General features: G+C 38.8%; 1 protein-coding gene across 1 annotated transcript; it reads left to right on the top strand.

Moving 5' to 3' along the window:
- The first annotated feature begins 22005 nt into the window (after nt 1-22005).
- Nucleotides 22006-62017, top strand: LOC108134578. The gene is given in 13 exon segments (XM_041708775.1): nt 22006-22547; nt 35607-35878; nt 37859-37964; nt 43874-44105; nt 44166-44313; nt 50884-51063; nt 52970-53109; nt 53606-53813; nt 56152-56367; nt 56579-56811; nt 57541-57679; nt 57880-59004; nt 60155-62017. Coding segments are annotated over 11 exon segments (2943 nt in total). The 5' UTR covers nt 22006-22547; nt 35607-35634; the 3' UTR covers nt 58977-59004; nt 60155-62017.
- The last annotated feature ends 10072 nt before the right edge of the window (nt 62018-72089 follow it).

The raw sequence follows: 72089 nt of genomic DNA, 5'->3' as shown, positions 1-72089 counted from the left end.
ATTAGAAAGTTAAATATTAATTTAAAAAAAGGGCTTTTAAACAAATCCATAGTGCATTCGTATCCAAAAGCGGCAGCGTCATCACGACATCAGCCACAACAATAACAATTGGGGATTGAAGTCAACCTCCAACTGCGCTTTCCACGATGTACTTCATTTATTGCATTACAATTATGTAATGGAACCAAAATCCATGTTTGCGGTTAATGGAAAATGTATTTATTCAAATAAAATTTATTCGACACGCCACTGAAAGTGGCTCAGTTTGGAATGTGTTGTGGATGGATAACGTGTGTGAGCAATAAAGGCCCAAGACCAAAACATGGACTAAACCGCGCCCTCTGAATTTGTCCGTTGTCCTCCGCACTTCCCATAGTTTGCTTATCCTGTGTAGTTGACAGTGCTTTATTTGGAGTTGTTATACTTTTCCAGCAGGATTGTTAAAAGCATATAAGGAAGTATTTTTGAATCATTAAAGCCAATATATTTCACTGGTTTACAAATTTAAATCGACAAAATCCTCCTGAGATCAAGGCTTGACTTTCCGGTACAGTGCAGATTTTTCTGTTTTCGAAAAATTTGTATTTTTGAAATGTATGACCCTTTTTATCCTCTTAAACATTTACAAATGGCACTTTTCATATGATTTACCTGTATCTAATAGTCGGGGAACTCGACAATAGCGTCCTTCCTTTTTAAGTGATGATTTAGAGATAATTTTAGTGATGATTTGGTAATTGAAATAATGCTAGATTTTTGCTGAAAAATTCATTAAAATTTATCGATAGTCCCAGAATAAAATCCAAATACCTCAATTTTATAGGAGTGAAAATCTTCCAAAAGGGGCCAATTAAAACTAAAAGGTCCGATTTTCATGGAATTTTATTATTTTTTGGGTTCAGAACAACAAAAAATACAGGGTAAGTAAGTATTATTTTTTAAAAAAAGTCACCAAAGTTGACTTTTTAAACCCCTGTAACTTTCGTAAAACTTCGAAATTCCCAAAACCGGCCTAAATGTATTTTGTTGTGAACCCAAAAAGTTCCATGCAAATCGGACCTTTTAGTTTTAGGAGTCCCACTTGGCAGATTTTTACTAATTGGTGAGTGTTTTTAAAACCCAACAAAAGCAGCTTTTAGATAAACTTCCGAAAAGCACCAACGTCCAATAAGTTTCAAATTTTCGGGACTCATGTATTTTTGGATCCTGTTTACGAACAAATAGGTAAAAGTTTGCGACAAGACCTATTTCTTGGAAAATAACGGTAAACTCGACTATAGGGTTTTTTTTTTGTTTGTAGTGTTTTTTATAAAAGGTCAAGTAAATAGTAATCCATTATTTGAACAAAAAATGATTATGTATTCTGTATCTCGCGTTGTACAAGTCCGATTGAATTTTAGTAGGTGGCGTTAAAATGTTGAGCATTCATACTATAAAAGCTTCTAAGAAAAGTTTTAACACAAGTTTTTAACACAAACGTTTTGAGAGCTCGATAAATATATCGGCAAAGAAAAATTTTTCTATATTTTACAATTTTTCTTTGACAAATTCGAAAACGCAAGCCAGGCAGCTGAAAATTTAAATGGAGAACGCCAACCATGCACATTTCTGGTTTCGTCGATTTTGTTCTGGGAATAGCGACTCGCCAGAAGCCGCGAGTGCTTGGATGGGAGGTTCTTTTACATCCACCTTATAGCGCGGACATCGCACCAAGTTACTACCTCCTTTTCCTATCAATGTCAAACGACTTGGATAGTGTAAAATTAGCTTCAAGAGAGGATTGTGAAAACCGACTGGCTCAGTTTTTTGCAAATAAGGACGAAGTATTTTATGAGAGTCATGAAATCCTGAAATTACCATTAAAATATCAATCGATTGTAGAAAAAAATGGTGCCTATTTGAAATAAATCGGTAAATTCTAACCATATAAAAAAGCTTTAAATTTCATGTAAAAATAATGGATTTCTTTTTACTTGACCATATATAATATATGTATATGTATGTCGCATATCGATAACCTTCACGAACACACTTTCTTATTGAACAGCTGGGCTTGTTAATAAACAAATGAATGAAAAAAAGCAAAATCGAAGATGTTGAACATAAACGACGCTTGAGTTTAATTTGGTATTGGAATGGTGGCAGATACGCGGCTTTTTCGTGTTTTTGTCGTTCTTGCCGCCATGTTGCTTGCAAGTTCAAATCCAACAACAACAAAGATTAAATTTTATATTCTTTTCGCCAGGGCCTGACAAACGTTCATCGAGTGTTCATCCCAGACGTCTGGTAACGCTCTACACATTTCTAGTATTTTTTCCGACTATCTGAGTACCGACGTGCAAAAAATCACAGTCGAAAAGTGTTCTCCGGTTATTTGCCTCTCAATCTCTCTCATAGACGGCGAACTGTTGTCGATCTGAGTACTTGGCTTATAGCCTGATTCCATTGCCGCATTAGTGGACTTTTTTAAATGTGCCTGATTCCATTGGCGCATTAGCATTTAGCTAATGCTACTCCGACATGTGAGTGGCACGAACAGCTGATCTGGGTTTGTATACTTTGGAATTTTGGCAAATCCAAAAGAAATTAATTGAAAATAATGAATATGAGTGAGTTTACTCAACTCTTTAATGCTTAGCAGGATTTCCATAATGCGACCGAGGCATTTGCCAACTTGGACGACAAGGAAGAGAAGCTGATTGCGTTGTTTGACGGGTTTTCAATGGAGACCACCACAGTTTATAAAAGACCCCAGTATATGTGGGAGGTATTTTATGCCAGAGATCCAGCAGTAATGCATTGTGGTACTGGGAGCAGAACTTGCAGCGTGCGCTCTAGGGTTCAGTCATTTTTATAGATTTTATATTCAAAAGACATCAAAAATTGCGCCGACCTTGCATATAGGAAACATGCATATAGGTATTTTCCGGTATTTTTTTTAAAAACGTTCGTGGCGAATGGTTTTTAATAGCATTTATTTTAAATGCGGCATTTGGCCTTATTTAGCCTTATAAATAAATGCGCATTAGGCTAAATGCGATTTAATGTGCCAATGGAATCAGGCTATTAAATATTAACTTTACTCAAAAGAGTCACAAAACTTCAAATGTGTATTTTAATTTGAGGTTGAACTTTTTTTTGGATGTGTTCTTTGATAAAGGTCCTACATTTCAAGAAATAAAAAAAAAAATTACGGTTTTTACAGTTGTTTTCCAAGAAATCGGTCTTGTCAACTATTTATTCCTTACCAGGACCCCAAAATACATGGATAATGAAATGATTGTGCTTTTCGGAAGTACAGCCCAGTAAATCGGGAAACTTGGGAAAATTCTAGTATACCGGACTTGTAGAAGAAGGATCAAAAAGACGTCTTAAAGGAACAAATTGGCAAAACTCGGGTCGTTACAAGAAAAGGTATTATTAGTAATATTTAAAAATGTAATTGTCGTTTTATCGCCAAAGTTGCAGCCCAACTGTCTCACTGGAAGCGTTCCCGACCCCATAAATATATATATACATATATACATATATTTTTGATCAGGATCTGATCTGTCCCTTATTCTGTCCGTATAAATGTCAAGACCTTGTAAACTACAACAAGATTTGGGATTTAACATTCAGATTCTACTATGCCTCAACTCCACTCAATTTAGAGTAAAAGGGTATGTTGTAATCGTTGAAAAGAAAGTTACTGGTGGAAGAAGCTATTCCGATTCAATAAAGTATACCGCTCTAAGGCCCACCAATCGCAAAACATTTAACACGTCTGCAACGTCGTTCTGAGACATGTAAGCTGTTAGCTGTTATACTATGTGTGTGTGTTTTGGTCATATCTGTCGGTAGACACAAACATTTTTAAAATCGAGTTATAGCTTTAGAAGTTGTTTAGTTCTCTGCCGACCCTCTGCCGCCCCTTTTCCGCCATTTTGCAGCTCCTGGTGTTGGTTATGCAGCTCGGTAGATGGCGCCACCAAATCTTTGATTGTTTTGAATACCGACTCATACAATAAATCTTTCAAATCGTACTGTTATTTTTAAAGTTATTATTTTTTTAAGATACTTGGTTCTTACCCATGTTCAATATATTGATCAGTTTTTCTTGTCGATTCGCCATAATTTTCTTAATAGGATTCATCACAACGTTTATTTTTTATAATTTGGAAAAATATTTTCCCTTTAATGGGATTTTAATTCGGCAGTAATTCGTTCGAGTTCCAGAATACTTAACACTAATATATCGAATTTATTGACTCAGAATTAAATTAAGTAAACAAATATATGGAATACATATTTTAAATTCTTTCCGTAACAGATTACTCCTTTATGTTTGCAGTCACTAAAAATTTCTATAAATTTTGCTGCGAAATAAACTTTTGAAAACAATTTTTGCACTCATCTCGTTTCCAAATAGACTTTGAACTGGACTTACTTTCAATACATCTACTTGCTAACCCCTAAAGCGCATCAACAGCAGCAATTGCATCGGCAAGTGCATCACAGGAGCAGGAAATCTGCAAAGTAAGTGAAATATCCCCTTTTTCGTTGGCCAGTTTGTGCTTGGTTTGGACTGGGCTTTCCCTCTAAACTCGTTGATGTGTTAATTGACCAAAATTTCGTACACACTAGCTGCAGGCGAGCTGTAATAGGATCTGCAGATAGTCGATATTAAATCCCTGTAAAACTTAATTAGAAATTCCATTTTTGCCTTTTGAGAGCATTACACGTGAAGCGTTACCAATTATCGCCTATACTCTGCCGGGCCGCTTCGGTTATTTTGGGCTTATGCCCCGATTCGGTTCGATGGAGGGTGCTATTTCATCTACCTCTCCTCTCCATGTGCAGTCTGGTCTGCGAGTGGCCCCCATTGTGCAAAGCTGCCAATACATCTCCAATTAAAAATGCCTTTGAATGGACGATGGCTGCACCAAAAATAGAGCGCCAACTATTTTTACCGAATTTTAAGTTAAACTTGATATCTGGCGTTTAAAATTTGTTTTAATCGTTGTATCACTTACCTGAAATTAGAAAAATTAAAAACGTTTAATAAACTAAATTAAACACCACCAAAAAAAAACAATGTAATTTTACTTAAAGAGCAAAGAGCAATTCCTAACCTTTTTCAGGTTATAACTATTCTTACCTGAATTTTAAACTATTAAGTATGAGCAATTTATCAATGATATAAGAATTAAATTAATAACTTCGAAAGTATTAAAATAAAATTTTCAAAGTCACTGATATAATATATATGTATGCAATATGTATATAATATGTTCGTAGTATACTGTTGCTTACGTTTTATTACAATTAATTAACAATTATTCACACAATTAAAATAATAATAATAATGCCTAAATTACTTAGATAAAAATCGCAATCTCTTAATAATTATTTAATTTATATTATTAAAAGAGCCAAAACTACAATACAAAGGAATAAAAAAATATATATTACAAAAAAGCTGAAAGTATAAAATAAATTATAAAAGCTGAAGTAATACTGTTTTTATTGCATAGTGTTTTACGCACGTGTAAGTTTAAATACACAAAGAAAAAATATAGCCTACACTAATAAAAATTTTCTAGTAATTAATCGAAGAAACAAGGAAATTAAAGTTTCTCTGATAAAATGGCTTATTGCGTATAGAAAAAAATATTTATCGGAAAAAATTCTTCGATTAATAACTAAGAAATATATTTAATAAGCTCGTGTTAAAATTTGAGACCAACCGGATTAGCCGTTTTCGAGTAATGTTGGTCACCGATTTTGAAAACACCATTTTGAGTAAGACGCTTTAAACGTTTGTACTTGTTCTTGAAACTTCTACTTGTAGCTTCGAAAATATTCGAGATTCCTTAACTTTTGGTATATAACAAATAAAAGGGAAATTTTTCTCAGTTTGGAGAAGTTAACGCTGCTTAAGTAAGAATCCTCCTAAAAGTATCCACCACCAATTTGGTGAAGAAATGTTGTAAAAAAATGGTTTTAGGTTAAAGGAAGAAACATTTTTATTAAATAATTCTAAAATATTAATCATTGCTTTAAATTTAAAACGAAACTTAATTTAAGAAAACTTATTTGAAATCAGATACTTTGCAAAAAAATGAGCAATATGTGAGCAAATATGTTAAATGCAACGAAGTTATTCAATATTATATAGCCAGATAACTTTCGCGTCAATTTTAATATCCTTACAAATGTTATTTTAATTTCAGTCAGAAGGACACATTCCTGAACCTTACAGCATCATTAGGAGAGTCGATCTAGCCTTGTCTGATTGTTTGTCCACTCGGTTTTACGCAAACACGCCCATCAGTTTTAAAATTAGTAGCTTATATTATTGTAGTAGAAGTTGAAACGAATATATCGCCCATCGGAAGAATCGGGAAATTATGTGAACAAATTTTAATTTGGCTGTTTTTCAATTGACTTGAACATACATCGATACAAAAACATAAAAACAATAAAACATAAAAGCATAAAAATCAAAAAAAAAAAAGTCGTGGCCTTCAACATATAAAATAACTGATATATCCGTACGAAAAACTAATAAGTATTCGACTGAATAAATACTCTTTTTAAATGTTCCCATTTGTCACGCTGAAATAAAAAATGCCTTTGCAGGCAAAATACCTGGATGAATCGGTCCGAGTGGAAACATTTAAAAGGCGTATTTATTCGACTTTAACATACAGTGTTGGTTTTATCAAGCTCGATATATTTTAAAAATAGATACCTAAATGGCAACAGCTCATCTCCAGCCAGAGACCAGAAGTAAGCACCATTTGAACTGCACGTACGATTGCAGCGGAAATGCGTTTGCAAAATGGCGCCGACGTGCGTGCTAATGAACGCCATCACGTCAGCCGGGCAGGTAAGCAACAAACAAAATGAAGGTTTTGGCAGGCACGGCATCAATGTTAATTCGTAAAAGCAGATGCCGATGCCGGCTGACCCAAACCGTCAAAAACTAGGGCGGTCCTCGGCGCCCAGTTGTCCATTGAAAAATCACAGGCCTGAAATTGAACACATTTTGTCCATTTTGAGGTTTTGGGCTGCAGCAACAGTGCCACTCCGCACGTCTCTTGTCGGGATTGGAGAGTTTTTGTTTAGTATGCAAGGCAGCAAAATGTTAACGTAAAATGCAAACGCATTGCAAAATTTCACTAGATTGCGGATTGGTTTTTAGCTCGGGTTGGAGTAATGACAGTCAACTGTCGAAACTTGCAATGCATGTGCAGCATGATGAACAGCGGTCATTATGCGGCAATCTGGTGGCGGTATTTCGGTTTTAAAATTTGCAAAATATTAGAAACATTACAGATGGAAATCTCCAAGTTTAAGGGGCCAATGGAAACAGGAAAGGCAAAAAAAGCGGCAATTTTGGTTTTAGTTCTAGTCCTCGCGCATACCATCTCTGCGTTAAAGCACTAACCATACAACATGTTGTATGTTGTATGGTTAGTGGTTAAAGGCTAGTTAGTAATCAGATCCAGTGCTGTCAGAATCTCCGAAGCAAAAATTGGTAGATTTGGAAAAAACAGTTGCTAAATATGATGTAAAAATTGCCAAAAAAATGATAAATCGTTAAATGTTTCGTTTTCGACATAAATAAGTAAGTTTTGCCTAATTTAATATTTCCAGCTGACGGTTCCTATTCCTACGTTTTTGTTGACTTACGAACAAAAGTCAAATTATTGTTTTGAATAACCACGCCCATCACAGTCACAGGTTTTTTGGGCGGCGTGGTGGCGAATATCAAAAAGTGTTTAACGTATTGTACGTATTTACAATACACTCACAGAAATACTTTTCTAAATACTAGAAATGGCCCTAAAACTGAAAAAGCCCGTTATTTTAAGGCGAATTTACTTATAATAAGAATAAATTGCCCTAAATATTAGATAAATTGCCGCACACAGTTTTTTAAGGCTTTTAAGGCTTGAATCTAGGGCGATTTCATCCGAGCATATGCCAATATTTTTTTCTTAATTTAATTGTAGAACAAAAACGTAATCAAAAAATTTCTGGAATCAAGAATGTATAACATTCTGAGCTCAGCGGTTTAATGCGTTTTGTTTAAAAGTGTTGGGAAGCTGAGAGACGTGGGTTCGACCCCTCGGCAAGTCACATGCATTTTTTTGTCTTGTTGTTGTTAAAATGTTTTTTAAAATCTCATCTGTTAATCCAATTTTAATTGTTAATTATTATATACTACAATCGTAACAAAATTTACCATTAAATTTAGAAATTCGTCATTAAACTTTATTTTTCTAAATACAAGAATAAAATTTCTAGATTCCAGAAATTTTTTCTGAAAACTAGGAATTTTTTCTTAAATCAAGAAAGTTTTTCTCAAATATACAAATAGTTGCCCTAAACTGAAATCGACCAAAAAACAACATTTGACCTCGAGCCGGCCAACAATTAATTAATACAACATTTTTATATTTTTTGGGACATGTTTTCAGTTAATATTTTTTTAAAAACAGGAAGGCTTACCCCAAAAAGTAGCTAACTAAGAATGTCCTTTCTAAAAATTCTCAGCCTAACCCTCAAATTAATTAACCCTAAAAAATAGAAAAGATTACTCAAATATAGAAAGCAATTTCTGAAATGTCGTGCCCCGACCCTTAAATAAAACTAACCATAAAAAATATAAATATTCCTCGCTCAACATGCTCGTAGACTAGGTGTCAGATCGTATAACCAGCTTTCTAAGCCACGCGGGTTGAAAACCTACTGCCGTCAGAAATCGTTTTTTGTTTACATTGTTTTTTTTTTTAGTTTTTAAAGGTACATGTGGACTGTAAAAATATTATGCAGTTGCAAACAGTCTTTCGGTTTGCCGAACCTCAATCATAATCGTCTTTGGCGCAGTGTAAAGTCCTCTGGCTCGGCCACGGGAGACCTGGGCTCGATTCCCACCGACGGTCCGACGGTCAAATAAAATTGTAAGTTATTGTCAGATAGAAGGCCTTATCAAAATTTAATCCTAAATTTTCATATTTTATGTGATGTGGTACATGTGGTATGTATATGTATTTTTGTTCAATATACACAATAAATATATATACATATATATATATATATATATATATATATATATATATATATATATATATATATATATATATATGTCGTAGAATGATTAATTTGCCCACTGTATATGTGTGGCATAGAATGGTTAGTTTGACCATTGTGCATGCATGTACAGTTTGAGTGGCGACACGATGTCGCTAACGGTGGTTTTCAGAACGCGCAACAGCTAAGGAAAAGAGACATCCTCTGCTGTTGAGTAAGGTCTGTTCGTAGGGGCGTAGAAAAGAGATAGCATTATGATCTGCAAAACTTGTGAAATTACTTGGAATGTGCGTAGTGAGTTCAGTTACGATCACGCCACTGAAACGAACAGAACTTGCTGCGTCCGAAAAATGGAAATAAATGAGCCATCTCCGACATCAGAAGTGGGATCTGCTTTGCCTACTGATCCACATTTGTTAGCATTGGAACTGCAAAATCGCAACCTGATGGAAATAATTAAAAACATGCAGACTCCAAAGGCGCCGCAATCCGATGGTAAAGCTTCACACATTACCTTACCAAAATTTAACCCTGACGTGGCTGGAGTGGAGCCCTCATCTTGGTGCAGCACGGTGGACCTTATATTTGCTGATAACGTTCTCCAAGGTAGCAATCTGGTGATAGCACTAAGTAAAGCACTAGAAGGCACCGCATCACAGTGGCTTTCACAAATATGCTTTGCCGGCATCACTTGGGAGCAGTTCAGGGAACTGTTTCTTCAGTGTTTTGTTGGAATTGAAACCTCTGCTGGCATGGTTCTCAATGTATTGAAGGGTCGACCGAAACCAGAAGAAGGCTTTGCTGAATACGGCAGCCGGTTTGTCACGATGCTTATGTCTAAATGGAAAGCCAAGGATTTAGAAGAAATAGCTGTGTCTGTAACTTTGGCTCACATGGCTCAAGTTGACAGCAAGTTGGCGCGCTGGATTTTTACCACCAATGTAAAAACTCGCAATGAGCTACAACAACAGTTGCAGGCACACTCCTTCATGAAGCGTAGCATAGAAGACGATGCAACTGGCTCGGATCGCAAAAAGTTCAAATCTCCGTCCCTGGTGAAATGCAACTACTGCGGAAAGTTTGGGCATAAATATGCCGAATGTCGGGCACGTTTGCAGCAGGGCCAGAGTAAAGGCAAAACCTACAGCGGCACAAATACGACGGGTGTGAAAGATCGATCTGGTGTCAAATGCTTCAAATGTGGCGAAATTGGGCACTTTGCATCCGCATGTCCTAAAGTCCGATCAGGTGGATGCGAAAGAATTTTTGAGAAGCGAGTGGATATCTGCGCAGTAGCTCCACCCTCTGGAACAATAAAGGCATCCGGTGAGTCTGTTCCATTTTGTTTCGATTCCGGTGCAGAATGCTCACTGGTCAAGGAAAGTGTCGCCCATAAATTTAAAGGGAAAAGAGTTAATAATGTTGTAAAACTCAATGGCATAAGTAACGATGCAATTTATAGCACTCAACAAGTTTTATGCAAAATAAATATTGAACAATACTGTTTTGAGATTTTGTTACACGTAATTTTAGACAAGTATTTGAAATACGATGTGTTAGTTGGTCGAGAGATTCTTAGCCAAGGCTTTGGCGTGATGATAGACGCTGATAAATTTCAAATTTATAAAACGAAAATGATAAATAAGGTGACTTTAATTGATTACGAGGATATTATAAGTTCTGATACAGATTTAGTTGATTCCGATAAAATTGTCTTAACAAATATCCTAAAATGCTACTCTGACTGGTTTATTAGTGGAATACCAAAAACTCGAGTCTCGACAGGGCTGTTGGAAATTAAGTTAATAGATCCACAAAAGACAGTGCAACGACGTCCCTATAGGCTTGGCGAGGAAGAGAAAAACCTGGTGCGTTGTAAAATCGATGAGTTGTTAAAAGCAAATATTATCCGTCCAAGTTGCTCACCTTTCGCCAGCCCAATGATGTTAGTGAAAAAGAAAAATGGCACTGATCGTCTTTGTGTGGACTACAGGATGTTAAATGATAATACCATTGCTGATAGGTATCCATTGCCTCTTATCGCAGACCAAATTGCCCGGCTTCGCGGTGCAAAATATTTCTCGTGCTTAGATATGGCTAGTGGTTTTTACCAAATTCCAGTACACGAAAATTCAATTGAACGAACCGCGTTTGTGACTCCAGAGGGCCAGTACGAGTTTTTGACCATGCCTTTTGGCTTGAAAAATGCACCTTCTGTTTTTCAGAGGGCCATAACAAGAGCATTGGGATCACTGGCACACTCATGCGCTGTCGTTTACATTGATGACGTGTTGGTTATAGCCGAAACTAAAGAAGAAGGATTAGAACGGTTGCGTATTGTATTAGAAACATTGAGTAAAGCGGGATTTTCATTTAACATAACCAAGTGCTCCTTTCTTAAAACTCGCATAGAATACCTAGGTTTTGAGATAAGTAACGGAGAAATTAGTCCAAACGCTCGTAAAGTAAAAGCATTGTTAGATTTACCGCCTCCACAATCTGTGTCGCAATTACGACAATTCATAGGATTGGCTTCGTATTTTAGACAGTTCGTTCCAAAATTCTCGGAAACGCTTAAGCCTTTGTATCAACTCACATCAAAGAAAAATTCTGATTTTTCTTGGCAACAGCAACATGAGCAAATAAGGACTAAAATTATAACAGTTTTGACGCAGTCACCTGTGTTGACTATATTCGACCCGAAACATGCAATAGAATTGCACACCGATGCAAGTTCGATTGGCTATGGTGCTATATTGTTGCATAAAATTAACGAGAAACCCCATGTGGTAGAATATTATAGTAAATGCACATCCCCTGCCGAGTCAAAATATCATTCGTACGAGTTAGAAACGCTAGCAGTAGTCAATGGTATCAAACACTTCCGTCACTACTTGCAGGGACGTAAATTTGTCGTATATACGGACTGTAATTCCTTAAAGGCTAGTCGCACAAAGCTAGACTTAACGCCGAGGGTACATAGGTGGTGGGCATTTTTACAATCGTTTGACTTTAACATAGAATACAGGAAGGGTGATCGTATGGCGCATGTAGATTGTTTATCTCGGAATCCAGTGCCCGATAAAAATAATGGTCAAAATAAAATTCCAGAAAAACGCATTAATTTAACCGAGGTAACTGACAACTGGTTGATTTCTGAACAAAAACGTGACCCTGAGGTAGCAGATACATTTGCTAAGTTCAAAAATAACGAATTGCCAGAGCATTTATTAAAAACCTATGAATTAAGGAAAGGAGTTTAATATAGAAAGATACAACGAAATGGCAGGACTAAATGTTTGCCTGTAATCCCTAGGGCATTTAGATGGGCAGTGATTAATCATGTTCATGAATCCATCATGCATCTAGGTTGGGAGAAAACATTGGATAAAGTCTATGGATTTTACTGGTTTGAAAATATGTCAAAGTACGTTCGTAGATTTGTTGAAAATTGCATTACTTGCAAATTAGCTAAGCCACCAGTTGGAAAAATTCAATCTGAATTGCATTCGATTCCTAAGGTAGACATCCCGTGGCACACAGTGCATATTGATATAACAGGAAAGATGAGTGGAAAGAATGACTTAAAGGAGTACGTAATTGTCTTAGTAGATGCGTTCACGAAATTTGTTTACTTACATCACACCTTAAATATTGATACTGAATGTTCAATCAAAGCTGTTAAGGCCGTCGTGTGTTTGTTTGGTGCGCCTACACGCATTATAGCGGATCAGGGCCGTAATTTTGCAAGCTCAGGATTCCGTGAATTTTGTTCCTCCCAAAAGATTGAGCTACACTTAATTGCTACAGGCGCGAGTAGGGCAAACGGCCAGGTAGAGCGTATAATGAGCACGCTTAAGAGTATGTTGACAGCAGTCGAAACCAGTCAGAGGTCGTGGCAAGATGCTCTAACCGAAGTACAATTGGCAATTAATTGTACCACCAATCGAGTCACAAAGTTTAGTTCATTAGAAATGCTAATTGGTAGAGAATCTAGACCTCTTTGTTTGTTACCAATAGGTGAAGAAGAGGATAATTTAATTGATAGAGAGTCTATAAGAAAACAAGCCAAGGAAAATATGGAGGCTAATGCTCGTTATGATAAACATAGATATGATAAGAATAAAGCAAAGATAATAAAATATAATGTGGGAGACCATGTTTTAATAAAAAACGAAGAGCGTCACCAAACTAAGCTTGATCCGAAATTTAAAGGTCCGTTCGAAATAATCGAACAACTAGATGGCGATAGATATGTTTTAAAGTCTTTAACAAGCAAAAGAACTTATAAGTATGCACATGAGTTTTTGAGGGCATTGCCCAATAGAGAATTAAGTAAAGAAATTGATGAAGAACTAGATGACTCAAGAGGAGATGCATCTGACTCTGAAATGAGAAATAGAGATAAAGATGGCACAGCAGTTGCCTTGGAATCCCAAGAGGGGATATAGAGACCGCACCATAACAGATGGAATTGTTATGGCGGGGGTCAATCGACCGCACCATAGTAGAAGGACTTACTGTGGCGGGGGTCAGTGTTGATCGCACCATAGTAGAAGGACTTACTGTGGCGGGGGTCAGTGTTGATAGCACCATGACAGAAGGACTTGTTATGGCTAAAATCAGTTAGAATAACTACACAACATAATGGAATTACAGACAAGAAGAATTGTTAAGTTTGACTTAAGACAAAATGTTATGAAAACGTCTAAGTGATGTCATTGTAAAACCAATTTGATTGTTTGGTATAAAAGTTGAAACTTTATATAAATAAAAGTTAATGAATTAATTGGTAAATAAAATTTGACGATAATTGAGAAAATCCTAGATCAAACACACGAGGACGTGTGACTTGTCAGGAAGGCCGTGTCGTAGAATGATTAATTTGCCCACTGTATATGTGTGGCATAGAATGGTTAGTTTGACCATTGTGCATGCATGTACAGTTTGAGTGGCGACACGATGTCGCTAACGGTGGTTTTCAGAACGCGCAACAGCTAAGGAAAAGAGACATCCTCTGCTGTTGAGTAAGGTCTGTTCGTAGGGGCGTAGAAAAGAGATAGCATTATGATCTGCAAAACTTGTGAAATTACTTGGAATGTGCGTAGTGAGTTCAGTTACGATCACGCCACTGAAACGAACAGAACTTGCTGCGTCCGAAAAATGGAAATAAATGAGCCATCTCCGACATATATATATATAAATAACTAAACTTTTCTAGTATTTAAAAAAAATTGTCCCTTAAAATGTATGGTAAGCTGCCCTACAATTAAGTCAAATTTTTCTAAATTCTAAAAAAATTTCCCTTGCTTTAATGGCTTTTGACTTAGATTTTGGAAAGTTTTCAAGTTTTTTCATATAACCGAATCACTGAGTTGTGAACCATTACTAATCGTAATTAATGCAATCAATTTTAAAGGAATTATAAAAAATTGGTCGTTTGTAATTAAGTTGATAAAATTGCTAAAGAAAATCACCAATCATCAATACAAAATAAAAGTAGCAAATATTTTTGAAAGTTGCCAGTAATAGCAACTAATTGCTAAAGCAGCACTGCTCAGATCGACGATAAGTTTCGCCAGCGGAAAAACTTAATTCTTTCTAATTGTACCGTAATTTTGAGAATTCATCGGAACTGTGTGTGTTAAGGTCTGACAAACGTCCGTCCGTTATTTGATCTGACAAATACTATGCTCCAAACTCAAAAGACTTAATTTTTTATACTTTTCGCCGGGGCCTGGCGTACGTTCACCCAGAGTTCATCGCAGAAATGTGGCAACGCTTTGCAATTATATGGTATTTTTTTCGACGATCTGAGTACCGGCGATTGTTTGCTTTAACTAGGATAGTGTGACGAAGTTTTTGGAATTTATCGCAGCCCTGATGAAAAGTGTCCACCAGTTTTTTGACTCGCGCTCTCTATAATTTCTTCGATCTGAGTACTACATACTAGTACTACATCGGAAGTCACGATTTAAAGCCACGCATGCCATTTCAAAACTTAAATAGTATTACAGCAAGCTTGTAATAAAATGACTTGACTGACACTTTACGCAACAACTTCAGTCAGAATGGTGGGCAGCTCTCATAAAAAACTGTCGATTCGGGCCCAAGTCTTCATTCAATAGCAATAATGCCTTACCTTTGCAATTAAATAAAAATGTCGTAAAACGGTTTCAAGTCTTTACGACTCGTCGTGGTGTTAACCCATTCGAGAGGTGTCAGAAATGTGCGTGTAAATTGTCTAATTATAAATTCATAAGAACAACGGAAGCAATATTAAACGCGTCGAAGTTTCTGAAAATGTTTTGACGTGACGCAGTAAAATTTAAATTAAGTTTTTTAAACATTTTACAATGACCCATAAATTGCTCGTACAAATTGTCAGTGCACGTTGCGATAATAATTGGATGTATGAAATAATGCGATTCACATTGTTCAAAATCTATAATCTATCGTCAGTTACATTACAACTTAAATAATTTAATTTCAGATACAAATTTAAATTGACAAAATCCTCCAGAGATTGATTTTCCGGTAGAGTTGGTCTCCCTGATTCAGAAAATGACACTCAACATCTTTGGTAAGGAACCATTTATCTTTTGAAGTGTAAATAACGATTTTCACCTGTTGTCAAGCCTGTAATTTTTAATCGTTAGCTTATTTTACTGCAATTAGAAGGTTGTCTAACATAGATGCTTGAGCACAAAGTTAGTTAAAGTAGTTAAAGCTGAACTGAACTGAAAAATAAATTTAAAACCTAAACAAATTGTATAACTTTATCTTGTATGCACAGAGAAAATTCTGACGTTCAGAAATTGAGAAATTGAATTCTCAACTTGAGGATATACTCATTTTGAGTAGTGATTTTGCCCAAAAACTCACATTAAGAATATTTGTACTTATTTTAAGAAAATATACTTAAACTGAGGATATATTCTGAATTTGAGAAAAAATGTGCTAGTAATGAGGCAAACTGTACTTAAAATCCGTGGTCTAGCAGTCTGAGATGTCCGGACCAGAAAGTCAACTCCCAAGGTTTTGAGGTTCCGAGTTCACTTCGAGTTGTATGATTCTTTTTTTTTTGTTTTTCGTTGTTTATGCTTTTATTTTATTAATGCTTATTTATGTAACTCTTTATCATTTAAAAAAAAAACCGCAAATATTTTGTTTAAAATACGAATTCGCCTTTTGAAATAAAATAATTGTGCGGCTTTGCTTACTGAGAAATTAGAGCGTGCGTGGACGAGTAGTTAAGGCTTACATCTAGAGTGCGAAATTAATAATATAACATAATGTAAAACAAACAATAAAGTTGACAGAAAATGTTAGTTACATTTTTGGCCAATTTATTTTGGCCAATTTATTTTGGTAGATTCTCATTTTGAGTTTTTTAATGGTCTCGAGAATTTTTTTTTTTTTAGTTTTTATGGTTAGTTTTTATGTTACTCAAAGATTCAATTCTTATAATAATTTTAATAATTTTTTTTTTAGGATAATCTTTTTTTAGTATTCTGCAGATAGGCATCTGAAATCAGTAATTTCCAACTTAGCAACTTAGTTTCCTTTTCGACAGGTTCACCATTTTACCAATCCAATCAAATCTAATTTTACAATCAAATCATCATTTCCAGACTGAAAATCAAAATTGTTCAAACAAGTTTGTAACGATTTACAACCAATCGGAATCAATTACCAAAGGACTGCTTACAAGTATTTTCAGTGCGACTAATCGCAAATTAAGCTCATAAGCAAATAAACATAAATTTCTTTCGGTAAATTGTGTTACGAATGTGAAAGCTGCAAATACAGGGACTCATCTATGATATGATATTCATACATATTATAATTCGTCTGAGAGGTGTTAATTTTAATGTCAAATATAAAGTCCGATATTTAGCCCGGCTCCTTCCGCTCAAAAGATGTTAAAATTCAGTTTTTGTCAAACGAATTTAAAATTAATTTTTATTTTAAATTCTTCTAATCAAACCTGAAAATATAAGCTATGGTTCAAGTTGTATATAAAAATGAATAGTTAATAATTATTTTTGATTTTTATCATTTAAATTACTATAAATGATAAAAGCAGTATTTGAATATCAATATCAAAAACTGAAGAATAAATTAATTTTGATATTTCTTTTGTGGGTGCAAACAGGCGACAAAAGCAGTCAGTCGATGTGCATATAGAATCTGGATATGGCCAGACATCGACAAGCTATAGCTGTAGCAGGCAACCCGTCACTCACTCACGCTCACCCACCTATTCGCTTATTCGATTTTCACTCATTCACTCATTCACCCATTCAGCCATTCACCCATTCTCCCATTCTCCCATTCTCCCATTCCCGGGCCATCATTTGGCAGAGCCTCATTTGCCAGAGCCTCGAAGCAGTAACAATTGATATGCGTGTACGTGAGCTGAATGCCGAGCTTTCCCGACGGAGGGGCAATTGATTTGATGTAAGCGGAAGGTGGCAGCCGCTCGAGGGCTTGGGGGCGAGGGACGGGGGCGGGGGACGGGGGACGGGGGGCAGGAAGATTAATGCAAACTTGTGTGCCAAGTCAGTGGAAACTTTTGAAGTTGGCAAGACCGAGATGAGAGCCTTAAAGTGTATCAGACGGAATCAAATGAATGAACTTCTGCCGATGTCACTGCTGGGGGAAGGGGGGGAGGGGGGAGGGGTTGGGGGAGCTGGGTGGTGGCAGGGGCTGGGCGCAGTTTCCTTTCCCGCAGGAAACGCCAAATGTGTCGCCTATGTCCATTCTTATCAATTAGCCATTTGTCATTTCCGAGTATGCAAACGAACGGCCGACAGTCAGAGCACAGCCATGCCATGCCATGTAATGCCATGCCGTACGTCCATCTATAACTCAGTCCGCTCCGGCCGAAGTCGTTGGGCATGCGCTGTCTGTCAAGCGGCTTGTTCGCCTGGCAGGCAGTCAAACAAATCAGCGGATCTGCGAACGGCCAAATGGCTGTGGCCAGGAATTTACACAAAAATGCAATCAGCTGCGCAGATAAACTTACAATATTCTGGCCAAACACAAGAGTAGAATGCTGAGAAGGCCAGACGCAGACAGTCGCCTACAACTCAACAACTGGCACGTTATCATGGCTAAATATTTACATTGCGCGTACGAGGACTCGATGATTTTATCAGCCCGATACTGAGATACTGGCACAATCTTCGCCGCATGCAGTTGCCTGCTCTTTTTGGTTGGCTATCAGATCGGGTTTGTTTGCGGTCGCAAGGGATGGGAAAACATTTTAGCTAAGTAAAATAAACACGGGAATAGACACAGGTCTTAAAATGATTATTCAAATGGCCAAATGTGTTGTAGCTAAAAAAATATTCTAAACCAATAAGAAAATAAATAAAAGATCGTTGAATGTTTTGACAGTGCAGTTCGAAAAATGGTTATAATTTTTTTCACATATTTCTCCGATTGTTTCGATAAGACTTAAACCCGTATTTCTTAAATAAATATTAAATATTAAGCCACACATCCCACAGAATATAAAAAAAGGATACAAAAAATTGGTTGTAAATTTCAGAATCAGAGAATCAGATAAAAGAGTTTTATCTGGAAGATTTACATAACTTGCTTTGTTAAAATGTTGCTTGCATTGTTGTATATAGAATTACACATTATTTTCATGACATAAAAGAAGGTTTATTTGTTTTTATATGTCAAATTGAAGAATAACTTCAAAGTTCGAAAACAATCAAAGGGCACACCGAATGGGACCAATTATATTTATTTTACAAATTGTTTACAGGTCGAAGATAACACAACTTTTACCTCAGCGTTCCCCACCGTCGTGAGTTTTATTAAAACCATTTCTGATAGGTGATCTGGCTCGACAAGAAATCGGTTGATTGCGCGCGATCCACTTGAGCAATTCGTCGCCCCTCGAAATTGTGCCACCGAGTCAAACATTCGAAAGTGGCAAAGAACAAAGAGCTGGATCAACGGTGCTGCCAATCAATCAAATGTGAGCCAGCGATACAATCTACAAATGCCCTGCATTTATTAGCCCCCCCCAACCACCATCAAGCCTAGCGTCCGTAAATCATTCACGACATTTATGAAATTCAAAATCCGCGTTTCGGCCAATACAATTTCATTTAATTAAATTATTTAGTCCCTTATTTTATACTAATACTAACGCTTGACTAGCGTTATGAAAATCTGATAAAAAACAGTTGTGTTGTTTATTTATGCTTAAAATCTTGGGTCCAGGGTCCAAAAGTTATAATTATTACACTTTTTTTAAGTGAATATTCACCTACTCATAATAGCCGCAAAATGTATATTTTCAAATCCTCAATGATCATGTCTGTTGATTTTTAGATACACTTAGAAATAACGTTTAAGTTTTATTTTAGGTATTTATAAAAAATTAATGAACAAATACATTGGTGCGACTATATAGGTCTATTAAATCCCGATGATCTCAACAGGAACTCTTCCTTTAAATTTCTCCACCACCCTCAATTTTCGCGAAAAAGGACGTCAAAGTGCCAAAAAGGTCAATCAACGGGTATTTTGACGCTTAATAACGGCCAAACTGGATTTTACTGCCGGAACTTTAGTTGATTCATCATTTGTTATAGTGCAACTATTTTTATAATTTTTTTAATATTTTATATTTGAAAAAGAATGCAAACAGATCAAAAGGACCAAAACCCTTTGTTTGGTGGTGCCTAAAAGTAGGTTATAAAATTTTTGTGAAAGAACTAAAATATTCACATAAAATTTTACATATTTTCGCATAAAAAAATCTCTCAATTTCCGATTTCAATTCCTTATTTTAGTCATCTGTCCATAGCCTGTAAGCCTTTGAATTTCATGTCTGCATAGTAAAATTTTTGGCCAAGATAATATGAACTTTGCCACAGAAGAAAAAAGATAGAAAGTTGTTTCTGTATTAGAAGTGCAGTGAAAACGAGTTCGATTTCAATTCTAGTTTCTATTTTCAAATTTACCCTTTATGTTTAATTATTTTGTATTTTGAACTGTTGTTTGAGTTATGTTTTAATGTGAATGCAGGTATTTCTTTAATCTAAGCAACTATAGTTGCGTATTGTTTTGAGGGAATATATCGGCATAAGAGAATGTCATTTTTGAAATATACTTTATACTTCTTAATTGGTTTAATGAAACATTGCTGGTACCAACGAATAACAGAGGTGGAAAAATTAATTGAAACGCGGTAAAAACATTCGTCGTTCGTTTTTTGGATATTTTTATAAACACATTTTGGCATATATTTTATAGCAAAGGACCAAACGATTTTATGAAATTTTTTATTTATTAAATTTATAAAAAAATATGTTATCAATATTTTTCCTTGGAAAAAATTAAATTTAATACCCAAGACTTAAAAACAGTATTTTCTCAATTGCTTAAACTGTATTATTGTTTTGGTATATCAATCAGTTTTTAAGGATGCAAAACACTAACGAGCCATATAAATTTTTAGATTGAAACAAAATTGGTGACAACTGGCACAACCACTCTTTTTTTTTGTAATTTGTCCCATGATTTTTTCATTTATTTGAATTTAAGGGTACAGAATTCTTATTTAAGGAACCTGTAAATGTTCTAAATCCGACTTGCATCATGGTCGTCACTAGGTTTAAAACATTGTTTCTTTTTTCCTGAGGGTTAATAAGCGTTGAGGGTCATTATCCTGCCCTAATTCCTAATGTAAGTCCCTTTCTCACTCATAATATGACGGCAACAAACACTTGTTCTTAGATCCAGAATATTACCTATAATTTCTTAGCCCTCAAAACTATTTCCAGTATGCTATTTTTTATTAAGCAAGTGAAGACTGATGCCCTTAAATAAACAATGCTTAAATTTGCCTAAAGTATTTTAACTTAACCTTTAACCTCTTTTATTTTCCTAACCAAACACAAGTGTGCTAGACACCGCAAATAATAAATTCTCAAAAAGGAAGAGAAAAATACGGTATGGATAAAGTGCTCTACGTGTTGTTATATTCAATATATATATATATATAGTATTTAGGAAATGTCTTTGAAGCGCAGATGACGTTGCTATTATTTGTTCCACCACTGTGTGTAAATATGGGGGTTTACAGGCAGAAACAATTTTATGGAAAAAGATGAACTCTAATGTCAGTATAGTGGTCAAAAAGGCCACTTTGTGACATGTTGTATCTGCGAAATCTTGATTAATGCCGGCCACAATTATTGGAAATTCATGGAAGCCCACCATTTTCAATTTGGACTGTAAGATAACTTCGTCTGGAAAACCGAGCGAAAGGAAAACTAGACTCTGGAAAGGTAAAAACAAATCAACAGTTCGAATTTGCTCTTGTTTTGTTTCACTCGGCTACCATTCGTGCCGCCGGCGGAACGGGTGGCAAATAATTCTCTTATACCAAACGGAAGAGCGGCTGCAGCGCACAGAGAGCCCTCTTTCCGGCGTGGAGAGCGGACAGGTGAAGTTGCTGTGCCTGGGCAGGTAAACGCAGCTCTCGGAGAGTCTGATTGGCACAACGCTAATGAGCAGGAAAATTCTTTCCCATGCGAATGGCTGTCCAACGGCAGCACCTCGAGCTAATATGTATATGAGCTATGCCATCTCAAGACAAAAGACTAAAACATAATCATGACCTCGTGTTAATTGATTTAATCGTTTCAACTGCGTGCAGGACCTTTGCCAACCGCTCACAATACGCAGAAGAGAGCCATCGGCAAGAGCTCGTTTTCCGTTTCATTTCCGTTTCGTTTTCGGATTCGGTTTCGGTTTCGTTTTCAACTCAACGAAGCACGCTCCTCTCTTGGGCGCGCTCTTACAATCCACAGCCTTACATGCAACAACCCGTGGCGCTGCAAGTAACGCGCTCGGCCACTCGATTCAATCTTCGTTCAACTTTCGTTCCGCGCGTTACAAGATCGAGAAGTCGCAGTCCGCAGTCCGCTACCCGCAGTCCGTCGCCCTGCCGTTGGGCCCTCAGCCTCATCCATATTCACATCCATCCCAGCGCCAGCGTCAGCGCTAGTGGCAATAACAACGCGGTCGCGAACCGAGTATATATATATATATATATATATATATATCGGATCGAGTCGGGAACAGCCAATCGGAGTGCGCGAGTGCAGAGATTCGACTTGGATAAAGTGCGACCACAGCAAGATGCGGCACTTGCACCTGCGGCCGCACGCGAAGTGCGCGGCAAAGTGTGTGAAATGTGTGTGAAATACCTGAAAAATGCCCAGGAGTGCTCAGACATATCGAAACACCAGCAGCTAGAATTTCTTTCAGTGCCCCAGTGAACGACGCGCAGGGATTGCCATTATCAATTATCAATTATCTGGCAGTGCTCGAAAGTTGAGAACTCCACTCTTTTGACAGCGGAATACAATCAATATACATCTTAAGTCAACTTAGGTCTAACTCAAAACACCTAGAATATATAGGTGAGTTGGGTGGCCAAATTTCAGGAGTTTGCAACACTTCCATGTGTGGCAATTATGTTCATAAACCGGATTAACGAAAAACACAAACTAGTTTACTTGTCACCTATCTTAGCCAATTGAGTAAGAATTATATTATTATTGGTAACTGAATGAGAAACTCAGCAGGAAAAGGGACATTAATGTGGCCGATTATCATTTCAAACAAGTTTATCTTAGTATCCATTACCTAAACCCGTTGTTCACATTTGAATTCGGTGGCGGTCCCCCTCGTATCATTAATCAAACACAAATTAAGAAGGAGTCAAACTGTCAACATCTCGGGTTAATCAAACTAACCTGCCGCATTTTACAAATAAGAAAAGCGGCGGCATCGTCGGCTAGGTCGTAAATTCCGAAAGAAGAACAGCGAGTGACTTGACTGTATGGGACGGAGAAAGATTTTCCGACGGCACTTGCACTGATTGTTATCTCGCGGATGCAGTTACTTGAAGTATCCACCTCGTGATTACGATTACGATCCCGAGTCTTTGGCAACTTCACAGCTCGCTAGACACGCAATGAGGCTGGGTCTCTGGCCCCGAATTCCATAATTTTTCCTCTGTTCTGTGAGGTAATTAAGTGGAAATTGTTTGGCAATTAAAATTCCCAGATCTCGCTTTCCCCTTATTCGCCGTGTGCAGCTTGAATGATTTGCCGTGCCCACTTAGGATGGTTTAGAAACTTAAGTTTGCTCGGTTATCTCAGTCGCGAGATGCGAAGATGCGCCCGCAATCGCGCATGCATAATTAATTTCGTGTAAAAATCATAATTACTCCAATTAAAACTTGTGTAAACAAGTTGGCAGCAGGCGGGCGCGTCTCTCAATCCGAGTGAATCGCCGTTTGGGGCGCAATCATTTTTATAGCATCGCTGAATAAACATTTCGTGGTCCATTATTATTTCCCCTCTGGAAAAAGTTTCGCCATAGAAATGGTGCTCAAGCCTTTTTTACTAAAGAAATTTGGACGCAGCTATAAACAATTTCATCTACTTTAAATCTTAAAATCTAGTTGCACAAGTGGAAACTTAAAAATAACCTTGTTGACTATATTTGTAAAACGTATTAATCTTTATAAATTTTTTGGAAATTTTTGGTTTATAAGTGGTATGCTACATTAAGCATAATAATGGAATAGATATTACATTCTGTTTAAAAGTTCACGATTTGCTTCAGTTTAATTATGATATTGTTATGACTATTAGCTCAAAGAATTTTAATTGAGACAAAGGCCCTTATTTATTATATTATTATTGCTGTTATTATCATTATATGGTAAGATATATTGATACAACACTACCAGTTGAGAGTTTAAAACGATTTTTAAAAAGGGACAGCTCTTAACGAGGTAAAAAAGTCGCAAAATAATATAATATATAATAACAAATTTTGTGCCGAAAAATGAAAAAGCATTCGACTAAATAAATACACTCTTTAAATTTTTCTATTCGGATTCATCCAGCGCGACGATTTTATATTTTACGAACCCAAGCTCAAGAACTCCACTTAAAAAAATGTTTAGTTTGTCCCTTTCACCGCTCTTTTTCCTCAACCAAGTAATGTTCTTAAAGTCTTGGTATCCAATTCTTATTCATTTAGTGATACCTTTCGGTTGGTGTGTTACTCGTTACGATCGGACCATCACAGCAGATTTTCAATTCTACGGCTCCTAAGCACACGATCTTGGTACCTGTACTTGGTGATCCATAAACTTGGTGATCCGTGGCTCAATCGACTTGATCATATTTAAATCTCGCCATTATTCTGTATATAAAGGCTGATATTTTGAGCGAATCAATATCGCTCACAAAAAAAAATCATTTCTGATAATTCTTCTATCGCACTTTTACATCGAGGACATACAAATAATGGTTGTTAAAAAAATGAATATTGTGAAAAAAAAAAAAAATTTTTAATAACGTTTTTTTTACGGATATGTATAATGAGTGCATAGCTTTTGGGTTTATTTTTGGATTTTTTGAAATGTAAAGGTTTTAAAATAAAAACAAGTTTTGAAGAATTTTTGTTTTTTCAAATAAATTTTAGATTACTATGATTATTTCAGTCTTAAACTTAAAACTATTTTAATAAACATTTTTTTATATATTTTACGATTACTTGGAATTTAAAAAATGGAATAAATATTAGTTTTGGTACTTGTCGTTTTGTCTTCTGATTTGAAAAAATAAACTTGCTCCGTCGCTTGACACTTTATATTTGTGTCTTCTTTTCGTATTCAACTCCCATTTAGCCTTATTTTTTCACATCGCCTCCCCCAGGTCATTTTTCAAAGCCTGACGAATACAACAATCAACAAAATTTATACTCCAGAAGTGTCTTTTCTCGTGTGCGTTTCGAGCATTTTTGCTGCTGTCCCGACGATATTGTGTTGCTGCCCACATGGCTGCTACCGAATGGTCCCCAGGCAACCTCACTCCTCCGCGTCTTCTAATTAATTAGCATCTAACTAAGAATAATGTTTCCTGCTGCCCTCGACGGTGGACGGTGACAGCAGTCGACTGTCATAACTTGGCCCCAAGTTTATTTGTTTGGTTCGCCAGCGGCGAACAAAAGGCAGACCAGATCCAAAAACAGATGCACAGAAGACTAAAGATACTCAAACAAAGACGGCGCAAAGGTGCCACACTTTCTTCGGTGTCTGGTAGACCTCTTCCAGGAGCAGGTACACACCAATTCGTTGCCTGATGGGCTCGTTTATTAGTTTTGTTTTGGTCGTGTATTGCCTTTGTGATTTTTCCAAAGTTTTTACTTATTTGTTAACTTGTGAAATAATTACGCTGTCTAATACTTGTAAAAAAGACTTCATACAAGTACTGCCTGTAGCACTGAGAGTATTCATGCAACTTGTTATGTTGGTGAGAATTTCTCATTTAAAAAATTGGCGCTTGCTTTGTTCTTGCCAAAAGAATTATTTGTCTCGTCTAGGGAGTTTAAAGACATCTTGGGGCTTTCGCCGTTTTTCCCTCCGCAGTTTTTCGTCACACTTGCGGCAGTTAACTAGTTCAGAAAAAGTTGAGTGTGTTAAAGTATCCCAAATATTTCAAGCTGTCAAGACTGGACAGCTCTGGAAGTAAGAGAAGTTGGGGAAAGCTGTTGAAAACAATTTAAAAGAAACTTAAAAATGTGCTGCCATATGGCAAGATCTAACAGCGGACGATGGGTAGAACTTCAGTAGCTTGTGGTTAGATCTTATTAACTCACGCTCACCACTCCCATTCCGGTAACTATGCCTCAGACAATGTTCTCACACTTTCCTCCTAGATGAAACGAACCCTTTTCTCGAGTCCGACCACACAACCATTAAGATTTCCTGCTTGGCTTCCTTTCTGTTGGTGACCCTTATCTTAGCCCCTTATGGTTGTCCGTTCTCGAAGAACTCTTTTCTACATTGTATGTAAATGTACCCGGGCGTGCCCCTAGCTGAGACATTTACGGCGAGGATTTCGTCGAGCTAATTAACTTTCGGTTACAGTTCACTGCGCAAAATTGCGATCGCTGCGGAGCATACTAGAGTTATGTTTGAAAGACAAAATTGCCCCTCTGATGCGCAGCGGAAGTGAATCGCCGCTAATCAACTTGACGACGACTTCCCGCATGCTCCTAGGTTCATGTCTGATCACTGAATGATAGCCCTGTATGCATAACGATTTGTCGGAGGCATTGAAGCAAGTCGCAGGCGTTGGCTCGTCCCAAAGTATACATCGTGGACTTGAAGTCATCCAAATTTTACGCATCACAAAACAATGTAGCGTCATTAGCCTTGCTCTGGCTGCAATGGACTCAGGGTCGGGCCCAGCCCTAGATCCAGGCCCATTCTCAATCCAAACTCAGCCCAACCCACAGATCCACCAAAATGCGGGAAGCCTCAGAACAGGCAAAGAGGCGATACAAATGATTTGTTTTGGTAATTAGGTTTTTAGTTGCCAAATACTCGTATTAAGGGAAGTATCCATGAACGCATATGCAACCAAATTAGGCTTATTTGTAAACGTCTACTCTTGGAATCGCTGACAAAGCTTTGTCATACATGCAACGTGTTCTGTTCTTGGTAGTCAACACCTCTGCTATCAAATGCTGGGCGTGTTCCCTTCTAGTCGACCCAAGTTTGAAAGTGCAGGCTAGATTAGCCCAGCCATGTAAATGGTTCGGTCCGCTTCCCGGGAGATTTTCATCGGGAGCCACACGTCAGGTGTCAAGCAAATTATCATTAAGGGGCTCAGACCAACTTCGAGGGTTAATAAATGGGCAACATGTGTGCTTACTAAGGGAAGGTTTTTTTGGGTTAAGTACTAAATTTTGTTGATGCATTGGAAAGGGATGAAAGGCAAAAAACTTTTACAAAGGGAAATAAATCACTGATATAAATAAAATGTCGTAAGCAAGAAGGTGTTCACTTAAAAAAAATGTTGTTATAAATTGCAAGCGTTTTTCACTGTAATAGACAATTTGCGCATATGAATGGTTTCAAATTAAAACACCCCCAAAAGAGGTAAATGAATTGTGACGATCGCACCTTCAACATCCAATATTGCTGTTTACAAGTTTTTTGACGAAAAATGATTATTTTATCGTGTTTAAAATTCAACGTTTTATACAGTTTTCTGATTTTGCCAGCTGCATTGATATATAAACTTCTATATAGCTTTTTTCCCATACAGCGTTTGTAACAAGAAAAATATAATGAGGTATTATAGAATACAAAATGTTTTGGATTTGGAGGGATATATGACAGCTAAATACAAATATAGTCATCCGATTAGAATAAAATTGAAAAGGGTGTGACACAAATCACTTGTGTTGAAACAGCACAATTTGGTGTTATAGTTACATCGAGTCTACTAGTTGTTCTGATCATGAACAAATATTCTTTATAGGACCTTAAATGTTTCCTTCATTGTATTAATCCACAACATCCTGTATTCAGCGAGTTCTGCCAAAATCCGCAATGGTATAAAAGGGTACATTAAAATAGTTGAAATGCATTCCAATGCATTCTTTAAAATCTTTAAAAAAAATGTTATTTTCTAACATTTTAGAAAGTAAAAATTATTTTGGCGTCACATTTTACATAACGAGAATGACGGAAAAAATTAATAAGGTATAACTTAAATTTGGTATTAGTGATGCGTATTAGTAAAGATACCGTTTTTGGTAAAGAATCTTTACGGCAACAAAAATGGAGAAGTTTTTGCTGAAACCCCGTGTATATCGGCAGAAAGGATTTTTTTTAAGTGCTTAGATATGCCATTTTTTGTTCCAAAGACAACACATAAATAAACACATAAACACATAAATAAATTTTTGCTCTGTGAATTTTTTTCACTTGGATTAAAACAGTCTGAAGTTTTAAATTGCTTTAGTGCAACATGAAAATGCCGTGTACTTGGTGGCTCTATTAAAAAAAAAATTGTTCGTGTCTTTTTTTTGTGTTGTTGTAAAAGTGAAAAAAAATTGCATTTTTAAAATGACTTTAAAAACCGGTTAATAATTTTTAAAAATGTTATTTTTTAATTAGCTCCAACATTACGGTTTACTTGTTGAAGAGCGCTTGGTGGAAGATGACAATTTTTTTGAAAATTCATATTTTCAGCTTCAGCTTATTTTTACTTCCGTGTTTACGTCAATAAGCTGAATTATCTCAGTTGGAACTCAGAAATCCTGCCCGTCGTCTTTGGAAAAAGTCTCTGTTAATTTAAAAAGGGTAACTTTTATTTGTTAATTTTAATGAAAAACTCTTTTAAATTATAATACCCTCTGCAATAGTTAAAAATTTCGGAATTAGGCTTTTAATTTTATTAAAATCGGAAACCGATTTCATGTAGCTGCTTCTTTTCTTGTTATAAATAAAAGAGTTAAGATTTTTCGGATTTGTTACTTCTTTGTTCTTTACTATTCGTCTTTCGAACTATTTTGTTGCTAATAAAGGTTTGCTTCTATTGGAAACAGCAGCCCGAAACAAGCGGCAGTCGGTATAACAACCGCAAAACCCACGACGGAGCCCAAGACGTTTGCTTTTCAACTTGCCGCCCTGTTCCGGGTACCATTAAAGAACCGCTTCCCCGGTCTGGTGAATTGGGACGGCAGTGACACAATTTCTGCATTACTCGTACAGGCACGATTTTAATAATTCAACACCGGAACCACCAGTGCAACTCAAGTTATGGGTGCTTGTGCAATGGTCACAACGGGCTTGATGTGTTTGGTTACAATGCCAACAGACAGTCTTTATGATTGACCATTTTAGTTACTATGATGATAGGTAAAACACCGCAATATATGGTGCTGTTGTTCTTTTCACTTACAATGCGCAAAGTAAAATTTAATCAAGCGTTACTAATTTGTCTGGCCCGAAATACGCAGCCACGGCCGAAAGACAAAGGTTAAAGATGGGAATGCGCGGCCTGCTGGGTCGCAGCTGCGTTCGCACGGCGAACCCAAAAACCCGAACCCAGTTGCATATCGAACCCTTTGCGAGGCCAGAAAATAATTCCCAAAAATCGATAGAGCTTGAGCGTGGGCTCAGGCCTAAGGCCTCAGGCCTCAGGTCTCAGGCCCACAGCCCACATGTCCTGGATGCGCTTCGTTGAGCGGGCTAACGACTGACTCTCCTTCCAGCACCCGTTCTGGATCCATCTGTGCGATGGCATTTCGTACCGCCACTCCCCCCCCGACCACCCCTTTTGTGTGCCTTCCTGTCAATCAGCGCTTTGTTGTTGCCAGTGCCTGGCAGCCACTTACTACCGGCTCATTGTCAATGTCGCTGGCTGCTGCTGTCATCCTCCTCCGAAAATGTTTTCAAAAAGCATTTTTACATATTTCGCTGCTTGGGTTCTTGTCGAGGGACGCTGGCTTATAATTCATAAAAATTCCCTCACAGGCCCACACACGCTGACAATGTGCATGATGACAAACCGCAGACAAAGCGGGTAACAGGATGTGTTCTGTATGGAGCGACCGGCTAAGTTACGGCTGAAACAGCTCCTTCAATTGACAGCCCTGAGTAGTCCGACGGTGGAGGAGCACCGCCAGACAGGAGATCCGCTCTGATGCCTCACACATCCTCGGAATTTTTCGAAGCCGTTTGAATTTCCGAAAGGCACAACGTGAATCTATATTTATGTGCATGATAAGATCAGAAATGTAACCAATGTTATAAATTAAAGTGTGGGTGGGGGTACTATAATTTCAGTCAAAAGTTTGAAACACATTGAAGGTGACATATGCATACGAGTTAAGAGTATAAATTCTTGATCAGCATCACCAGGCGAATTGATCTAACAATGTTCGATTATCAATTCGTTTTTAATTTGAAAATGTACTTATATTTCAAACAGTTTTAGTCGTTTTATCGTGTATAAACTTGTCTTTTTGTGTCTTTTATAAACTTGATATTCATTTCAATAAGAAACTAAATAAGTTCCGAAGTTCTTGGCAAGTTGTTGGTAATATTTCAGCCTGGTCTTATTTTGTTCCTGACTAATCTCTACACTACTTGCCTATTTCACTAATCCTTGTTTCAACTTTCGTCGGTCTTCTGCCTCCTTGCTTGGCCCTTCCTCTGGGTAACTGCTGTCAATATCCTCGCGCTTCCTCGTTTCCATACTCCTGTTTGTCTAACTGACATGTGACGACTGTTGGGCTGCCACGTCAGGGCCTCTCTACAGCTTTAGCCTCTCATATTCTAGCGTTTTGACGACCCCGTGCTGAATCCCTCCTCGACCACTTTATTCACCACTTATCATGCACAAAGTCTAGAATTTGCCGCATTTTTTTTTTTTTCAAAAACTCGACTAATTTGATCCCAAGGCGCTGCTTGAGCCTGTCAGGATGCGTTCGTTTTTCCCTTTTCGCTCCGCCTGCCGCCACCTCTCACGCTTCACTGCCTCGCTGTGATTTCCTCAGCTCACCAAAGCGTAAAACATTTTTCGCAACCTTGCGACCTCGAACCCCCTTTCCGCCTACGCCCCTCCTCCTGACACCCCCACCCTCCACCCTCCACCCGCACACAGGCAAAGAAATTCAATATTGCTTTTCTATGTCTATGCTAATGAATGGCTCGCGAAGGAGAGCAAAGCGAGACTGAGAGGAGCGGAGAAAGGGTGGAGAGAGGAGGGGGTTTTCCTATTCCTCCTCTTCCTCTTGTTCTATTTATTTTTCCGGCTTCCTGTTGGGAGCTCCTTTTTTTCGCTTTCGCTCCGCTATCCTATACTACTCTGCTGCCTTTATGCGGTTTGACGCAGCAACTAAAAGTATGCAACACTTTTTTCGCATGTTGCTTTTTGCATATTTAATGCCCGCCTCGACGGGGACAGACAAAATGGCGGCGTCTGGGTTTTTTTTCGGCCCCCCTCACAACCCCCATCCCCCCATCCGGCCGCCCCTGCGGTTAGGCGTTGATTTGTGGGCGCCCCGTTTGTTTGCCGTTCCTGCAGTTGTATTCTATGTCTATTTGGGGTTTTGCGGGTGGCGAGTGGCTGGTAGAACCGCCCCTGATGTGACTTTAATGAACTGGGCCGGGTGCTTTTAAAAATCAATAAAAACAGGCTTTAAGTGTCTCTGATCCCCGCTATGACTTTTCGACGGCCCTTCAAACCTCTCGCATCGTCGAGTGCTCTTCGGCTCTATATCTGCGCCCTGCCACAATAATATACAAATACGTCACGCAGGGAAAGCAGACTTCCTTGCCAGACAGGGGCAAATAAAAAAGTTGTCAACTCTCCTTTGCCTGAGACTGTTGTTCAAATTTTTCCGAGTGCTGGGAGTTTGAAAGCGGCCAATAGGAGGCTTCTGCACGACAAGATGTCGGTGATTCTTAATGGTTGGTAAAGCTGCCAGAACACCGAATGTCGGAACCGTATTTCAAAAATGTTTAGGAAAGTTAGAAAACCCAGAAGCTGGGTGAATTTTGATAAAATAAAAAAAAGAAGTTCTATTACTAACACTTTTACGTGTTTAAATTAAAAATATAAACAAAAAATTAAAAAAACAAAAAAGAAGGCTTTAGCCGGTTTCGCAGACGGCAGAGCAGCGGTCGAGCAGCTGCAGAGCGGCGGCAGAGGACTTTTTAACTCAACTTCTTTTAAAATAAAACACCAATTTTAAAATTTTGTGTGTACAGCAAAATAACTTATTTCTTATTATGGCACGCTTTGAAGAAAAACTAAAATCTGAATTTCAAACCCCTAATCTCTAGCTTTTATAGTTTCTGCAATCTCGATAGCTAGATAGACACCAATCGTGTTTACCAAAGAGTGCTTCAGAAAGCCGAAGAACAAATTTAAATACTAATATAGTATACCTGCAGATAGCCTATAAACTAAGAGACTTTTTTGGGTAGAAACGGACGGGCGGACATGGCATGATTGACTCTCTTTATGTGCATCAAGTTTTGAAATTTAAACTATTTCTTATCGACAATTTGCCGTTATTTATCCCTATATTATTCGTGGTTTATATTCCGGTTTTTCATATTTTAAAATATAGTTGTTCTGTTAAGTTGATTCAAGTTTACAGAACACCCTACGAAATTTTAACTTTTCCAAAATGTTTTTAACTGGGAGTTTTGCGTTTTGTATCCGTAAATTATTTGTGAAAGAAAACAATTTGTCGCGCTTGTGCTACGGGCTGTTTTTTGAAGACCCTACTAAATTTTAAATGTTCCAAAATGTTTTAACCTGAGAATTTGACCTTATTTATCCGAAAGAACTAGAACCACTTTTGTACTAGGAATCTGTGCTTAAAAATAAAAATTGTCGATCTTGATATTATGGTATTATATGATATTATGATATATTATGCTTGCAGATATTATTTATAGGAACATTAATCAATAATGTATTCAATTGAACAATCGATTACACAATGTTTTTCTTTGTGAGCAGAGCTCTGTCGGCCTCGACGTTTAATATATTTGTTGCTTAAAGCTAACATAGAGTCATAAAATCCTGGAAGACAAATACTATATTTTTTAGTCCGCCACTGTAGACAATGTTTTTTTGTGTAGTTAGCTGAATAAATCACAAATTTGCCGTTATTAATTAGATACAAAAAGTTTAAATTTCAAAAGTTTTTCTGCCAACTTGATGAAATACTCTCCTCGTGCATATAATTTATCTTATAATTGCCGAACTTATAACTTATAATAGCTATTTCGGGTTCGGTTGGCTTGGCTGCACACGCTTTCACTGAGTCCACTCTACTGCACTCGACAGTCCCTCGTTCGCTTCACCCCTCCCCATTGGGCATTTATTATTAAATCATCAAAAGTGTTGGCCGTCAAATGTGACAATGGCCAGACGAAGTTGCATTTTGCTTTAACAGGCTTGCTGTTGTTCTGGGCCCTGGTTAGACAGTCGCCTTCCGTTTGGGCTGCCACAAAGTTAGTGCTGACTCTGCCCCTCTGTCTGCACGTCAGTTGATTATAACTGAGGGGGAGTTCGAGTCTTCGTTGCTCCTGCATTTTATGACGTTGGCTCTTTGCTGGGATGTAGAACTGCATGTCTTTGGCTTTAAGCTGCCGCCCAATGGAACGGCAGCCAATTTGTCTAGCTCAGAAACTCCCTCACTTTCTCCAGGTCTCCCCAAAACCAGCCATGAGCTACACCCTGTTTTAATGCTGTGCTGTCTTTGGCTTGATTAGCGACGCTGAATTGACAGAAATTGTCACCAGCAGAGTCGTTTTTAGACAACACCCAAGTTGCGACCTCGAGAAGCAGCTAACGCAACCCAGCACGGCCCATTCTGCACAATTTGCGTCACTTGTTGTGTGTGTGGAAGTCGCTGTAAGCCCTCTTTCAGCTAAATCTGGATGTGCATTTTCTCAGCGTTTTTCGCTCTGTCGATCCACTCCGACCCACAGAGGACCGGCACGTCAATTGCTTAATTGATCAATTTAATTTGACACTTATTCAAACACTCGGAGCGTCGCGCGGGGCAGAATAAGATAAATATCTTTTGTGCCCGATTCCCAGCACAGTCAACTCGCTTTTGTGCTTCGATTTATGCAAATTGTGCCGGGCCATGTGGCCCACTAAACGAGTGTGTTCGAGTACGTCTGATGTTCGCTCCAGATTATTTTCCATGAAAGCTGTGCTTCATCAATTAATCAATTGGTTTGTGGTATTTTTGTAGTTCTCTGAATTTTCAGTTGTTTTCCTCTTTTCCCATTTCAAGTTAATCAGGAAGTCCGCCCGAAGAATAGTTCAATGTTTAAATTTTAATGCCCGAGCAGCAATTTGTTTTAGTCTCGAGTCTCCCATTTGGGGCGGCCACAGTAAGTTCTCTGTGCCTGGGCAGCGATTGTCGGGCCTTGGGAATTTGTTGACATATTAAATAAAAAAAATGTTGATTGATGGCTCTTCCACCAGGCCGTCAATTAAATTAAGCAGCATGGACGATGGAGATTGGGACTTACACGGGAACTATAGACTCCAGATAACCTTATAGAGTATATAGCTAATTTTACTGGTGGTCTTGGAAAAATTCTTTCGCTTGCGGTGATCTTTGAGTTTGACCGCGCCCATTCCTGACTATTAGTCGATAAATCTCTCCATGACATTTAGTAAAAATTGTGGCTATAGCACTTGGCTAATGCCACTCTTTTAGAGCCAAAGAGCGTGTAATTAACTAACTGTACATTTCAATGCATCGCATATTTCCCAGTGAAAACTGCAGACAAACAAACGGGCAGGAAAGCAGGAAACTTGTCGCCAGCAAAGCGAAAAACGAAGCACCGCCAGATGGCAGCTGCGAACGGTGCTGCGGCGAGCGTCACTATTAATTTAACCTACATCGTGAGTCTGCAGCATGTTGAAACTATGACAGCCAGCATTTCTCAGACACGCTCCGCTCTTGGAGAATTTTTCCAATTTGTTGTTGGGCCACAGGGAGCGACCTGGACGTTGAAGGATGAGCAATTAAGCACTGAGTTATCGACAAGAGCCCACACACAGGTGAAGGATTCAAGGGCCAGGCCCAGAACAGGGGTGTACCTGGAAAAGCAGCAACATCAGCAGCGTGACAAATTGCCCCATGACTGTTTTTTGCATGTAGGTCCAGGCCCAGGACTTACACATACACACGTAAAACTGTATGTTCTCATTTATAAGATCAAAATCGGTAGAAGGACATAGCAGGTGGAGCAGGTGCGCCTTACAGTCTTTCCCAGTTCGCAGTTCCCTGACCCCGGTCCCTTTTGGCTCATAATGAGTTTTACTTAGGACAGCCGTCACCTCATCCACATCTCAGCCCGTTAAAATTAAAAGACATCAAAGAAATCTGCAAACTAAACACAAGCATAGGGCCCACAATTTTCCGTGGCCAGATGACTGGATGGGCGGCGTGTTCATTATCACTCTGCCTTTTTCCGCTCTACCTTTGGCCCTTTTTCCCACTCTTCCGCACGCTTTGCATAGGCTAAATAAGTTTCTCGGGGAGTTTCTGACACAAAGTGCTACGCAAGCTGTCGTCTGTCCTGTGCTCTTGTTTTCCTCGCCTAGCCGGCGTTAAATTAAAGCGAAAACTGGCTTGCTCATTTTCATTGGTGAATGGAAAAGCAGCCGGAGGAGGACGAGCAGTATGTTTACTGTGGCCGCTTTCTATGGCATTCCCCTGGCACTGCTCATATGCCAGCCCCTGCAGCAGTTTTTGCGAAATAATGTTTAATGAAAAGCACGAAGTCATCCTACGGCTCCTCCGCTCCCTGACTGCTGCTCGTCTCGCTTACTCACTTTGCATTCATTCAAGCCACAGTCGACCGGAAAGCAAGTCAACGGAGAAGATGACTACAGGCTGGTGCAGATTTGGCAGGCTTTTGGCTCTTCTGCCATCAATTTAGTTTCCGATTCGTGCATAGTTGGGGCAATACCTCGAGGTATTGGCTAAGCGTGCTCTTTGCTTGAAGTCGGAAAAGCAAAAGTGGCGGGCTAGAAGGTTCTGGAGGGGGGATTGGCCTAGGCTTGTTTGCTAACCTACTAACGAAATACTTTCCTTTCTTTTCATAGATCTCACTGCCACTCTTCAATCATCACTATGAAACACCCGTCGCCAAGTGGAGCGACCCTCTGCAACGCCAGCATGCTCTTCCGCCAGTGCCTTTCCCACCCAACCTGCTCACCACCCACAGCCGCTGCCCGGAGTGGCCTGAGACCCTCCCCGCGAACTCCAACCCGCACCCGCACCCGCACCCCTCGATGGACGCTCAGCCTCTGGGCGCTGGTGATCACCAGCGGCTTCTTAATGCTTGACACGCCGACTACGACAGCATTTGATATCGGTGAGTGCAAAGCCCAGATGAATTTCTTCCAAAGAGCTGCCCTCGACGCTACTCTTACTTGCCTTTAGACGACTGCTCTGCGGGATGTCCTCAACTGGACATGTTGAAGCATTCTCGTATGCCTGCGAAGGCGCCCTGTGAGTCTTAAACTTACCCACATGGTCAATGCATTCATGTTTCGAGCTGAGCCTGCAGCTTCAACTCCGGCTCATTAATAGCCATATTGACGTTTTTATGCCTCTTTTGGGGCTGAGGCATTTCTTGTTTTAGAATATTGCTTTAATAAAGATATTGTGCGGTGACTTAAGATTATGTCCCATGCATAATGCCACGGCATGTCAACGGTTCATAACTTATTCACCATAAAAGGCAGTGCTAAGTAGTAGAAAAAAAGGGGATGATGCATTAGAATACGTAGTTCTTTAGTCAGAGTGGCTAGGGAGGAAAAGGCTTATTCCTTTCAGCTATAATTATAGCTTTGGATGAAAAGAACAGTGAATAGTGTAGTACGAACAAGGTAGTCCGAACTAAATGCTCTACAAAGTACATTCCACTATTATCGGACCCATATAAAGTCATTCAACTTGCGTCTTCATCTGTCACAATATTCCCCGCCCCCGCATCATAAAAATGAAATCGCTCTGCCATAATATTTATAGTTAATCAAGCAAGCCAAATACATAAATACAATTCCACAAACATGTTCATTTCGGATGGCCCCGCACAGGGGTCTCAGAACTCTGTTGCCCCAGCAATATCCCCTGCTCTGCTCGAAAAACAAACACATGCCAAAGGAGCACTCTGCTGTTGCTGGGGCTAGACACATCGAAGCGAGTTGAGTTAGCATAACATGCAACAATTTTCCAAATGAATGCACTGCCAGTATGCAGTGCATGTCGGAGTCGCAGCCGGATTCGAAGTCAGGGTGTGGGAGCTGGCTTTTGACCCAACCTGGCCCATGCACCCAGGCACTTCGCTCTTCATTTGCGGAACGGGCTATCAAACGCAATCATGTGTCAATGCACCAGAAGCTGCAACTTTCAATAGAGATGGCAAAGCTTCGAGTGTTTGTTTCCAGAAAATATATACCCTTCCTTTTAATGAAAAATAAGTTAAAATATAAAAATATTCGAATAGGAAAACTTTCAGAAAAAAGGAAAGGAATATTTTTGTAAACCGAAGCGTATATTCCATTGAAGGTATTTTTTCATGATTTTGATTGCGCTAAAATCTTACTGAAATTTGAATACTATATATAACACTATAAAATGTATATACTCTGAGCTGTTTGTTCCACATACGCACTGGAACTTAATTTTCATCTGCATCACAAGCTCATTTTGAATTGGTTGACTAACTTTTTCCCCAAGTTCAGGCTTTCTGTCCATCGTCCTGCCCCGGATCCGAATCCACACATTTTCCCGTGTGAATATTTATAAACATCTAAGCGAATGCACACCACCTCAGCTTGTAGGAGATCAAAAGTTGGATGGGTCCGTGGTGAGCATGCTGGGCCGGGGCAACAAAAGTCGCATCAAATCAACGCTGATTCTGTCGAAAACGTCAGCAGGCGACTGCCAGACGCAGGATTTTGAAGAGTTGGGGTAGCAGGAGTGGGCTTCTCCCGTTTAAACGCAAATAAAAGGAGGAGTCTGCCTCTGGCAATGCAATTGGTGGGCAATAAATTAAGTAAGGCAGTTGACGTTCTGCCAGTCCAGAGTTGACTCTGAAAATGATAAAGTGTTTGGTTTATACAAAATGAGATACAGCTTATATTTAAATAAGAAAAGGCCGCGAGAGTGACAGTCCATAGACTGTCGCATAATTCTCCCGACACTCGACATCATTTAAAAGATTTCCTTGGCGTTGCTCAGAGAAATAGTGACTGCAGTTCAACGGTTCTGTACTTAAATACATCATTAGTTACAGTTCCCTTTTTAATTGAAACTAAAATAAAATATATTTTTCCTTTATTTGCAGCTACGTGCAATGTGCCGCTGGGCATGGAGTCGTTGGTCATTACAGATGCTCAAATCACAGCGAGTTCAGCCCATGACATGGGATTTGTTGGGCCCCAACATGCAAGGTGAGTTCAGGTCTAAAAATTTAGTAATCAGGGCGGAAAAAAGTTGCTTATTTTATATACAATATTTTATTAGAAGAATAAATATGTAGAAATGTTTTTCGGAACATAAAAAAATAACACATGATAAAAATAAATAGTTTGTAATTATTATTGACAAATGATTGCCGTCGATTGCGATTTCCTATGCTATGCATGTCAATAGATTCAAAACAATCAAACTGAATATTCATGATCATGATCATTAACATTACCTTTCCCTCTGCGGGTAAAGAAATCATAAGGATGTGCCATAAACTTTGGTATGTTTAAACATATATATATCATAATTTTTTGTGCGATTGTCGTTGGCTTAGACTATCCCTTTCGAAATCATTGATTAGGGTTACTGTCTGTGTGTTTTCAACTCTGCATCCCTGCCACAGCACTCGGGTCATTAACCATTCAACCCAAATCTGCCCGCCTTCGAAGATGAGGCTTATCTACGGTTCGTGCTCATTTAATTGCTAATTTTATAGTCAACTTCATTAGTCGATAAGACAAAGTCAATAAAATAGAAAACTTGGCCACCGCTCAAGCTGCTCGGCAATGACAGAGAAATTTATATTATGACACAAACAGTTTGCTCATTAAAATGCCAAATAGTCCAGAAACAATGCCCCGGAGTCGAACTTAAATAAAAATTAGATCTTCTTTTGCATATCCGAGGAGTGAACAAAAAATATTTAATGTTTGTAAAATATGTAAACGAAGAGTTTAATGAATGTGGCAGCGGACGATATGCAAAGAAAGAGTCGGCAGCCCTTTGCCCAGTTAATTAAATGCGATTTCTGAAATGCACAAAACTCGTTTTCCCTGCCACAGAAGCAAAGTTCAAGCGAGTTTTTGACAAGATCCGAGGAATGAAGTCGCAGTTGGATTTGAAATGGAAGCCAACGACTGCTTTTTCTAAGAAGAGTTTAGTTTAATTTCAACTCTTCAGTTTTGTTTACATTTTTTTTTATGCTTATTTAGGTAAGTGCCCTCGGGCTGCTTGGGAATGGAATGGGCAATCCAAGGTTGTGATAGGATCACTGGTAAAAAAAACATAGTAAATGTAACTATTTCATCATTGAATCAATTAGTTTTCCTAACGATTTAGAACGACACATTAAAATAGCAAATATAATTATTTCGCATAGTTACTTTTTATCTTATGCACATAGTAAAAAAAATGTTTCTATTTAATTCAAATATGCTAAAATAGCTAAAAATATTTAATTTTAATACGCCGCGTAGTAAACCATAGTAACTATTTTCATTTTAAATTTGACCACTTGAATTCCATACTCAAAATAAACAAAAGCCCATATTTAGGTTTAACATATTATATGTATTTCTTTTCAATCTAAATAGTATTATACATATATTTTGAATATAGATCGTATTTTAAATAAATATGACACATTGTTTATTTATATGTTTTGATTTGGAAAATAACTCGAACCTGTAGAAATATAAACAACAAAATTTGTATTATATTTAAAGGATGCCAGCTATGAAAACATATTCCTATATCATAATATTATAAATATTATAATAATAATAGGAATCTGTTATCATTACGAACTAATTTTTTATTTTTAAGCTAGAAAACAAATGTTTTTAAAATATGTTTTTGTTTTATTTGAGAAAACTTCTCTCACAGAACAAACATTTTTACATAGATTTTTGACCACTGGTGTACGAAGTCGGATAAAAGAGGCAGACGCAAGCTTGCATTAGCTTCTTTGCTTTCACGCATGTGCGTGTGTAAAAAAAATGCGAAAAGAATGCAAAACCTTGACCTTGCACGTAAATACATTTATGTTTATTATGTGTATACATGCGTCAACTTTTAATATTTTCCATATTTATAATAAATATGTTTATGTTTCGACTAAATTTCTTGAATGTTTAATTAGATACTACTTTTCATAGTAAAAACTACAATGCCAAACTTCATCTTAATCCCTCTTTGCATATTTTTATTTTCTTTTATAGTTTTTAACCTTTTTCAAATTGAATTAACCTTTTTCAAACAAATGGCTTCATGTTTCGGATGAATTTCTAAATGTTTAAATCAAAAGAAAGCAACTTTCTTCATACTATACAAAATTGCAGATCTTTAAAATAGTAAAAATAATTATGGAAAACTTGGATTTTATTATGAGGAATATCTTTTTAAATATTATTCACTTTGATTTAATTATGTTAATATGTTTTCTATTAAAATCAATGATTTTTATAATTGATTCGAATACGAAAATATTATTTTAAATCAATTATAAAAATGTTTGATTTCACTGTGCGTTTTTTCTACCAGTGATGGTATAAGCGGGAAGCACGATGTAAGGGAATGCGAAGCACAAAGTTTAGCGGAAGTTTTGCAGTTGCGCTGACCGTTGTCATGATTGATGACACCATTAGATGGGCTTCACTTGTCGTGTTATAAGTATGGAATATTTTCGCGGAGTGGTTGAGCACATTCAGAGCCATAAACATGTCAATTACCACATGAATTATGGCTTGAAATCAATGCAAACACATTGCACAGTGTGTAACGAAGTGTGTATCTTAGCCTTTCTTTAACTTGGCTGGAAAGTAAGCATTTTTTTCGCCCTTATAGGCATGCACTTAAAAACATTTCAGTGCGGGGCCGACAGGAAAAGCACCACCATACTCGCTCTGGCACCACCGCAAAGGCATCATTACCATTAAACCTTTATGGCGGTACTAAAATATAGCCACAAAGACAACGCACGTTGAGGTCGTCGGAGATAAACAAAATATATCTTCTGTTGCTCGCATCTTTTTCCTTCTGTGGTTCTAACCGGAATTTGTACCAAGGAGCCGAGGGACAGCCAGATTTTAACTTGCCTTGCAGAGTCGAGACAGAGGGTCGGGGTGTAGAAGTTGAATTTGGCTTGGGACTGGGCTTTGATAGGTTTGCGATGCGGGTAGCCTCTCCAATCGGGGGTCGATGCCAACTGACTCACCTGAGAAATCGGAGTGGATCGTGGCTGAGAATGTGAGATATGGAAGTCGAGGAAGACGAGGCCTGATTGCGATTCCTGGGAGGTTAAAAGTCCAGGGAACCGAAGAGTAAGTGGGAAGCGCAACGGATTGGTGGATCCGCTCCTTGGAGCTCTAATTAAAGAGAGCTCTGGTTGAAGTTGAAAAACTTTTCCCAAATTCACCTTACACTAATTCCGCTTGGGTGGTCTAACTTTTCACTTCAAAAAAAAAGAAATAAAACACTTTGAGTTCCTCCGACGAACCCCACTCGCACTGACAGGCAGAAACTCTTCAAGCTCCTCAGAGCTGGCAGCTTTCTCTTTTGTCTCCCGGTTCCCGCCATCGACTGCTCGGCATGCCCAATCAGGCAAACTGCAATTTGCTTAGCCGAAAGTTCCACAGAGCCAAGCAGAAAAGTTCAAAAGTGCAGGCAGCATTATAATTTGCGGCTGCCGTGCACTTACCTAACTAGACTAACTAACTCGAAAAAGATGTGCTTCAAACTCGCCGTAATTCATTTCGGGGACGGGGGCCCGACATGCACTTACGACAAATCACTGGAAGGGATTGGAGCCCCAAGGGGCCAAGAGATGACTGCGTTGACGGTTTGTGGCCCGTCTGGGGCTATTGAATTACGGAGATTAGTTTAATGACAGTTGGCGCTGTTTGATTTTCATTACCGCGCCCGTCCTCCAGGACCGTCAGGCCATTAAGTTTACAACCTCTTACATATTACAAACGGCGAGAGGAGAAAAAATCCTAACCCTCCTCCGGCAGGCGCCGTCCGATTAGAAGTCGCTGTCCAACGAACAGGCAGTTCGCCAGTCCATCAGTGCTGAAAATGAGCAGCCGACGGTGGCGCAGATTGTTAACTTTGGCAATAACAATAATTAAAGTCAAGTTGAAATGCACATAACTGCGGATATTACCATTTTAAACGATGTTTGTACGCTCCTTTCTCCGCTCATTTTCTGGCTGCCTCAGGGCTACTGCAGAAAAGGAAGATGAAGCGGACGAAGGAAGGAAGCCCCTACTTTATGAAGATTAAATTGACCTTTTTACCCGTCTGTGAGAGTACCCTTATTATAAATTTACAGTGCAACATTTCCCAATGAAGCGTGGACTTTGATCAATGCATTTCAGTGATTGCAGTTGGTAATGAATACTGCATAGCGGCCAGAGATAATCACTTGGTGGTAAATTTCCGAAAAGTAATCAATATTTAGATCAAGCAGAAAATGTGTGTGGGGAATAAATTGTACAGTTTTTCACTATTTTTCTCTATTAGTGGTTGGCTTAAGCTAAACGATGTCTCAATTCACGCGGAAGCGCATTACTAATGGTTCGAATCGAAGTCAGGGGCGGGAACATGGACATTTTTTAGAGATTCCGAGGCAGCATGCACTTAAAACCTGAGATGACCAGTAAATAAACATCGCAATCGAATTCAATTCCAACAACCCGCTGGCAGCTACAGGTTCGAGGCCAAAGACAAGCGGCCAAATGAAGCAATTTGCCACGGAGCCAACGACGACAGGAGGCCGGAGTCCAAGTCACTTCTCTTGACTTCGGTCCGAACGAAGTGAGTCTAGGCCTAGAGTAGTAGCAAGCCCATGAGTAATGGCAGGGCATTAAGGCAGCCGAAATGCAATCAAGCATGTAAAACTTAATTGAAATATAAACCGAAAAGCGACGTAGTAGTGGTTTACATATCGATGACTTTGATGGTGGATCTACTGGCTGAAAATTGATTAAAGTTAGGCCACGTCCGTCCCCAGTCTGGGAATAGGCTAAATTTATCTTTAATTACACAGACAACATCCTGCTGTGCCTTAAACCGCAAACAGCTTAACGAACGAGACGAGTTGCCAGACGACGCAACCCCACCGCCAGTGGTTGGAGTAGTATTTGGGCTTGTGGTGCTGCCTTATGTGGTGCCGAACGCTTAATGTCAATTAATCTGTAAAAATGTCCTCTCCAGGCAGCCGACTACCGTAGATGATGCCTACACCGAAAAAAAAAATAGTGACAATATGGCTATTTTGGTGTGAATGCCACCCTTTTGAGTGATAACAAGTTTTTAATCACCAAATTGACACCTGTGTAGTGACCGATTCATGTTTTCGAAATTATCAATATGCACTTTTGCGTGTCAGAATGCCATTAACCATTGTCATATGCTTGCGTTCATTTTAGAGTCCATTTGAACCCATTTAGTATTAATATGGTATTGTCTTGGGGAATTTCAAGAATCATTTTAAGGTCATAATGGTTTTCATTTTTTAATAAATTGTAGTATCATTATGACCCCAAAAAATATTCTTAAAAATATAAAACACGCATTTATTTTTTATTGCAACTTGGTTGTGCTTTTTTTTGTTTGGTCATATTCGTTTTAACCTAAATTTTAATGATTTAATTTCTATCTTATCTGAAAAAACTTAGATTTTTGGTTAGTCGTCGGCGAGAATCGAAAGCGAGCCCTTGGGAAATCGTTTAATATAATACAAAAACAATAAATATAGAAACAAAACCTTTTCCCACCGTTGGATTTGAATTTACGCTGCTAGATTTCTGGCCAGGCGCATAACGCCCTAGGCTATTCGGTCGGAGGTTGAACTTTGAAAATCAAAAAAACCGATTGTTGGTGCCTAAGGGACTCTAAATTCAACCAATTGATCTCATTAAGTTTCAAATTATAATGTTAGAGCCGCGTAGTTACCCCTTGTCATGTAGGATCAAGTTGATCCCAAAAAACTGATACTACTTGTAATGTTCAAATGAACCACATGAACCACAAAATGTAACAATTGACACCCAGAGATTATTTTTTTCAGTTTAGGTAGTAACGTTTTTCCTGCCTCTTCCCGTTTCAGACTGAAAACCGATAATAATGGAGGAGCTTGGTGCCCCAAGCACATGGTGTCGAATGCCCTGAAGGAGTATCTGCAGGTGGACCTTCTGCAGACGCACGTGATCACGGCGATCCGGACGCAGGGACGCTTTGGCAAGGGTCAGGGCCAGGAGTACACCGAGGCCTACGTCCTCGAGTACTGGCGACCCGGCTTCGACAAGTGGCAGCGCTGGAAGAACATCCAAGGCAAGGAGGTAGGTGTCCACGCAGTCAGCCAGTGACTAGCCCCATCCTCATGCTCGTTCCTCCCGCAGATTCTGCCCGGCAACATCAATACGTACAGCGAGGTGGAGAATGCCCTACAGCCGATAATTTTCGCCTCGAAAATCCGCATCTATCCGTACGGCCAGTACGACCGCACCGTCTGTCTGCGGGCTGAGATCGTCGGCTGTCCGTGGGAAGGTGAGTCGAATCGAATCGGGGAACTTTAGCGAAGACGATAAGAGTCCGACATGAGCAAAGATAAAGCGGAGGGGGTAACAGAGTTTTAGTGTCAGCGCAAATTTATCCGTTTGCAGTGCCGAGGGGCAGCTTGCTGGCAATTAGAGGAGGCAAAAGCGGCTTAAGTGTTCGCACGATTGGCTTGTGGACAGCCATTAGCATGGCGTTTAGCGATTCATTTGCTTGAGCAGTGTGCTTATGATCAGGTTCAGTTCAACTCGGGGTATTCCAAATAACTAAGCTAAAATTCAGAACGTATAAAACCCGTTGCTGTAAATATTTGGGGGTACTTGATCAGGGACTTGGATTTTATTAAACATAAGTTTTGTATATTCTTTGAAGTGTGGGTATTAACACGTTTTATTCTGGAAATGAAAGTTCCCCACAGTGTTATGTAATCACAGAGTTTCAATAAAGCGCTTTCCGGTTTGTAAAATTGCAGTTCATTTAAAAAATCGATATTTTTGATGGTAAAAGAGTTTTGCAATTGCTCGACTTGCTATTGTCTAGGTAAACAAATCGAAACGGTTGCATAACAGGGACTTAAGTATAAAAACCATAATGAAATCGTTAACAAAAACGTTCGATTTATCGTAATATAGGTATCGGAAGCGGAACCGATGTGCACTACGGTTTCATGCCAAAGGAAAAATCTTTTCAGTTTCAGTTTTGTTTTATTTTTTTGCGGACTAAAGTTAGTTCCCTAAACACTCATAATTTCCCTTAGTTTGCATTTAATACATTCATAGCTTGTTCCACGAAAGCCTTAAAAGCCTCCCCCGAATCACATGACCCACAAACAAACGCTACCATACAGTTTTGGGGCTGCCCCACCGCCCTGTTGAAAGAAATTTTCTAGCAATATGTTGCCTGAACCACGCAGTCCAATTAGGGCAGCTGCTACGTCTTATGCCCCCAAATGAACAGCTCCACTTTGCACTTTGGAACTGATTTTTTCGCTCTGGTTTTTTGTGGGGATTTTTTTTTAATGCCAAGAGCACTGTACTCGTATATCGCGTGCAGACTTTGGGAAAGTATCTCATACCATAGCGATTCTCGTGGTAAGACCTGACCGAAATCGAAATCCCAGACGACAACATGCCGGGCTGGCAATGTTACGCTACGTCGTCCGACACAAACAAAAAAAAAAAGGAAAACCGAAAAACTACTAACTACTTACTACACTTTTAAAAGAAAGTCTAAAAATCCATCATATATGAAAATTGTTTACGTTTCTTAAATTTTGGATTAGCTACTTTACATTGCCATCACATTAAATTTAAAGATAATTTAAATATATATTTATACCCTTGCAGAGGGTATTATAATTTCAGTCAGAAGTTTGCAACGCAGTGAAGGAGACATCTCCGACCCTATAAAGTATATATATTCTTGATCAGCATCACTAGGCGAGTCGATTTAGCCATGTCCGTCTGTCCGTCTGTCCGTCCGTCTGTCCGTCTGTCAGTCTGTCCGTCTGTCCGTCTGTCCGTCCGTTTATATGCAAACTAGTCTCTCAGTTTTAAAGCTATCTGCATGAAACTTTCCCAAAAGTTGTCTTTCTATTGCAGGTAGTATATAAGTCGGAACGAGCCGGATCGGACGACTATAGCATATAGCTCCCATAGGAACAATCGGAAAAATAAATGAAAAAAAATTATAACTTTGCTGTTTTATAATTTTTTGTTTAGTTCTTCGACATTTAGTAATGGTTAAACATTTCCGATTTACGGTTTAAATTTCATCAAAATCGGACGACTATAGCATATAGCTCCCATAGGAACAATCGGAAAAATAAATGAAAAAAATTATAACTTTGCTGTTTTTCAATTTTTTGTTTAGTTCTTCGACATTTAGTAATGGTTAAATATTTCCGATTTACGGTTTAAATTTCATCAAAGTCGGACGACTATATCATATAGCTCTCATAGGAACAATCGGAAAAATAAATGAAAAAAATTATAACTTTTCTGTTTTTTAATTTTTTGTGTAGTTCTTCGACATATAGCAATGGTTAAATATTTCAGAATTATGGTTTAAATTTTATCAAAATCGGACGTCTATATCATATAGCTCCCTCAGAAATAATAAAAATATATAAAATAACTATCAAATAATTGAGCTGCAAATCATCATAGCTTCAATGTTTTTAAACATATACGAAAGTAAATCATAATTTTAATGTTTTCAAAAATGTTTAATTCTTGCAATAGCTGCAAGGGTATATGAACTTCGGCTTGCCGAAGTTTGCTTTCTTTCTTGTTTTATACTCCTGCAGAGGGTATTATAATTTCAGTCAGAAGTTTGCAACACAGTGAAGGAGACATTTCCGATCCTATAAAGTATATATATTCTTTTCTGTTGGAAGGATTGGGCGACTATACCATAAATTTCGAATGAGTACCCATTAAAACCCACTGAAGCTATGGTGATTTTCACTTAAATTATGCAATCGTTCCTATGACAGCTATCTGTTATCGTTTTTCGATTTTAATAATATTGATAATAATAATAATATTATTACAGAATTATGGTTAAATTATTCCTATGTCCAAAAGAATTAAAAAAATGAAAAATTAGGATAAGTTCCAATTTTTTAAAATTATTTTGGAAACAGTAATAATTCAGAATAACCCTTTTAATGTTATCCAATCGAAAAACGATACCATAAAGTTGCCAAAAGAGCGATTGATCATCAAAGCTTTTATGTTTTTAAACATATACGCATATAATTCATAATTATATATAAAAATCATTAAATTTTCCAATAGCTGCAAGGGTATATAAACCTCGGCTTGCCGATGCTTGCATCCTTTTTGGCTTTTAACTTTTTCGCATTATAATTGTTCTCAGTATACTTACACAACATGGCCAACCTGGTCTCCGTGCCTAACCTTCACATTGTCAATTTTGCACGCAATTGTCAAGTGTGCACGAGCTAGAAACTAGTCTGGACAAACAAATTTTTCTAAAACTCCATAGGTTGAGTGGAGAGTTCTCCACTGGCAGCGATAACAAAAAGCTTGCTAGCGAAAAGCGCCTAATGGCAATTTGTAGAGTCGGGTCCCCTGGGAGGGCAAAAGGCGCGGAAGTTGAAAATTATTCTGTAAATTAACGCAGTGTTTGGGCCTGGGCTTTTGGGACGGGAACTGGGAACTGGGAACTGGGAAATGGGAGCCAGAGTCTCGGGTCCCCTGATAAGTGGCGCCATTTGTGTGGGCGGGAGTCGGGTTAGAGCTGTGGCACGCCCACTTTCACAGAAACGGGGGATTTGAGGTTGGCAGACATGCAAACCCTGACCGCTCACATTTTGCGGACTGTCAGTTGAATTGCCACGTGAATGTGAACATTAGACCCGACACGGCGCATTTCAAATGCAAATTAAACACGATAAGATGGGTTAGGGGCACAGCAGCAGATGGGTCTAGACAACTGCCAGACAACTGGACAGTGGGCGAGCTAAGAAATCAATAAATCTCTTTTTCATTTCTGTGTCGATTTTATTACGCGATCATTAATCCACTCGAAAAAGGCCGAGTCGAGTAATAATTTTGAATAAATTCCGGCTATTAGTTTTCGAGACTGGTGGCATTTGAATATGAATCGATTTGGCTGGCCCAAAGGCCATAAAAAGGGACGCTCCCGAAGTTTTCCGATTAGGGGCCAGAAAGCGTTAAGTTTCGGGTTGGTTGTCAGAGATTATCTCAAACATTGATGTCCAAAACACGGCTGAGCTTGACTTTACGATTTAACAACAGCCCTCGGAATCGAACTAGAGTGCATTTTAAATGCAGCAACTGATTAGCGTTAAGCACGGGATTTATGGAACCCACTGTTCAGGGCTCTGTAATTTATGGGAATTTTAGGCCACTGCCTTAGTGCCTCGCTATCTGAGCGTTGAAACGTTCACCGAACTGAAGAGGTTGGGAAATTGGAAGCAGAGGGCCAGGTGGGACTCTCTGAAGACTGTGAAAGCAGGTGAGAGAAGCCAGAGTTTGTAATGGGCTTAAAATTGTGTAGCGTTGCGAAACCAGAGGAGTGTTTTTCCACTTTTTAGTTTATTTTCAAATTCCCTTTGAGTTATATTAAGTCCACTGAGACCACTCAGCCATCCATCTTGTATCCTCAATTTGAGTCATCAGCAAAAAGCGCGTTGACATTGTTGCCGTTGCCGTTACCGTTGACTTGCGTGCCACATCCGCGTCCAAAAAAGAAGGAAAATACATTTTGTATATTGCAGTCGCTGTCTTCGAGCCCCCGTCCACAACACCACCCCACGCACTCTAACAAGGACCTGTTCTTGCCTTGCTCATTTTGGGGCAGCGCGAGTTCCGTCGCTCCCCAGGCTGTCGCGACACGCAAATAAGGATCGCATGCAGGCACGCGAGTAGCGAGGCAACCAGACAGCGGAGGTGGGAGAAAGCTCTTTCTTTCCCTTTCCGCTTTCCCTTTTCCCCATGGGGTCCCCTCATGTGCGGGCATTGCGTGAATGTTGTCCCAGCCAGGCAATTGTAAAACGCGCTGCCTTAAATATCTTTGCAGTTAATTAAATACGCCATATAACGCTTAAATTCGTTTAATATCGTGTCGGACGACTTATCTCTCAGTTCCGCCGCAATTCATGTAATTAAACGCGGTCCAGCCCGTCCGAAGGGCCTTGAATAATAATTAATATTTTCATTTGAACAAATCCACCATACACATGATCGATAACGGTGCTTTGCCCACCTGAGCGCCTCACCATCATTATCTATGCCCAGGACTCGGTACTATTTCGTCCTGGCGTCCCTTAATTATGTGTAATTATGTGATTTTTGGTAATTATTGGAAAATTCCTTCGACTGACTTGCCCTTCCTATCCTGGGAGAGTGTTTGCCCGGCTGTCCCGATTACCACGTGACCCGATTGTTAAATACAAATTCTAGTGAATTAGTTAAGCGTGTGTAATTCCAGCGGAACACTCTTTTGTAGGGGTGTAATTACACCGAGTGCCTGGCAAACCCGAGTGGCGCCAGTTGTTGGTATTTTGATCATGGTGAAATTGTTTTCGAGGGCGGAGTGGACGTCTATTCGATTTTGTAATTAGTGTCAGGTGTTTCTTTGCGAGTGGTGGCAGATTGGTAGCCGCATTTCCGTTTTTGAGGGATGAAGCCCTGACTAATTCCCTTCCATTGGGACTCCTTGGTTTCCGCTTGTGCTTCGGATAGCTAATCCCTCAGAAGCAGCGCTCTAAAAGAAGTCAAGAAAACACAACAAAAGTTGCGGGAAACATTTGCCTTTGACATTGAAAAACTATACCTTGGAGCTCTCCGAACTCCTTTCGATTAATGCTAAACATAGCCACGAATGCTACGGGCTAAAGTGGCCACAAAACGAAATTATCTTTCAAGTAACCCAATATCCTCCAACGACCCAGCCTTGGGGGAATATTAAGTGGAAACTTTAGAATTACCGCGTATTAAAAGCCAAAGAAGTAGGGTGGATAGCCTACACGGAAGATTAAAACAATATTATTAGATTGTAAAATTTTTAACTAAATTTTCTCTTCTTTTTTTACTGGGAGATTTTATTCAGTCACAATAGATAGTCTTCTTAAAGCTTCCCCGTTTACAAAAAATACGATAATTTTTGTCTTGTGTATAAATAGAAAGTTTGAAAAATGGTATGGTTTAAATAAAAATTCTGCCACATTTTCTTTTTTAAACAATAACAGCCCTAAATATGCTCCCAGTTTAAAGTTTGATTAACTTCACGGCCTCAAAATGTTATCGTACATTTAATGTACAGCTTCGTTGATTCAACCAAAAAAATTTGTTCTATGTATTGTACTACATCGCATTTATTTTCAAAAAATTTAGCCATTTTTTTAACATTTAAGGCAGCACCTGTCCGCATATATAAACACTCTGTCGGCAAGTGCCTAATTTACCTTAAAACAACTATATTTAGATTTTTATACGAATATGTTTATATATTATATGTTTATATAAATTCCCATTGAAGTGTTCGATTATCCCATTTGAATATAATTTAAAACCGTAAAATCAAAATGAAAAACACCGAAGAAATAGATTTTTTTCGATCTTCCTTATGTTCCGGATCATTCCGTTTTAATATACCACCTGCAATAGAAGCAAAACTTATCGTGAAGATAGACGGATGAACGGGCATGGCAGATCAAGGATATATACTTTATAGGGTCGGAAATGCCTCCTTCACTGTGATGCTGACTGACTTCTGGCTGAAATTTTAATGTTGTCTGCTGGGGTATAAATATATTATTTATTGTGTTTTTGCTGACTTTTATTTGAAATTTTTTGTTCAGTGGTCCCAAGAACGAGCACAGAACTCAGCAATTTGTCTTCCACACGTGACATGGAACGAGTGTTTGACATGTGATGTGTGTGTGATTGCTCCTCTACCAACCCCCTTAATCAGCAGCTCAGGTTTCGTTATTTTGGTCTTTGTCTTAGTTCCCATAATTTCCACCCTCAAAAATTCAATTTTTCGTTTTCTTTTCAACCGTTTCAGAGGGAATCGTGTCCTACAGCATTCCAAAGGGCGTTCAGCGCGGCATGGAAGTGGATCTGTCGGATAAAACCTATGACGGCAACGAACAGGGCGATCGCTATGTGGAAGGCCTTGGTCAATTGGTGGATGGGCAGAAGGGCAAGGACAACTTCCGGACCGACATTCATGGATTTGGCAAAGGTGAGTAACTGAACCATGCAACGTTTTCTGGCGAATTTACTTTCTGCTGCTTACAAATTTCCCCGGCATCAACTTGTCGTATGCGAGCTATTGCTTTTAATGTTTCTTCCCGAGAGTAATAATTTCCCGGCACGGAAAGTATCCAGTTTTGTAATAGAAAAAATTATTTGGGACAGTGTGAGATCTAGTTGGCTTTATTGTCCAAACATTTGAATCGAAGTGGTCCTTTTTACACAGACATGTCATGAGTTGTGACTATTGTACTATTTTTATTACGGTTCTTAAACAGTTGCATACAAACATACTGGTTACCTTTTCCCATTCACTTTAGTCTAAAAGCTTTAAACATTTCGATTACACTTTTTTATTGCTAGTTTTATGTTTTTTGTTCAGTAGTAGATTTTTGGTTTTTAAATAGAAAATATTCATTGATATGACATTTGAATTGAAAAACAATTCAAAACCAAATTTGAATTTAAAGTTCCAAGTTGCTTGCGTCCTAGACTATCATTTACGTACATTTCTTTCTGAATTTCTATGAACGTACAATTTTTGTAGACCTTGTGTAGTTCAATAGTAACTTGACTGAGACTTGTCGCTTTTTGCCACCTACTTTTTGAAAATGTCCCACAGTGTCACGAATGCAAATATCGCAAAGATTAATGGCAACCAAATAACTGATAAACATCATATAATGACAAAAGTTCAGAGACTGCAAAGACATTGGCCACCGTCTGACCCCATTGCGGCGCTGAAAGCTCACTTCATTGAACATGGACCGCGACGGGTTGGGGAAAACTTTTGGTCTTCGCAAATAATTGGCCTGAACTGAACAACATAATAATAAAAAAAAATATATAATAACTTTGGATCTTCTGGTGGCGTCGCAGTAAAACTTCGTGGCAACCCAAAAAAAAGACTCCCATCCTTCCATCATTGCCAGCGAAAATGTAAACATTATGCATAGTTAATAATTTATGGCCATATTGCCATTCGTTTCCGCCCCAAACTCAGCAGAAGTTCGGGAACTTGCGAGGCCAGCCAGTTTGTGTTTTTCCATGTCGCTCATTTTCACTGCCTGCCCTGCGATTTCCATTGAATTCCTCGAGGATTGGCAAATGGCCAATAAGCGAAATTATTGAGAAGTTTACGCAGGGGCAAAGTTCGGTTAGACAATTAGACATGCAGTCGCTCTGTCTGTCGCAGTTCGAGACGAGGTCGAGACGGAGTCATAAAAGCAATGCATTGCAACGAGAAAGTTTCCGGAGCATAGCGATTTCCGGCAGCCCCATATCTATCTACATTTTTATTGGAATTATTTTCTCGTCTCTTGCGTATTTGCATTATAAGTTGGAATCAATACTCCAGCGGGTTGGGGCGTATTGAATGCCACTTCCTGCCCGCGTTGTGCTCATGCTCCCCACGAAAGTATGTATAACTTATGGTTAGGGCTTGTTTTCCAATCCCATAAGCATATACATAGCCTTAGTGGCTGCAACCTAATATTGCAGGATTCGCGCTGGAAAAGGAGAACCCTCGCAGTATATCACTCCCCTGAAGACCTCGCTAAGCTTCCACGTAGGGGTCCCCTTGCCCCACCGAAATTAGGGCCATGCAAACAAAGCAGCAGCAGAACAAATGGCTTAAATGTCGCATTGGCCAATGTTTCTAGTTATACAGAGCAGAGACTTCCCTCCACTCTCAAAGGCTCGTTGGTGCGCCTGCCGTGAGCATTTATTTGTTTTCGGGCATTTGGGGAAATTTTACCCCAAATGTGCCATTGGCTCTGGCAGGCAGGTAGGCTTAAATAGCTTTACATGTCAGTCCTCCATAGAGCTGCTCTATTGATTTTCCCCTTCTCTGGCGCTCTTTTTATTTCATTTTGATGGGTTTTTATTCATTTCAGGTTATGAATGGATTGGCTGGCGGAACGATACGCCCGGTCTGCTGGGAAAACCGGTTGAAATTGTCTTTGAATTCGATACGGTTCGCAATTTCAGTGCCATCGTGCTGCACACGAACAACATGTTTACCAAGGATGTTCAGGTAAGCGGGAAGTCCTTTGATCAAAAATCTGTTACAGCATTCAAAACAAGGTCGTTCTAATGCAGTCATAAACTAGATAAAATCATGTACAGAAAAAAACGAAAACAAAGATGATGTAAACATAGTATTCTAATTTTCTCAAAATTGTTCGGCAAACCAGTCGAATCAAACGTAACTTAACTAATCAGTATCGTTTACCGATTATATTTCATACAATTTTGCCTCCATAAATTACAAAATTTCATAATTTCATTTTGTGAAACTTATGCTACAGGCGGCTTTATGTGTGTAATTTAAACAACCCTTAATTAAATTACAGTATATTTGTCAAGAAAGATATTGATTATTTGTAACTGAAAAGTTCAAATAGTTAGAAACCGTTTTATGATTAATATTATTGATGACTTGTTTGAGTTAAAATAACTATATCAAAAAAAGCTATATTAGATTGTAAATCTCAATGAAGTGTATTGATGAACTCTATTACCTTTCATAGGTGTTTGTGCATGCCAAGGTCTTCTTTAGCATTGGCGGACGCTACTTCTCCGGGGAACCTGTGCAGTTTTCCTATATGCCTGACACCATAATGGATCATGCCCGGGATGTAACCATCAAGCTGCACCATCGCGTGGGCAAATATTTGAAAATCAACTTGTACTTCGCCGTTAAATGGATAATGCTGTCGGAGATCAGCTTTATATCCGGTGAGTAAAAACGAACAGAATTGGCAGAGAATTGAATTTTCCTTGAGAGCAATGAGCGAGCGAGTAACTTAGGGGGAAATGAGGAAATGGAATTGCATATTGCATACGTACAAATTGCATACGTACAAATGCATTTTTCAGCTTCATTTCACTCCCGATTATGCGACAACACAAGGGAAGATGGAAAAGGCAATGCATTACTCTTAACAGGGGATAAAACATTTTCCAACGTTTTGGCTAACAACAATGAAAATCGGACAAGGGGCGAGGAGGGGAAAAGGGACAGTCTTTCTAGACTAAAGTCAATTGAATGCACAAAATCCCTACGCGAAGTGTAAACAAAATGAGACTCAAGGGTAGATATGCACTTCTATGAAAATCCTGACGTGTCCCGATTAAAACTTTAAAGGCGCAAGTCCTTTTCCGGGACAGGCTCAGATAGAATTGTTGTTCAAACCTTGCTGAACACTTGGGAAAAATTTATTTGAGCATATCGGATCGGTTAGTGAACCAAATATCGCTTATACTCATTGTGTTTTCGGTGGTGAATTCACGTAAATCCATCCCTTTCCCCGTAGGTGTGAAATAGAGCCAGGGGATAAAGTTCCCCAGTAAGAGAGTTTGATTGATGAGTTTGATTCAATAGAGCGTGCTGTATGAATAGGGATTTCCTCTATTTTACTTTGTCCGGACAGATGGTACTTAAATTAAGGAAAGGTATAAAATAAAACTAGGGGAAGCTAGGGGAGGTTGATCATGAACAGAACCCAACTCAGATTTTATAAGTCAATTAGAAGGTCACAGGGAGGGGAGAAAGCAGGAAAAGAGTTGATCGCCTTATGAAAGTGAATCAAAAGTTGTTTGTGCATTAAGTCCTCACAAAGGACCCTCACGATTAAGTTTAGTTCGGGGTTAAATTAAAGCAAGCATTCCTATGTAGTTGAAATAATAATCATTGCTTGATCTCGGAGATTAGTAGTCATGAATTGCTTGCCGAAACCACAACAAGGCACACAAAGGAGAGACCAAGATCCGATGATAACGAAAAGCGAAATTACAGTAGAAAAACAAACTACCATGCTGAGTCCTTCAGCAGTAATATGACTAGCCAGAAAACAGAACCATCGCAACGCAGCATTTGTCACGCACACAAGGCGATTTGGGATGGGATCTTGTGGAGTGGGTTGAAAGGAAGGTTGGGCGGCACGGGGCAACCAGCTGTTTTTTTATTTGAATGCCTCGAGTGCAGGCCTCAAATAGCGAAAACTGGGGTAAGGGTAAACAAAAGAAACGCACGTTCAGAATGGTAGGGAAGCATCTTTCGAGGGTATGCGTATATTTTTGTCAGGCACTGTGCGAGTGTGCACAGATTTAACCCCAATTTGTGAGATTTGCTCGCGGTGATTGCAGTTGCCGTGGTCGGGAAGCTATATGGACTGTATTCGTTTTTAAAGGTTTCTAAAAATACAAAGGCCAAAAAATAAGAAAACAATGGCGGGACTGGAGAGAGCCCCTGCGGATACACAAAGGGAATTAGTTATAAGGGGCATGCGACAACAACAGTGAGATCTCCTCGCTGTGGCAAAGGATGTGCGGCATATTCGCCATTATCCCCAGGGTCCCTTTCCCTGTGTGTGTGTGTGATAAATGTGGCACGAAATATTTTAATTATTTTAAACGTTTTATGGCTCTGTGGTCGCTCAGCCGGGTGATGCCATACACTCCCATTTGAAAGCGGGAAGAGCTCGGGAAAAAACGCAGCCACCCGAAGGACAATGGCAATGGCGAAACAAAAGACACCATCCAGTTCCGTCTAAGGACCAGGGACATAACTCAAAACAGCAGCCTCGGCTCTCCACTGCACTCCGCTCCGCACTCTCCTCCACGACATTCCCGCAAGAACTTTACCCAGTAATTACGCCCTTAACTGTCTGAAGGAACGAGGTCACCCATTCAGAAAACGTGTTGTGGCGGGTGGACAAAAACAGGACTCACCCGTTATCATTTCTCCTTTGTTAGGTTTGTGCCCCCGAAGACGTTTGCGAGATAAGAAACATTCCAGAACACAGAGATCAAAGCCACTTTTGATGTGCGTGGCCAATGGACAACAGCGCAAGTGCTGCGGAAAGGGTATTAGCCAAGTGTTTGCTTGCCTAGTGGTAGCTTCAGTAATAGAGGACGATAGGGTATTCAAATAAGAGCATAGTAAGACCGATGACAAGCATGCATGAAAAACTAACTCAAAATATATAGCGAAACTTGCTTTATTATTGGACACTCCGCCAATGAAAATATAATAGACTGCTATCTAACTTGCTGAATCCTTTTCCACCTTCAGTGCCTGCACTGGGAAATTTCACAGACGAACAGGAGCAGCGCGGCATTTCTCCAAGTCAGGCGCAGGACACTCACGATGACACCAAGAGCAAGGAGTACCAGCCCAACAAGAACAAGCCCAATGGTGTGGGCGGCTCTGCCGGAGGCCTTGGAGAGGGCGTGGCCACGGCGGGCAGCGATTCCGGCGGCAACGGCAAGTTCAACAACGGACCGCAACGTAAGTGGCCGAAAAGCATGATAAATCCAATTAACATCTCGCTTTTGCCCTGCTCCTGATCGGGCCATTCGCTTGTTTCGTTTGGCTAATTATTTAGTTGGACAATATTTACATTTAATTTTGTTCGACGCGCGCGTTTGTTAATTTAAATTTCATTTTCAATTTGCCCTTTGCTCTTTTCCGATTTTCCGCCTTTCCGCTTTCATTGCAGTAATTGCGCCACGTCCCATCGATCAGGAGCCGAACGACGCCAACTTCATCGGGGTGGTCATCGTGGTCCTCACGACGATAATAATCCTGCTGGTGGCCATCATCCTGTTCATTGTCTCGCGGACGAAGCGCGCCCGCGGCAGCAACGTCCTCGACGCGTTCCAGTACAGCTTCAATCCCAACACCCTCGGCGGCAACGGGGACAAGCACCGCCCGAATGGCAACAGCATCAAGGTGGGTTGATTATGGAGTGTTGGGGTCTATCTCCATAGTGACGGGGATGGAGGTGGAGGTGGAGATAGGGATTCCTGCCTCGAAATTCCACATAATTGTTCAATGTAGCGTGGAGTTTCCACACTGCTTAGTCCTACGTGAGAAGCCCTTCGTCCGGCATTTATTTAATGGGACTTTTCAACGCTCGACGACAGTGTGCGTGTGCGTGTGCGTGTGCGTTCTCTGTTGATTTGTGGGGGTCAAGCTTAAGTGGCCAGAGGTCCAGGGGTCGGGGTGGGAGAAACTTTAAAGTTCGACCCAGCAAAGGAGGAGATTGGACTAAGTCTTGTGATAAAATTGGATTAAAGAAGTTTGTTTCTCGAGTGGAAATTTGGGGTTCCGTGTGCGGAAAACTTTACCATCGCAATGGGGGAGAAACACGATTTTTTGGCTGCGAAACCATCGAGATGGAGGTCGGTGCAACAGATGGCCCCTAAGATAAAGGATTAGTTGGGCAACTTTCGCATTAATCGAGTGCGAGGAAAACATACTGAAAATAATTTAATTGTTTTGAGAACGGGTCCAAAGAAAACACGTTTGGCCTTGGAAGAAAGGTCGGACAATCCGAGTAAGTTAATTCTCTCTACACAAGAGAATAAGTAATCATATTCCGGAGCCTTGGAACATTCTTAATGGCATTTTTTCCATTCTTTGCACTGACGTTGTTCCTTGTTTTCTTTGTGCTTCTAGGCCAGCGTGGACGACAACGACTCCATAGGCAAGAACAGTCTCTACCACGAGCCTTTCAATGTAAACATGTACACCAGTGGCGTGAACGGCTATGCGGCGGTTAATGATTTACAGTGCAACATGACGCCCGACTACACAGGTGTGTAAGCCCCGTCAACTCTCCCCTTGGCCCCTTAGCCCCTTTTAACCCCAGCGGAGGATGTTTCCGCTGGCTGGCACGCAGAGAGTCATAAAACATGGCGCCGTTCGCAACTAATGCAAATACATTTCTGCGGCAAATACATTTCCCCTGGCTAAGCGCACTTTCCCTGCTCTTTTCTCCCCTCGGTATCCCCACAGACGTGCCGGAAGGTGGTTACGCCGTGCCGCACATGCAGGACTACATGCCCTCGTCGAAGATGGGCGGTGGGGGGGCAGGGGGCGCCGGCTATGTGAACGTGCGGCGCACCCCGCCCCCGCCGCTGAGCAGCATTTTCCCCCGACCGCCCACAGTGCCGCCGCCGCCCATGGAGAAGTACTACGCCACCACGGCCATCTTTAAGCCGCTCAAGGGGCCGGGATCGGAGCGCAGCGGCGGCAGCGGCAGCAGCAACACCAACACCGTGAGCAGCGGCGGCGGCAAGAGCAGCCACAGCCACAGCAGCCAGGACCACAGCGGCATCTACGACGACGGCATCGGCACCATGAACTCCAACGCCACCGCCCCCATGATCAATCCCTACGGCGGCGGGAACAGCTCTGCCGCCGCGGAGTTCCAGCGGGCCAGGACCTACAACTTCCGCAGCTACCCCGACAACCTCTAGTTCGAAGCCTCGCTCCAGTTGGTGGCCGCGGCGGGGCACGGGGGCGCGGAGGCGGGCTGCGCCCCCAAGCGGGCCGCCGCTGCCCCGGCCGGCAGCACCACCATGCCCAAGAAGCCGCAGCACCTCAGCCTGGTCGCCAACATGGCAGGCGGCTGCGGCTACGGAGGCGGAGGCGGAGTCGGATGCGGAGGTGGCGGTGGAGGTGGAGGTGCAGGTGCAGGCGGAAGCGGAAGCGTCGCCAGCAAGGCGAAACACAGCCTGACCCTGCACAACACCAGCAAGCACGTCCCGCAGCTGGCGATCCTACGCGACGGTCACCAACATCACCGACAGCACCTCAAGGCCCTGCGGCTGACGCGGGAGGCGGGCGGAGCGGGCGTGGCGGGCGTGGTGGAGCCATCGGATTACCGGCGACCCACCGCCCTGGAGGAAGTCACCCACCTCTCCGCCGGAGATGTGGTGGGCGTGCACGCAAAGGGCGGCGCAAAGCCAGCGGCTGCCAGTGGCGAGGCTTTGGACAACATCACCAAGTCGATGGGGGAAGGCGCTAAGTGCGCAGCCGGCAGTGGACTGGGAGGCGGAATGCCGAACGGAGCCATGAGGGCACAGAAAAACAGGCTGTGGTATCATTGATGAAAACGCCATATTGAATGGATTTGAGGTAAGTCCATGCGCAATCGATACCCCTATCAATACTATTGATCAGGGGAGCTCAGAACTGTCATATGGCAGTGCATTGACCAACGTTATAACGTTAGAGTAGAGTCGAGGAAAAGAGAAAAACTATTTTCATTCGGATTAGCGATGAGAAAAAAAAACGACGTAATTGTTTTTGTCTTGCATTGATACAAATTACTCTGTGTGCAATTACCCCTGATATAGGGGGTTTTAGAACTGTCCAAGCATCAAAAGATCAATACTATCGCTGAACGAACTTACATATTTCCTCTCGGTACTTTCATTATATTATTGTAGAACTTTTTCATTTTCACTGCAGTTCAATTCAATTTTGGTGTTAACGATCGCACCTTAAGCATACTAAATTTCTGATATCAAATTTAGTGGCGAAAAAGGATTAAACATTCGATTCAAAAACTACTCGTTAAAAATGTGCCCAATTGGACCATGTCAGCCAGGTACTTAATATGTTTGCCTACACAGGCATTATCTATCAAAGCGTGGACAAAGCTTAGCTTTCTCCACCTGTTTTCTTATTAAGAAAGTCATAAAGTCGCACAGATTTTCAATTCTGCGGCTATATATAATAATAGTCTCCTATCTCATTGTCACTACATGTATAATAATAAAATATAATAAAATAATTATTTTAAAAAGTCATATTAAATTCCATAAGAGCTATTAAGTATTATATGTAATAAATATGCTGTCAAAATATCAAAATAGATCTGCTCGTATTAACGTAAATGTTATAGGAAAATATGAAAAATTTCAGAATTTGTTGCAGTTTAGATGGATATATTCCAGTGAAATAAGGAGTTACACTACGTCTAAACAAATTGTAGATTTGTTTATTAATTTTGTTTTAAGTGAGTGCATTTTTGAAGGATCTGGCATCTACTGAACTTTCGGCGCTACTGTTTTGACCGCAGCTATACACTTGTTTATTATTTGATAATGGATTTCTTATAATCAAATTTCATTATTTTTGGTAATATTGCAGTAACTAATCGGATTACTGAGCTTTTACATTTATTAACGATGAACACTTATAGCCCTTAAGAAAGTTAAACACATTTTTGAGTTTGATTAAATTAACCCCATTTGCGTCATCTTTTTTGTATCACCTACAGCGAGATCATCTACACGGAGATCCAAATGCAAATGCATCAAGTTTTAAGAGGACGTAACTCTAGTGAAAGCCCACGCCAATAAAGACAAAGCGGACAGAGAACAGCGAAGCACAAAGAGTTGGAACAATTAACCCCACTGAGCAATCAAGAAACGAAGCGATCGAAAACGAAGTCAAGTCGCCTACCAATCATTTTTAGAGTAGAGTTGAGAGTATGCCAACAACGTAGGTAACGAAAAATGTTTAGAACACCCTGTAAATATACGAGTTTAGGAATCGGTAGTGAACAACATGCATATAATAGCAGCGAGTTAAATTTCGAAGATAATACCAGGCCGCATCGTGTGTGTTATGCACAGCTCTTGGGCACGAATATACACGAATAAAGCAAATATAAGGACGAATTTAAGGTCTAGCGTTTAGCGACACAATTTGTTTATAAAACGAAGGAAGAATTATTATATTGAGTAACACCTAACTAGCTTATAATAATGTTTAACTGATTTGTAGTACTTTTTCGAGGAGAACACTGAAAATCTGCAAACTAACTGTACATGCCTGTGAACCTACCCCTGAGTAAAACTAAACCTGAACTATCTGACCCCTGTAAGCGCCTACACTCACACTACTTAAGCCCCACTGTAAATTTTCTGTGTATAAACTTAGAGGCATAGGTTATTCTATAGATGGAAACGCCACGTTAAGCAAAATTGCGTAGGGAAAAACGTCGACCGAGGTGAGATGATGATAAAATTGTAACGGAATTTAACGGACCAAGAGAGCGTGTAGAGCGACTTCGCCTAAACCAAGTAAAATGAAGTTTTCATCAATGATTTGTGATTCAATATTCAACTATTTATAGACACGCAGATGCGAGTATTCAGTTCTTAACGCTAAATTTTATTTATCGAAATGTACTACCCGCAAACAAAACAAATGACTCTGACTATAAAGAAAGCACTATGAATATTTAAAGAAATCGTATTTATAACTAATTTTAATGGATAATCATGTATATGTTCCTTTTTAGTTTAATGCGCATTAGTATCACCCGAAAACTTACTAAGAGTTAAAAGTAGCGGCTTCGTAGTAGACTTATAAAGCAGCAGCAAAGATTACATAATTTTAAGCAACCGGATACATAGGCAAACAATAGGCGTGTTTGAAATAGCATTAAAATAAACAAAACTACTTACATTATACAATTAGTTTAAATAGTAAAACAGTAAAAGAAACCAAAATAGGCACACGCTCAACACAAACAGAGTTTAAAATGTTTGTGCAAGATTTTTCGAAGGTTTTAACAGGAAAAAATAATATGAGAGGTAATATAATGCAAAGTGTTACAACAACTTTTAAAAGTATTTAATAACATAAGGCTTCGAGATACGTCTGTATGTATTCCTCAACTTTCTGCACCAATTCTAAACTTTTCACCTTTCCATTGCACCAAAGGTTTGCCAGCACTGGCCCACTGATACACAAAATTTCAGCAATACACGATGAAACACTGTCCGCCACTGAAAAATTACTATCGAGCAAAAACAAATCACGAACCTACCTACAAGACTTGTGTAAAATATAAAAACAAAATGTAAACGAAAGCTAATTAAAACGATTAGAGGTTAAGTTAAAAATACATTTTGTAAAAATTAATAAAAGTACACTGTAAAAACTTATATACTAATGTAATGGTTATCCTGTTTTTTTGGAAATCACGGCAAATATCATACAAATAATTTATTTGCGGTGCGCTTGGAAGTCGATATACCGACTAGTTTAATTTCTAAATTAGTTTAAATGCATTTATTATGTGTACATTTTTCAAAGGCAAATATATAGTACTCAATTATTTAAACAGCAATACTTATCGTTGTTATTTACTCATGCATTTTTAATGAAGGCATTGGGAAACCGTGTTGTTAGAGGGATTTAAGCAGAGTTTTTGGGTGGAAATAAAAAAGATCAATAAATAAGGGTTATTAAAATCTGGTAATTAAAACAATTTTAATTGATTAAATGCGTTCTTGTTTGGTCAAATATTGCATTTGGTTACTCCGCTACGGAACGACGAATTTTAAAGAACGCACTTTTGTTCTTTTTAAAAAAGGTTCGACTTGTTAAGATAAAATACATTTCTTAGCCAGTTCTCGAAATCTCAACGTTCATACGGACAGACGTGGCTGAATCGATTCGGAAGTTTAAGCTGATTAACAACACTTGAAACTCAAGACCAAATTTTTTTTTTTTAAATCTCCTTTTGAATTGTGTGCTTTGAATTTATTTGTTGTTCTTGTTTGTTCTTTAAATTAATATTAGACATTTTACCAGAATGCAGTTCCTGCATTGAATCTTTCCGATACAAATTTTCATTTTCCTACAATTGATTGTTGTCACATGTCAAAAATGAGGAAGGGGATGGATTTGGTCTATTGCCTCGGAACTGTTATTGATTTATTTGCTATTTGGTTGTTTATTATACTAGTAGTTCGTATAATGTAACCGGTAAAACAAGGCGTTTCCGACTTTAACAAAGTGTTTAAGTGTTTAATCAGAATAAATGGCCGAATCGATCTAGCCATGACCGTCTGTCTGTGCGTCGGACCGTCCCTCCGCCTGTTCGTCCGCATGAACGTCGAGATCTCGGAAACTATAAGAGTTAGAGATTTGGGACTTAACTTGCAGGTTTTATGTATGCCTACGTAACGCAAGTTGATCTCAAAGAATGAAATAATATTTGAAAATAATACATTTTTATGCGTGTCAATTCCCAAATCTTTTGCTTATATAGTTTCCGTGATGGACAGACAGGCTGACGGACATGGCTAGATCGACTAGGCTAGATATCGTGAATAAAAATATATATACTTTATAGGGTCGGAACCGCTTCCTTCTACCTGTTCCATACTTTTCAACGAATACAATATACCGTTTAACTCTACGAGAAAATTTAAAAGTTCAGCTCTATAAAACATTTGTATACATTCTATCTCTTAGACGCCTAACAAACAATGCTGGATTTTTGAACGAAACACCGTCAACACCTATCTCTTGTTTGGTTATACCCCTGCAGAGGTTTGTAACTCAGTGAAGAAGACATTTTCGATCCTATAAATATACATTTTCTTGATCGGCAGGACTAGTCAATTAAACATAGTTATGTTCGCCTGTCCGTCTGTTGCTATACCATTTACCCAGTTTAAAAGCTAGAGACTTAAAGCTATTGCAATCGGAATTTGTTTTATGTGTACGCAGATAAAGTTTAAACGTTTATTCTATAGTTGCCATATTTTTTGTGGGCTTATGGCGTCACATTTTGCAAATATTTCGAGACCGTAAAAAATGGTAGGTGTCACAATAGTTTTATAAATTAAAGGTCTAATATTTGTTGGAAGAAAAGACTGTGTTGTCTATAGTTGTCGTAACAATCCATATGTTCGTCTGGTTGCTATATTAATATGGTTATTCCACGAAAGTGTCTTATTTAAATAAATTCGTAAATGGCTAGCCCTTTTAACATATTTTAAATCAGTGTCTCCTAATCGTAACTTCGGTAAATAAATTGTTTGAATGTTTTTCTTGTGTATAACAAGGCATTTTGGTTTTGAAGGGTTTAGGCTCAGACCATTGTTCTTAGCCCAATTTCTAACACTCAAAAGCTCAGTATTACAACAAAATCGCATGGTTAACGGTGTGAAATGGCTCTCTAAAGTCTAATAAAGTTTAAAATGTTACCCTACTATTATCCATTTTAAGCCGAATATCATCTACTATCCCGACGACCGCTGCAGTGCAGCTTCTTTTTTGGCGGAAGACAGATTGGGTCTTCTCTAATAAACTATTATCGACCAAGTAACTATTTATTTGTGTGGCCAATGCTTCTCTAAAATCTTTGACAGGTAAGGGAGGATTGAAATGGGTCTATATTCATAATTGGCTTTGGGTATTGGCATGATTTTTGGCCATTTTCCAGGAATTGGGGAAAATAGATGTGCTTATCGCTGTATTAAACAAATGGGCAATGTAATTTAACATTTTTAGAAGAAGTATTTTTATGAATTTTGGATTCATATCATCCAGACCAGTGGCATTCGATTAAATTTTGAACATCTCATTGACATAAATAAATTCAAAACAATTAGCCTACTTAGACTCAATGGTCAAATATTTGCAGAAATTTTTTTTTAAGACCTGACTTCCAGGTTTCTTATCTCCTTCTAAACTTGTATAGTTGTTGTTGCAATAGTAAGCTTACGGCTAAAAAATTCTCTTTCTTTGTCATATATCAGCTTATTTGAGATGGGTCTCTTTTAGCTAAGACTCTCTTAATATCAATGTTTAACCATGAATTTATTAAATAAATAATAGGAAAATTGAAATTAGTCCTGTTTCTTTCTGATTTTTCTGGTTTAAAATCAATGATTGTTTCCAAAGAATTTACATTGGAAAAATGAACAGCAATGTAATACAGGACTCATTACTGACAATTCTGTGTTATTTTAAGGTACTGAATAAACAGAAAAACTTCCCAAATATAAACAATTACCCACCAACTGAGTTTTTGTAAACATCACTTAACGGCACTCTATAAAACCTGCCAATATGTGGTTCATCGATCTGAAAAGAGAAAAAACCATCCATTGGGACCAAATCTAGAAGGTAAACATAAGTTGGTGTTTATATAGAACAGAAGGCCCTGGTGTCCCCTGGGGCATTAATCAAGCACTTGTGCTCTTCTCCTCCTTCTGTGAGGGTGAGTTCGACACCGCTCACTTGACATCTGTTTCAATTCCACACAAATTCCGGCTAAAAGCAGAAATCGAAAATAATATAATTAAACTATTGACCGCAAATTGACGACTGACGAACAAAGCACGGTGATCTCTCACATAGACATAGTAAAATATTATACCTGGAACCAACAAAGCTTGTCCTATAATCAAAACAATTCTCCGATCCTTTTAAAATTTTAAGGATTATGTTTTTTTTATACCCTTGCAGAGGGTATTATAATTTCAGTCAGAAGTTTGCAACGCAGTGAAGGAGACGTTTCCGACCCTATAAAGTATATATATTCTTGATCAGCATCACTAGTAGAGTCGATCTAGCCATGTCCGTCTGTCCGTCCGTCTGTCCGTCTGTCCGTCCGTTTATATGCAAACTAGTCTCTCAGTTTTAAAGCTATCTGCATGAAACTTTCCCAAAAGTTGTCTTTCTATTGCAGGTAGTATATAAGTCGGAACGAGCCGGATCGGACGACTATAGCATATAGCTCCCATAGGAACAATCGGAAAAATAAATGAAAAAAAATTATAACTTTGCTGTTTTTTAATTTTTTGTTTTGTTCTTCGACGTATAGCAATGGTTAAATATTTCCGATTTACGGTTTAAATTTCATCAAAATCGGTCGACTATAGCATATAGCTCCCATAGGAACAATCGGAAAAATAAATAAAAAAAAATTATAACTTTGCTGTTTTTTAATTTTTTGTTTCGTTCTTCGAGATATAGTAATGGTTAAATATTTCAGAATTATGTTTTAAATTTCATCAAAATCGGACGACTATAGCATATAGCTCCCATAGGAACAATCGGAAAAATAAATGAAAAAAATTATAACTTTTCTGTTTTTTAATTTTTTGTTTAGTTCTTCGACATATAGCAATGTTTAATTATTTCAGAATTATGTTTTAAATTTTATCAAAATCGGACGTCTATAGCATATAGCTCCCATAGAAATAATAAAAATATATAAAATAACTATCTAATAATTGAGCTGCAAATCATCATAGTTTCAATGTTTTTCAGCATATACTCAAGTAAATCATAATTTAAATGTTTTCAAAAGTATTTAATTCATGTAATAGCTGCAAGGGTATATGAACTTCGGCTTGCCGAAGTTTGCTTTCTTTCTTGTTATCAATAAAAAAAGTAAAGTAAGTAAGGAAAGTAGTTACTAAATAAATTTGTTTATTTTTGTGGTGGAAAACAAACCAATATTTTGTTCATTTTAACCCTTAAATAAATAAGGAGCACTTTTGGACTTTAATGGACCAACATTGAAATAATGCGGACTTTGCTTTGGGCATCTACCGTAGATATCGCCTGTGGATGTGGTTTAGTAATTCAAACTAAAATATTTTTTTAATTCAAGAACGTTTAGTTTTCAACTTAAAAATTAAAATTAAAAAAAAACGTAATATCTCATGTTTTAGACTAACAAATATCTCGTCTGTTCTTCCGTATTTCATTTCCATATTTACTTTATTAAGGAATCACATTTAGTTAAAAATCAGTTTTGACCATCAAACCTTAGGTACCAAAAGAAAGAGTGGGAAAATTAAAATTTACTGTTCTTGGGCAGACGACATAAATGATGGTTTAAAAGATTTTATATTCTCCAAGTACTTTAATTGACACTTTCGATTTTTCGACACCAGCGGGAGAATAAAAGAATGGTAGGATAACTGACTGATTGACAGCCTTTTATTTAGCGGCGCATTTCAGCTGTCCTGCCTGTCAAACATGCCCGGCAAAATTATTTGAAACCCGTTTACGAAAAAAAGAACAAGTGTGTTTATTTCATTGAATTTGGGGCTGTTTGTAAAATGCGTGAAAATTTCTGCCAATTCGTCGCATTGTCTGTCAGCTCTGTCAGCTTTGGGACCCAACGCTGAGTGTTAAACGATTTTGTTTTATTTTATTCTACTTTATTTGTTTTCATTGCACTTTTCGGTTTGTGCCCGTTGTTCATTTCACAGGCTTTCAATTTGTAACACTCGTCGTCGTTTGTCGTCCCTCTGAATGACTTTATTTGTCGCATTATGCGGAACTTCCGAAAATATTGGCGAAAAAAGGGTTCGACCCGCCCTTCTTGCCCCATCTCAGGTGTGCTTTAGACAGCTGGATATTTGAGGAGCATTTAATCTGCCAGCGGAAAAGACTTTGAAGGCGTAAAGCGTGTCAAAAGAGCGTAAACTAATTATAGATAAAAGGTCAAGCCCCAGTGGCACTTCCTTTACTTTATATAGTTGAACATGTCTTTTACACTACCTTACACTACTTTTATTAATATTGTAAACAATTAGCCTGACAGCTGCTTCTTTCTTGATTTGTAACTAATTGAACAAAAGTCTTAACGTCTCGATTTGAGACAAACTTACTCAACTTAAGTGTAACCTGAAAAATGTAACCATCTTCAAATTAATCTAAGCAATCATTTTGGTTTTTTGTTGGAGTGTTAACAAACGCTTTTTGCACATTAAGCAGAGACACAAAAGCGCATAGTATATCAGCAAGTCCATGTCTGCAAAGAAAACATTAACACTGTACATATGTAACACAGAGCGTATAGGGGTGAGCCAGGAGGGCAGCAATTAACACACTCGAATCTGGAGTTACGCAAGCTGCACTTTGATAGTTAGATAAACAAATACAAGTGCCCACCTGCACAGGCGGGTCAAAGGAAGCCGGAGAGGACGTGCGGAAGGAAGCTGCAGCTGATAAGCTCTGAAGACTGCGAGGGAGCGAGACGGTAATTCAATACCGACTGAAATGCAAGGTAACATGCAAATTGACAGACAGGACGTTTGTCAGGACATGGGAAAAACAAACAAAAGGTAGTTAGAGATGGATGCAGATGGAGGTTGGATCGAAGGGAAACATCAGCACATGAATTGCATTAGTTGCAGTGGACATCGCACAGCACAGCACAGCACCGCACGGACGGACTGATTGTTGGATGGACGACTCTGTACTCTACTTTGTTTTTAGGCGGTTCGGAATAGAGCGAACTTCTCTATGCAAATATAGCATCCTCAATTTAATGCTTCATAGAAAGGCGACCCCATGGAAACCTGCTGGGGTGCTGATCTCAGAGACGAACGGGTGAGTTGACAACGTTGACAACGCTTGTGAGTTATGCTGTTTTTGACAAAAGTCAAAAGGGGTAAAAAATTATCTCTTATAATTTTTGGATTGACGTGCGTTATTTTTTCTGAGGTACGTTGCTTGTCAAAAATGAGCCAAGGCCAGCAATGGCCTTTTATTTGTATTATGGAGCTGGAAACAAATTAAACCGTTGATAAAGAAAGCGGCCAATGTCACTAACGAGAACAGAAACGTAACTTTTAAACTACTATATTTTATTGTTATTTTGACCGCACTGTTCAATGTCTAATTACAATGTATTAAGTATTAATTAATTACTTAAATATTCTTCTTCAACAGAGTAGCGAGAATAACATTTTAAGGAATATTTTTACTTGAAAGTAAAGGGCACCTTACAAGTAATATTTTCAATTTTCCGACGGATTAGTAGGAGCTGGGCACACACGTAAAGATAGGACATGTTGCTATTTGTCTGGCCTCCATTAGTTATGGCATAACCAACCCTGAAGAGTCTGTTACTCTATCTATATCCCTTTTATGGCTTGTTTGGGACTTTTTATTATTATCTGCTTTCGCCATTTGATGTTTACTTATAACTTGCAATTGTAATTAGGATTACTTTTTATTTATTTGCACAGATGTTGGAGAGCCTGGCACATAAGCATGGACATAAGTACCAGGGAAGAGCGAGCGCCGCCGCCACAAAAAACATATTTGTTTGCATTTTTCCAAGACTAGCAAATGGCGGGTATTTAAGTTGTTGCCAAGTCGGCTTAGTTGAAACAAGTCCCCTTCTGATTCTGATAATAGCTAATATTGTACATTTAAAGGAAGGAGACGGGTTCGTTAAAATAACGGAAGCCGTTACTAAAATTGAAAAAAAAGCAAGAAAGGAACCAAACTTGGGCAAGCAGAAGTTTATATACCCTTTTAAGCATCTAAATTTCGAATTATATGCGTATGTATATGCTTAAAAACATTGAAGCAATGATGATTTTCAGCGCAATTATTCGATTGTTTTTATGTCAACCGTATGATATCGTTACCCGATTTGTATAAAATTAAAAACGTTATTCTGAGTTATTAAACCTTCACCATTCCCAAAAAAAAATAAAATCAAAATTTAATTTTATGGAAGTTAATATTTTATATTATATTTGTTTGTAATATTTCGTTTGTTTCCATGGTAGCTACATATATGATAAAGTCGACCGATTTTAATGAAATTAAAACCGTTATTCTAAAACAATAAACCATTACTATATATCGAACTAACTAAAAAATTAAAAAACAATGACATTATAATTATAAATTATTTTTTTTTTATTTTTTCCAGATTGTTCCTATTTTAGCTATATTTCGATTTCAGAGGTTGGATTGCCACCATCTATAAAAAAGAAAAAAAATTTAACTGATAGATAGATATTATACCTATGATAAGTGTGTGTTTTTTTTTATATCTGCATCATTAAGTTAAAAAAAAAAACTTTTAATAAAATTTCAAAAGTAGCTTTGTAACTGTTTTTGATTGATATTTCAATAAGTTAAATAACTATTATAATTTTGAACGCAACTGTTTGTAGTCTCAGCTTTAAAACTCCAAAAATGCAGAAAATATTTAGCCACTGTAATAAGCAATCTTCATAGCACGGAAATAATTCCAATTTCTTAGCACCTTAATGTCCTCTATTATTTGCTCATTTTCTTCTCCACATAACTTAAAGAAGAAAACCAAAGATGACCATCAAGAAGCCTCATGAGAATAAATTGATAGCTTTTGGAGGTTCTGGATTCCGTTGAATCTATTATTGGAATACATATGCAATAGATCGAAAGTTTTCCCAGATGGCTAAACTCTTCGTCGCCGTAAACAGTTGCTAGCAGAAGTCTTTTTGGCGAAAAACAATAACGAGGCACGCTAAGTAAAAGTTATTTAAGCATTAAATACATTTATAGGCGACATTGTTGGTTTGGCTAGGCAATATACTTCCATGGCAATACGGGACAAAAGCGCTAATCATGCGCTTTACCAAGAAATTTATCACACAACACTGGGGAAATTAACTTTACTAAGGCAGGCATTCCCACTGGGAAAACTGCGTCAAATCCTAAAAAATGACGGCAATGAGTGCCGGGTCGCAGTTCGTGCTCAAAACCCGATCAGCGTGATTAATGAAGAAAGCCTTTAAAAACTCAGCGCAGCGCAGAAAACCCACAAATGATATTTCGGGAAATTAGTATGAGAAATTAACAAGTGCTCGTCATTGGTCATGTCAGCTTAGCGGAACAGATTCCCTTTCCGGGCAGACAGTTAATGTGTGGACCTAATCCTTATTTCGAGTTGGCAGAGTCAGCCGTGGGTCTCGATTACAGGATTACCATGGGACGGATGGGTGGTCGTGGCGCGAGACTCGAAAGTAAAACGGGAATGGTTGGGATGACCGTTCAGCAAAAGGAAACAATTTAGCTGCGCAAATTAAAATTTCATTTTTTTCAAGGACTCTTAACTTTTTTCTTGATATGCCCTCCTCCTTATACGGCCAAACTTTTTACTTAGCATTTCCTATCTGATGAACTTGTCTGCAGTTGCATCGATGAAAACCTCGAAAGCCGACCGTTTACCCTTGGGTTTCTCACACCATGAACGCATCGTCCTTCGTCCTTCATCCCTCCTGCGGATGGTTACCAAAATTTGATATAATCCATTATTTTTAATTCTGCTTCCCCTTCCGATTCGCGTCACTTCCCTCCCCCTGTCGTTTTGCCATTGCACTTAATCGCATATAAATAAAATTTGTTCTATACACACTCGCTTTCCATTTGGATTTTCCCATTGTTTTCACAGTGCCGTGTATTTTTCCTTTTTGGCCATGAACGCTCCGACCAAATCATCCCCGATTTCACCCAGCCAGTCCCAGGTGTATTGTGTGATATATTGCGTAGTTGTTTCACAGAAAACTCTTGCAATTCCCCTTCCTCTCAGTTCACCCTCCACGGGGTCTGCGAATGCATCACGTGTGCGACGTATGTTAAAATTGCATGCCTCTTTGTATTGGTTGTAAACGCGTTAATTCACTAATTAATGTAATGCATACTGATTCGATGCTCTGTTCAACGGGGATATAAATGTTATATCAGTTGCTAAATCAATTTTTGGTGTTTTTTTTTTATACTTTTTGGAAAAAAATTCAAAACGTTTTGAGATGCGCAAATTATTCAAATTCCAAATATGCTGTGTTATGATTATTTAACCTATTTATTGGTTACATTGAAGTCCTAAGTTGAATTTGAAATTAATTAAATCTTGTAGAGTAAGTTAAGACTTAGTTATAGTAAATAAAGCGTTTCCGAGCCAAGAATAATTTGATATATATTTTTAATCAGGTCGAGTCAGGCATGTCCTTCTATTTGTCGGCAACTCTAAAGTCCAAAGACTTGGGACTTAACATTTTAATTTATGTTTAATATGTTTATAGCCTATTAAAAATTAGTTTAACAAACAAGAAAGGCTTCGCCAAACAGAAGATTAAATACCCATGCAGCTATTGTAAAAATTAAAAATTCTTAAAATCTATATTTCGATTTTTATGCGTATATGTTTAAGAACAATCAAGCTATGATGATTTTCCGCTGAATTATTCGGTAGTTCCTATGGTAGCTGTATGATATAAATGTCCCATTTGAAGGGGGTAGTGTTTTACACTTTTTATACCCTTGCGGATGGTATTATAATTCAGTCTGAAGCTTGGAACGCAGTGCTGGAAACATTTCCGAGCCTATAAAGTATATATATCCTTGATCAGCATCACTAGGAGAGTCGATCTAGCCATGTCCGTCCGTCTGTCCGTCTGTCAGTACGTTCCTACACAAACTAGGCCCTCAGTTTTAAAGTTATCTGCATGAAACTTCCCGAAAGTTGTCTTTCTAATACAGGTAGTACATAAGTTGGAACGAGCCTGATCGGCCGACTATAGCATATAGACCACAAAGGAACAATCGGAAAAATAAATGATAAGAATTATACCTCTGCAGCACTCATGGAAACA

Source organism: Drosophila elegans, unplaced genomic scaffold (assembly GCF_018152505.1).
Source record: "Drosophila elegans isolate 14027-0461.03 unplaced genomic scaffold, ASM1815250v1 contig_397, whole genome shotgun sequence".
Taxonomy (NCBI): Eukaryota; Metazoa; Arthropoda; class Insecta; order Diptera; family Drosophilidae; genus Drosophila; species Drosophila elegans.
This window is presented reverse-complemented; position numbering and strand designations above follow the sequence as displayed.